Raw genomic sequence first — 71279 nt, 5'->3', positions numbered from 1 at the left:
CATACTCCAATGTATGGTCCTGTACTGGCTTTGGCCTTTTTTCGCAACTGCACGCGTTTTGACTGTCCCTATATCTTTGCCTCGGTTGTGGTCTTCTGCAACAATTACAATAGTCCAACGCCTGACATCTACAACCTTCTGACCTAGGCTCCTTGGAGTCTGAAGGCTGGTCCTGAACCTCCTTGACTGCCTCGTGAATCAACTTGGGCTGTATGGGATTCTAAGATATTTAAAAATATCATTGCTCTCAGTTGAGGGATGGACGTTACTTAAGGTCCCTCCCCCAATTGGAGGACACTGATATCTGATATCCCCTCAGCTCCTTCCTCTGCATTCTCCAATGATAGGGCTATCTCAATGGCCTTCTTTAGATTCAAATTGAGTTCTGCCAATAATTTTCCTTGGACTGTTGCATTGTTAATTCCACAGACGTGTCTATCTTGCAACATGGCCCGAATTCACAGTGCTCTGCCAATTTTCAAGCCTGGTCTGAAATTCGGTGACAGATACCCCAGGGGTTCATCCTGTTGTGTTAAAGCAGTATCACTGGAGTATTATGGAGGGTTTTGGGTCATAATAGCCTTTAACCAATTCCGCCAATTCATTAAAGCCTTTGGAGTCAGGGGCATCTCGCTGAGTCAGGCTTTTTATTACATTGAAGGTCGAAACCCCACATGCCGTCAACAGGATCACTTCCTGTTTCTCGTTCTCCTCAAAATTGTTGGCCCAAAAACAAACACATGAGCTCTGCACACTGGACCCTCTCTTCAATGTTTCCAATGTAGGCTTCAAGTTTACTAAAAAGAGACATATTTCTTAGAACATAGAACATAGAAAGCTACAGCACAAACAGGCCCTTCGGCCCACAAGTTGCGCTGATCATATCCCTACCTCTAGGCCTATCTATAGCCCTCAATCCCATTAAATCCCATGTACTCATCCAGAAGTCTCTTAAAAGACCCCAACGAGTTTGCCTCCACCACCACCGACGTCAGCCGATTCCACTCACCCACCACCCTCTGAGTGAAAAACTTACCCCTGACATCTCCTCTGTACCTACCCCCCAGCACCTTAAACCTGTGTCCTCTCGTAGCAACCATTTCAGCCCTTGGAAATAGCCTCTGAGAGTCTACCCTATCCAGACCTCTCAACATCTTGTAAACCTCTATCAGGTCACCTCTCATCCTTCGTCTCTCCAGGGAGAAGAGACCAAGCTCCCTCAACCTATCCTCATAAGGCATGCCCCCCAATCCAGGCAACATCCTTGTAAATCTCCTCTGCACCCTTTCAATGGCTTCAACATCTTTCCTGTAATGAGGTGACCAGAACTGCGCGCAGTACTCCAAGTGGGGTCTAACCAGGGTCCTATAAAGCTGCAGCATTATCTCCCGACTCCTAAACTCAATCCCTCGATTAATGAAGGCTAGTACGCCGTACGCCTTCTTGACCGCATCCTCCACCTGCGAGGCCGATTTAAGAGTCCTATGGACCCGGACCCCAAGGTCCTTCTGATCCTCTACACTGCTAAGAATGGTACCCTTCATATTATACTGCTGCTTCATCCCATTGGATCTGCCAAAATGGATCACTACACACTTATCCGGGTTGAAGTCCATCTGCCACTTCTCCGCCCAGTCTTGCATTCTATCTATGTCTCGCTGCAACTTCTGACATCCCTCCAAACTATCCACAACACCACCTACCTTGGTGTCGTCAGCAAACTTACCAACCCATCCCTCCACTTCCTCATCCAGGTCATTTATGAAAATGACAAACAGCAAGGGTCCCAGAACAGATCCCTGGGGCACTCCACTGGTCACTGACCTCCATGCAGAGAAAGACCCCTCCACAGCCACTCTCTGCCTTCTGCAGGCAAGCCAGTTCTGGATCCACAAGGCAACAGCCCCTTGGATCCCATGCCCTCTCACTTTCTCAAGAAGTCTTGCATGGGGGACCTTATCGAACGCCTTGCTGAAGTCCATATAGACCACATCCACCGCTCTTCCTTCGTCAATGTGTTTGGTCACATTTTCAAAGAACTCAACCAGGCTCGTAAGGCACAACCTGCCCTTGACAAAGCCGTGCTGACTACTTTTGATCATACTAAACTTCTCTAGATGATCATAAATCCTGTCTCTCAGGATCCTCTCCATCAACTTACCAACCACTGAGGTTAGACTCACCGGTCGGTAATTTCCCGGGCTGTCCCCTTTCTTGAATATAGGGACCACATCTGCAATCCTCCAATCCTCCGGAACCTCTCCCGTCTCCATCGACGATGCAAAGATCATCGCCAAAGGCTCCGCAATCTCCTCCCTCGCCTCCCACAGTAACCTGGGGTACATCCCATCCGGTCCCGGCGACTTACCAACCTTGATGCCATTCAATAGTTCCAACACATCCTCTTTCTTTATGTCCACATGCTCGATCCTTTCTGTCCACCGCAAACCAGCAGTACAACCACCCAGATCCCTTTCCACCGTAAATACCGAGGTAAAGTATTCATTAAGCACCTCCGCCATTTCTAACAGTTCCGCACAAACTTTTCCCCCTTCACCTTTTAAGGGTCCTATGCCTTCACATCTCATCCTTTTACTCTTGACATATTTGTAGAAAGCCTTGGGATTCTCCTTAATCTTACCCGCCAAGGCCTTCTCATGACCCCTTCTCGCTCTCCTAATTTCCTTCTTAAGCTCCTTCCTACATCCCGTATACTCCTCTAAATCCTTAACACCTCCTAGCTCTCTGAACCTTCTGTACGCCTCTCTTTTCATATTCACCAGGTTCATCACAACCTTCGTGCACCACGGTTCCCGTACCCTACCAACACCCCCCTGTCTCATCGGAACGTTGTCATGCAGAGCTCCAGACAAACATTCCTTGAAAATCCTCCACTTTCCTTCGGTACTTTTCCCCAAGAATGCCTCCTTCCAATTTACCCGTCTAATTTCCTCCCTGATGACACTGTATTTCCCTTTACTCCAGAGAAACACTTTCCTAGCCTGCCTGATCCTATCTCTTTCCAATGCTATCATGAAGGAGATAGAATTATGATCGCTATCCCCAAGATGCTCACCCACCAAGAGATCCTCCACCTGTCCAGGTTCATTAGCCAGCACCAGATCAAGTACAGCCTCTCCTCTAGTAGGCTTATCCACATACTGTGTCAGGAAACTCTCCTGGACACACCTAACAAACTCCTCTCCATCCAAACCCCTAGCCCGAGGGATATTCCAATCTATGTTTGGGAAATTAAAATCTCCCATCACGACAACTCTGTTATTCCTACATCTCTCCAGGATCTGTTTCCCCATCTGCTCCTCAACATCTCTGTTACTATTGGGCGGCCTATAGAAAACACCCAGCAAAGTTACCGACCCCTTCCTGTTCCTAACCTCCACCCACAGAGACTCCGTAGTCAATCCCTCCACGGCGTCCACCTTCTCTACAGCCGTGATACTATCCCTGATCAACAGTGCCACTCCCCCCACTCTCTTGCCTCCCTCCCTGTCCTTCCTGAAACATCTAAAACCCGGCACCTGAAGCACCCAGTCCTGTCCCTGAGACATCCAAGTCTCCGTAATGGCCACCACATCACAATTCGAAGCAACAATCCACGCTCTAAGCTCATCCACTTTATTCACTACACTCCTGGCATTAAAATAGACACATCTCAGACCTTCAGCCTGAGCACTTCCCTTCTCCATCACTCGTCTAACCTCCCTCTTACCCTGTCTACATTCCTTATCTATTTGCGAGCTAACCTCCTCGCTCTCAGTCCCCTCATTTCGATTCCCTCCCCCCAAGTAATCCTCTTGTAGGAGGATTACTTGTCTCAACAGTACAGATGGTCTGGAGCAAAGAAAAAACTCACTTTACTGCTCGTCATCAATGTAATAATCTTACCAAGGCCAGTCTTCCGTCACCATCACGATATATTTACAGTGTGTTCGAAATGCCTTTCAGTGACTCCAGAGCGCTTATCAGTCCCGAGTCTATCGACTGCCGGCCTGAGAGGAGCCAGCTGGTTTTAAACCCCACACTGCTCCTTCCCTTCACTTGCCTAATAGGGAGCTCATATTCTATGAGACCAAAGGGTTGATGATCCCCCATGGCCATCATAACAGAAGGGTCATCCAAACTCAAAATGTTAGCTGCATTTTCTCTCCACAGATGCCATCAGAATTGCTGAGATTTTCCAGCATTTTCTGTTTTTGTTTGAGGCCAAAATATTGTTTGCTTTGAAGAAGCAGTTAAATTTAGCTCCTGGGTGAAGGAGATCAAAGGACTTGGGGAGAAGGTGGGATCAGGCTATTGAGTTGAATGATCAGCCTGAATCATACTGAATGGTGGAGCAGGCTCGAAGAGCTGAATGGCCTACTCTTGCTCATATTTTCTATGTTGGAACCATTACCATTGACAGAAAAGGCTTTTAGGAGGAGTTGAAAATGTGGGATGTTGAAGATTCAACTTAGGGATTCCTCCCAGTGCCATGTCCAGGATTGATCAGGCAATGTAACGTGTGGCGACGGGGAAACTTCCAGAATCTTGGGGCTTTGACACTAGTACTGGGACAAGAGGGAAGTGTACAAGGTGGATGGGTGACACTTTAACAATTGGGAAAACCTTCTGATGAAAGCTTATGGACCTGAAACATTAACTCAGTTCCTCTCTCCACAGATGCTGCCAAACCTGCTGAGCATTTCCAGTGTTTTGATGGCTTTTTATTTGTAATATTATTCAAACAGATCACTGAGCCCTTTTATAGCTGGGATTCCCTGCTGCCAAAAACTCTGCTCACTGGAGAAAAGATTCTCTTCTTCAGTAGACTGAACAAAATTGAACGCAGAGACTCAGGAGCTTTTTAAACTGTGCAAAGTGTAATATGGTACAGTTCTCTCGGGAGTGCAGGAAAAAAGAATGCTGTCGATCTCTGTACCGAAATCTCTGAAGGTGGCGAGACAAGATGATAACACTGTTAAGCAGGATTGATTCAATATCCTTGCCCCTTTCCCCTGGGTCCTCTCCCCGTCCCATTCTCCACTCTCCCCTTTCCCCTGTGCCCTTTCCCCATACCTTCACCTCTGCGCCCTCTCTCCTGTGTCCTTTCCCATGTGCCCTCTCCCCTGTGACCTCTCCCTTCTCCCCTGTGCCCTCTCCCCATTCCCTTTCCCCACTCCCTCTGTGGATAAATACCCAACTGACTGTTTCTGACCCAGTTGCTTTTGGAATTCTGCCATAATTTTCACATGTTTTGGAACATTCCGGATGGTTTTTTTCTCAGAGATTGAAAAATATTTTTAGGAACTGTATTTCCTGGGGAAAGTAAGTTGAATTGTGTAACTTCCTATTTTCACAATTACTCCACATGTTATCTCATGTCTGTTCCATCCTTTTCAATACATTTATTTCAGGGTCTGGGATTAGATAGTGCATTCAAACTGGAAGCCCAAAGATGTGCAGGTTAGGTAGATTGGTCATGGTAAATGCATGATGTTACAGGGATAGGGCAGACGCGTGGACCTGGGTAAGATGCTCTTTCACAGAGTCGGTGAAGACTCGATGGGCCGAATGGCCTCCTTCTGCACTGTAGAGATTCTATGCTATGGATTCTAAGCTGCCACAAAGCACAGTCTGTCAAAATCCCAGTTTGATCTCACTGCCAAAATCCATTCAAGTGCCTTGTAGGAAATCTAATAAACTGACCAACAAGGGCTCTTTCAGTCCTGGCAGGTCACCTGACTTCTTCAGCTCGGCTCGGCTAACTTCAGTCAGCTTCTACCTGCTCCCAGTTCTTCTTCCTGGTGTTTCTGTTCCCCCAGCTCATGTTCCCTTCTCCATCCTATGCTTGCATTGTGTTCATATTTCACACCATTCATACTCCCCAAACGACTCACATTCCCACTCAGGTTCCCAATCCAATTCACACTCCAAATCCTACCCCCATTCCTGCACTAACTCCCACTCACATTTCCATTTCCATTGATACTCCCAAACTGCTCCCATTCCGGCACACATTCCTGCTCCAATTCACGCTCTCATTCCCATTCCATTTCCCACTCCTTTTCCAACTGCTTTTCCGACTCACATTTCCATTTGGAGGGTCAGTACTGAGGGAGTGCTGCACTGTCAGCAGGTCAGTAGTGAAGGAGTGCTGCATTGACAGAGGTTCAGTACTGAAGGAGTGCTTCACAGTTAGACAGCCAGGACTGAGGGAGTGCTACAATGTCAGAAGGTCAGTACTAAGGGAGGTCAGCACTGTTGTAGGGTCAGTACTAAGGGATTACTGCACTGTCAAAGGGCCAGTACTGAGGGAGCCAGCACTGTCAGAGTGTCAGTACTGAGGGAGCGTTGCACTGTGGAAGGTCAATATTGAGTCCTGCACTTTCAGTAGGTCAGTACTGATGAAGTTCTGCTCTGTCAGAGGGTCAGTACTGAGGGGGCACCGCACTGTCAGAGGATCAGCATTATCGGAGTGCTGCACTGTCAGAAGGTCAATATTGCAGGAGCGCCTTGCTATTTAAGGGTCAGTACTGAGGTAGTGCTGTCTCTCTAACCCAGGGATTACTGGACAGTGATCGGGAGCAGAATCCTGGCTGATTTCCACTCTCTCTCTAACCCAGGGATTACTGGACAGTGATCAGGAATAAAATCCTCAATGATTTTACAGAAAATGCTGGAAAATCTCAGCAGGTCCGACAGTAACTGTGGGGAGAGAATAGAGCCGAAGTTTCAAATCTAGATGACCCTTCGTCAGAGCTTCGTCTGTGCTCTGACGAAAGGTCATCTAGACTCGAAATGTTGGCTCTCTTCTCTCTCCACAGATGCTGTCAGAGGCTGAGATTTTCCAGCATTTTCTGTTTTTGTTTCAGATTCCAGTATTTTGCTTTTATCTGAATGATTTTATTTCTCTCTCTAACCCAGGGATCATTGGACAGTAATCAGAAATAGAATCCTGGATGAATTTTTCTCTCTCTCTCTAATACAGGAGTCACTGGACAGTCCATTCTTTCTGTGTTGAGCCCAGCAGGAAGGACATTCACCTGTTTATCCGATCTCAAAGTGCAGACCTGATACCAAGAAACTTCCACAAATGATTGGAGTCAAACCTACGTAGACTGTATATGTGTTGACGCTTACCTGCGCGATCACTGACCTTGATCCAGATCATGGTCAGCAGGAGTCCAATGTGAAGATAACACTTCATATCTCAAGGCTGTTCACAGCACAAGTGGACAGTAACAGTGAGTAAGAGAGGGGTGAGCAACTCCCTATTTATCCTGAGACAGAGAAAGGAGGCAGGAGAAGTTTCCAGGCTGTGACGAGAGCAGGAATGTGACTGTGGTTCTGCTGCATAATTACATTGGAAAAGTTTCAAGTCAGGATTCAATTGAGGTGAGATTTAACACATTCTAACATCCGAGTCCACGAACCTGATTATTTGGATTCCTGTTCTTGGTCAAGTCCCAGATGAAAGGCAGTGTCACACAAGCCTCCTGAAACTGTCAGTAGGGGCTCAGTGGTGGAATATGTAGCTTTGCAGGAGTTTGCTTTGTGCTGAGCAATCTGCCCCCAACCTGACTGTGTAGAAATGGAGCCAAGTACTAATGCATTTTGAAAGTAAAAGGGCATTTGCTTCTTTCAAAGCTATTTTCAAGTCCATTTTAGATTCGACACTCCAAGCACACAGAGTAATCACCAAGGATAATGGTAATAATGGACAGCATGGTGGCATAGTAGTTAGCACTACTGCCTCACAGTACCAGGGACCAGGTTCAATTCCAGCCTCAGGTCACTGTCAGACTGGAGTTTGCACATTCTCCCCGTGTCTGCATGGGTTTCCTCTGGGTGCTCCGGTTTCCTTCCACAGTCCAAAGATGTGTGGGTTAGGTGGATTGACCAGGCTAAATTGCCCCTTAGTGTCAGGGCAATTAACAGCGTAGGTACATGAGGTCACGGGAATAGGGCCTGGTTATTGGTGTGGGTGCAGACTCGATGATCCGAATGGCCTCCTTCTGCAATGTAGAATTCTATGATAATGCTGAAACTGGACTGTGGGACAATCATAGAATCATAGGCACAGAAAGAGGCCATTCTGCCCATTGTGTCTGCACCGTCCGATAAACGAGCCACCCAGCTTCATCCCATTTTCCAGGTTTGGTCCAGCAGGTTACAGTGCTTCAGGTGCAACCCATACACCTTTTCAATAAGTTCAGGGATTCTGCCTCTAATACCCTTTCAGGCAGTGAGTTCCAGACCCCCTCTGGGTGAAAAGGTTTTTCTTCTAATATTTTCACCAATCACTTTCAATCTGTGCGCCCCAGTCACTGACCTTGCTGCTGGGTTAAATAGACTCCTCCCATCCACTCAATCCAAGCCCCTCACTATTTTGTACATCTCAGGCAAATCTCCCCTCAACCTCCTCTGTTCCAAGGAGAACAACCCCAGCCTATCCAATCTTTCCTCCTAGCCGCAATTTTCCAGTTCTGGCAACATCCTCATCAATCTCTTCTGTACTCTCGCTAATACCATGACATCTTGTCTGTAATCAGGTGACCGGAACTGCACACAGTACTCAGGTGAATGCCTAACGAATGTTTTATATAATTCCAGCATGACCTCCTTGCTCTTATTTTAAGATGTGAAAAAATTAGAGAAACACAATAAAATACTTCCAATTTGCAGAGAGTGTAAGTGTGTATGTGTGTGTATGTTTGTGTGTGCGTATATCTGCACATATGACAGTACCTCATTGAGAAAATGAACATCAATTATATAAATAATCACCCTGTGGCCAAGAAGTTTTAAGTTTTGAATTAGAATGGTGGGACAGCTGTAATCTGTAACTTGCAATTCCTGCTCCATTTGGGCATATCAGGTCATTTTCTCAAGAGGGAGCTGCCTTGTGGGATGTGTCTCCTGTTGCTCAATTACACTGAGGGCACCTGAGATCAGGGGGCAGCTGGACTCATAACAAGAGTGCCCGTCCACGTGGCAGACTGCTTCCTCGATCATCATCTGCAGGAGAGAGTTCAGAATAATAAGGGTAGAGAGAGGCAAGCAGTGCAGCAATCCTCCAGGAGTGTGCAAGCCGGTCAAATTGGTATTCAGCATTGAATACTGGTGAGCATGACAACATCGCTAAGGATCACAGTCTTGACTCTGGCTCCGTGTTGGAAAGGATTGTACAGAGAATGTCGGAACACTGGAATAATTTGAGATTTGATAGTCAAGGGGATAAACGGGCAGTTCCACTGCTGTGAGATGTGTGTGGTATTTTCTCCAGGGTACAAAGTTAGGGGCCTAACAGAGGTGTTACAGAATGTTCTATGGTGGAAAGAGAAGAGTCATGTTTCTTGTTCCATGTGTTGGAAGTTTGGAGGGAGGAAGATGTGTTAGGATGTTTACGGCTGACAGAGTTAACGGGCAGGATTTCCCGGCTGCTTCCGCTGGCAGGAACTTCCAGTCCCACCAGTGGCGACCCCCCTGCCACGGATATTCCAGCAGCAGAGGGTGCAAACAATGGGAGACACCGTTGATAGCAGTGAGACCGGAAGATCCTGGCACTGGCCAATGATTCAGTCACTGGAAAACATGCGGCAGGGAGCGACAGAAAATCCCACCCAGTCTGGGGGACTGGAAAAACAGTACCGCCCACATGATGATGGAAGAGACAGTCACATGACAAAGAGCCTCGACGGAGAAAGCTCACAGCTTGCACTGAGTTACATTTAGTCTTGTACATCTGTCAATAGTTCTGTTCCTTCAGTAAACAGTTATGATTGAGACATATCGATGTCTCTGCAACCTTTTTCAACCAGTCAAAACCAATATACCACACGTTGCAGCAGTGAAGGACCCCGAAATCTTCCAAAATCAACTTGAAAAAGATTACAACCTGATAAAAGTCTTCAGTATGACAGTTGAAAATTGCCGGGAGAGCTCCGTAGAATACATGGAGGCTGAGAGGCAGAGAAAAAATCAACTGCTCAGCTTACTAGGAACTACATCACGGCACACGGAGATCTGTGAAAATTTCCTATTAGCAGTAGAGTCAAAGAGCTAGTGACGACCAAGGAAAGATGTGCAAAGCTTGAAAAAGGAGCTTCAAATGCACAGCCCAGTGAGAAGGCAGCAGCAGGAGAATTCTGTTTGAATGTGTATAGGTTTTGATACTCTTGGCAGGTTTGCTGCCTGCTCCAAGGTCAGTCATTACACATTGTGACGGTCGGGCTGCAATTGGGAAATAAATCGGTTGCTCGAAACAATTCCCTGAAGGGAGGAAAGCAGTAAACTGGCCTTAATAATTAGTTAGGTAAGTAGATTCAAAATTCTGCACTGGGCAGGCAACACAAACTTCGGAGTTCCCGCTCACAGCTTTCGAGAACACTACCTATACCGCTGACTGTACCCTTTCCATCACTACCATATTTCTCTTCACACTCACCTCATCCCAACTTGAATGGCGTCATTCACTATGGTCCCTGACCAATCTGCTCATCCACACAGCTAACAAGCACCTCGTACTCGTTGGACAAAGCCAGGGGCTGAGGCTCCTCCCTTACTGCATGCTGGCTTCCTTTACTGTCCTGACTCGCAGTCAAGACTGTTGACTGATGTTCTGTCTAACCTAAGGGGAGTGACTATCTCCTGGGACAAAGTGGCTGGGTAACTCTCCCCCACTCTGATGCTTCACAATGTCCGCAGCTCAGCCTCCAGCTCAGAAACTTGGAGCTGAAGTTGCCTAAGACAACTTCTGCAGATAGAAGATAGGAGCAGGAGGAAGCCATTTGGCTCTTCGAGCCTGCTCCACCATTCATCACGATCATGGCTGATCGTCCAACTCAATAGCCTAATCCTGCTTTCTCCTCATACCCTTTGATCTCATTCGCCCCAAGTGCTATATCTGACTGCCTTTTAATACATTCAATGTTTTGGCACCAACTACTTCCTGTGGTAATGAATTCCACAGGCTCACTACTTTTTGGGTGAAGAAATGTCTCCTCATCTCCATCCTAAATGATCTACCTCAAATCCTGGTTCTGGACTCCGCAACCATCGGGAATATCCTCCCTGAATCTACCCTGTCTGTCCTGTTAGAATTTTATACGTCTCTATGAGATCCCCCTCATTTGTCTGAACTCCAGCAAATACAATCCTAACCCAGTCAATCTCTCCTCATACATCAGACCTGCCATCCCCGGAGTCAGCCTGGTAAACCTTCGCTGCACTCCCTCGAGAACAAAAACATCCTTCCTCAGAAAAGGAGACCAAAACTGCACACAATATTGTAGGTATGGCCTCACCAAGGCCCTGTATAATTGCAACAACACATCCCTGCTTCTGTACTCAAAACCTCTCACAAAAGGTCAACATACCATTTGCCTTCTTTACCACTTGCTGCACCTGCATGCTTACCTTCAGTGACTGGTGCACAAGGACATCCACGTTCTGCTGCACACTCCCCTCTCCCAATTTACAGCCATTCAGGTAGTTGTCTGCCTTCTTGTTTTTGCTTCCAAAGTGAATAACCCCACATTTATTAAAAATTATACCGCATCTGCCATTAATTTGCCCACTCACCCAACCTGGCCAGATCATGCTGAAGGATCTCTGTATTTTTGTCACAGTTCATGCTCCCACCCAACTTGGTCTCATCTGCAAACTTTGAAATGTTACATTTTGTTCCCTCATCCAAATCATTAATATATATTGTGAATAACTAGGGTCCCAGCACTGATCCCTGCAGCACACCACTAGTTACTGCCTGCCAATTTGAAAAGCACCCATTAATTCCTACTCTTTGTTTCCTCTCTGCCAACCAGTTTTCTATCCATCTTAATACATTTCCCCCAGTGCCATGCGCTTTAACCTTGCATAATAATCTCTTGTGGAGGACGTTGTCAAACACTCTCTGAAAGTCCAAATCGACTGGCTCCCCTTGTCAACTCTACGAGTTACATCTTCAAAGAATTCCAGCAGATTTGTCAAGCATGATTTCCCTTTCATAAACCTGTGCTGACTCTGTCTGATCCTGCCACTGCTTTCTAAATGCTCCGCTATAACGTCCTTGATAATGGATTTGAGAATTTTCTCCACTACCAATGTGTGGCTTACTGGTCTATAATTCCCTGTTTTCTCTCTACCTCCCTTTTTGAATATTGGAGTAACATCAGTTACCCTCCAATCTGCAGGGACTCTTCCAGAGTCCATAGAATCCTGGAAGATGACCACCAAGGCATCCAATATTTCTAGAACCACTTCCTTAAGTACTCTGGGGATTTATCTACCTTCAATCCCATCAATTGTCCCAGCATTATTTCTCTACTAATATTGATCTCTCTCAGTTCATCCCTTTGGGGAATTACAGTGCTTCCCACACATTCCCACATGCTGCAGTCACTGCATGCCACCAGCCTTGTCACTTCTGCCCAAGTTTATTTATTTAATTAGTTAATAAATTACACTGATAAAGTAATGGAAAGTTACATATACCTAGTTTGTGGATAAAAGAAAACAACTCAACAACCACTGGAGGCTGAAAAGGTTTAAATAAAGGAGGAGCTCTTTCCCCTCTGAATCCCATGTGAAAATTCCCGAGAACACCCTGTTTCTGCGACTTTGGCACAGTCTCCATTCCATGCTTTGAAGGGTTGAATGGCCTTCTCCTACCCCTCTGCTCCTATGACAGCTGAATGTGCCGTGGATACTTGCGCATTCTGTTTAAAGCCTCAGGATCATTAATCAGCTCACAGTGTGAGTGAATGGAAAATGAGGATGAAAACAGGGAGGTAATTCAACACAGTTCATCTGTTGAATAAAAATGAAGAATGAAGCTGCTTCGAGACAACAAGAGAAACTTAATCAAAAATCTCCTTTATTTCATCATCACATTTTCAATTTATAAAAAGCAGGAGCTGAGAAATCAGTGAAGAAATGAGGGAAGAGAAGGGATCAAATAATAAAAACATTGAGATTAGCAATCAAAACAGAGAATCCTAATGTCTCCCTCACCCATTATCCCCAGTGTCTTCCCCATCCCACAAACAGTGTCTTCCCCAACTACTCCCCCAGTGTCTCCCTTCCCCCCTCCTTCAGTGTTTCCCCCATTCCCTGTTTCCCTTATCCCGTCCACCAGTATGTCCCCCTCCACCAGTATGTCCCCCTCCACCAGTTTCTCCCTGACCCCTAGTGCCTCCCCACCAACTTCCCCATTGTCTCCCAGTGTCTCCCCACCCCCTCCTTTCTCTGACCCCTCACTGCTGACCCAGTTGTGAGAGCTGTGGTTGTAATTCTGTTCATCTTCTCTGGCCAAAGACAGTCAGGGGTCTGAGGGACAAACCCCACTGAAATGGGGAGACTGATTGTTTATACTCACACAGCCTCACACTGTTGAATGTGCAGTCTATGGAATATTGCCCGACCTCAGGGCTTTCATTGGCTGGGACCCACATTGATACAGTGACACCATCTTGTTTCTGTCACTTTTGGTGACTGTGGTTTCACGGGAAAATGTAGTTACCATGGCAATTTTTAATGCTAATTATCACATCAACAGTCTCTGTATTTTAAATGGTTTTAAAGTGCTGTGATTTCAACGTCTTCTTCTCTCTTCACTTCTTCAGTCCCTTTTCCAGAAATCTGACTGCGGTTTGTACCCATTTCTCATTCGCTTTGGCACAAATTCTCATATTCCGTCTGTTTGTAAATCTGAAAGAATGAAATGAGATGTCATTATCAGAGAGTTACAGACACCAGCTCCATATCTTTCATTTCAACACACTGCGGTCAAAACACCTTGAAAGACTTACACAATGGCGGGAATGGAGCAGCCAATTGTTTTCTTGTAGCTTACTAGCCTTTTATGAACAATAGGAGTGGATTTAAAATTCTCACAACATTCGATTGTTACAGTGCCAGCTGCAATGAGATGGAGAAAGAGACACAGTTAAATATGGGATGGGTATCACAGCAGATTCTCGCTGATAGTAACATTATCCTTCAGCTGTTTCCATAGAAATACATCAACAGAAATGAAACAGACCATTTGGCCCAACTGATCTGTACTGGTGTTTATAAACCTCCTTCAATAGTCACCTCTCAGCTTTCACTTTTCTAGAAAAAAGACACAATCTGTTCAATCTTTCTTCTCTGTTCTGGGATCATAGTTTGGGCGGCACAGTAGCACAGTGGTTAGCACTGTGCCTTACAGTTCCAGGGGCCTCGGTTCGATTCCCAGCTTGGGTCCCTACCTGTGGAGTTTGCACATTCTCCCGTGTCTGCGTGGGTTTCTTCCGGGTGCTCCGGTTTTCTCCTATAGTCCAAAGATGTGCGGGTTAGGTACATTGGCCATGCTAAATTGCCCCTTAGTGTCCTGTGATGTGTAGGTTAGAGGAATTAACGGGGTAAATATGTGGGGTCACAGGGATAGGGCCAAATGAGATTGTTGCCGGTGCAGACTCAATGGGCCGAATGGCCTCCGACTGCACTGTAGGGATTCTATGATTCTATATTTGGAATAAACACATTGAAAACTAATAAATAACATGAGCAATTGGTGGAAGCCAGCAGACTATTTTAAACTGTCTGTCACAGTTTAGTTCATTCTGACATTCTCGGAGAATATTGCCAATAAGGAAGTCTCTCTCTCTTACCCGGTGAAGCAGCAACATCCTGGATCAAGCAGATCAGCAGTGTTCCCAAAACAGCAGCAGCCACACAGTGTGCTGTCTTCATCATGTCCTTGCCCAACTTGGAAGTGTTGAGTGTTGAAGAGTGAGTGTGCGTTGTCAGGAGCCAGTTATCACCTCATGGTTTATATTGTGTAAAACTGCAGAGTCTGCAATAGGGAGACCCCCTGGAACTTTGCCCATTTGCCAGCAATGAAAGTTCTCAGTGTGATTGTTCCTCCGTTTCGGCATTCCCTGAAATGGGAAGTACATGTTGTTCTGTGAATGGGAGTTCTTGGGTTAAGCAGCACTGAATGCCTGGAACTTCCTGGATCGGTGATTCTTCGACTGTCAGCTCATTTTCCCCAGATAATCTCACCACTTCCCCATCTGGGCAAAGAGATAACCAGTGAGAAAAATCGAGCTTTCTGATTGGACCATTCCACATTGTGGGACACAGGTCTGAGGAGGCAGTGAGTTTAAACATCAAAATATATCAGTGTGTGTGGAAAAGGCATAAAGACTGTCTTTCCGTAACTGTCTTGCACCATCTCAAGACATGTGAGAATGCTTCACAGTCACTGAAACTCTTCTGACATGTTGTCACTGTTGTAATGTAGGGAAGGCAGCAGGAAATTTGTACACTGCAAGATCCCACAAACAGCAATGTAATTATCGCCAGATAAATGGTTTTAATGATGTTGATTGAAAGATGTATAATTCCCAGGACACCAGGGAGAGCTGCCCTGCTATCCTGAATAAAGTAAGAAGTTTAACAACACCAGATTAAAGTCCAACAGGTCTATTTGGTAGCAAAAGCCACAACTCCTAAATAAAGCCATGTGATATTTTACCCCACCTTGAGAGGGCCGACACGGCCTTGTTAGAATGTAACTCGTGATAACATTGCATCTGTTGTGATGTGACCAATGGTAACAAGCTGTAAGGGTCAGTTGGCTGAGTAAACCATGTCACCAATGACAGAATGCCGTGATGACCAGCTGACTCAGTATAAATTAGAACATGTTGGGAATTGTGGGGAACTTGGAATGGCTCAGAGTGAGGCCTCAAGTTTGGAGTAATGATGTTTCTTTATAAAACCTTTTCTTTGATTTATAAGTTGGAGTAAGTTTTGTTATATTTTTATTGTCTACACTGGAAGAATTCCTTCTGGATCAACAGGCCTCAGATTAACATCACCCATGAAATGTGGGCAGCCCAGGCAGTGCATCATTCCCTCTGTGCGGCATTGAAATGTAAACCGAGGTTTTGTGCTCCAGGTTTCTGAGTGAATTTTGAGGCTCTGACCTGTGTGAGTGGTGAGAGTGAGACCCAATGAGCCACAGCTGAGAATGAGATCAGTGATGATGTTAATGAAAAGATTGTCAATAGTTCTGAGCTGCTCCTTGTATCCTGCAATCTCCGAGTGGGAATTGGTTAGCAACCAGACTGTAGATATACTCTGATATCCATTTAACTCTCCTGTGTTTGCACCACTTTGAAACAACTTACAAAGTAGGCACGATGTTCTAAAGCATGATACCAAACTCTCCAACATGTGACTGACCATGCCATACCATCATCTGCCCATAGATTAGCATATCCATAATGTTAACCCTTTATACTCCGCACAAATGTCACATTGTAGATATCAGAGAATGGAATGTAATCATTCTCTTTACACAAGGGAGTTAGTTACCCTCGAGAATGATAGAAATCATAGAAATCACAGAAACCCTACAGTGCAGAAGGAGGCCATTCGACCCATCGAGTCTGCACCGACCACAATCCCACCCAGGTCCTACCCCCACTATATCATTAATATTTATCACAAAACTGGAATGTTACAAGTGTTGGGAGAATTGCTTTGTGGATCCAGTCCTGAAACACCTTCAACATTCTGCCCCAGTAGAGGATTCACCACATTTGAGGAGAGTATTTCACTGCATCAGTCACTGCAATTGAAATGGTTTTAATGGTGTTGCGCTTTCATTGTCTTTTTCATTCAGTCTCCTTCTCAGGTCTATCACTGTGGATTTAACCCATTCTTCATTCACTCATCAGAAACCCACTTTCCAGATCTCTCCCCGCCCCCCCCCCCACCCCCCCATTTCTCCCCAACACAAATTAACTCTCTGTGAATGGATTCTCAGTATGATTGAGTGTCAGTGTGAATGGATTCTCGAGTGTGAATTGATTCGCAGTGTGTATGGATTCGCAGTATGAATTGATTCTCAGTGATAAGGAATTCCAAGGTATGAATGGATTCTTAATGTGAAATTGATTGTCAGTGAGAATGAACCCTCGGGGGAGGCGATAGCCTAGTGGTATTTTCGCTCAACTATTAATCCAGAAACTCAGCGAGTGTTCTGGGATCCAGTTTTGAATCCCACCACGGTAAATGGTGGAATTCGAATTCAATAAAAGTATCTGAATTAATCCTCAATGTGAATGGATCCTCAGAATGAATTGGCTCTCAATGTAATTGGATCATCAAAAATGAGTAGGTTAGGGGGATTAGCTGGGTAATAATGTGGGATTATGGTGAGGGAGTCTACGATTCTATGAATGCTCAGTGTGAATGGATCCTCAGTATGAATGGATCTTCAATGTAAATTGGTCTTCAATGTCAGATCATTGAATACAGAAGTTGGGATGTGTTGTTGAAGTTGTACAAGACATTGGTAAGGCCACACTTGCAATACTGTGTACAGTTCTGGTCATCCTATTGTAGAAAGGATATTATTAAACTAGAAACCGTGCAGAAAAGATTTACTAGGGTGCTACCGGGACTTGATGGTTTAAGTTATAAGGAGAAGCTGGATAGACTGGGACTTTTTTCTCTGGAGCGCGGTGGCTTAGGGGTGATCTTATAGAGGTCAATAAAATAATGAGGGGATACATCAGCTAGATAGTCAAAATCTTTTCCCAAAGTTAGGGGAGTGTAAAACTAAAGGACATATGTTTAAGGTGAGAGGGGAAAGATACAAAAGGGTCCAGAGGGGCAATTATTTCCACACAAAGGGTAGTGAGTGTCTGGAACAGGAGGTAGTAGTAGAGGCGGGTACAATTTTGTCTTTTAAAAAGCGTTTAGATAGTTACATGGGTAAGATGGGTATAGAGGGATATGGGCAAAATGCGGGCATGGACAAGTTGGGCCGAAGGGCCTGTTTCCATGCTGTCAATCTCTATGATTCTATCACCCTAAATGAAAACTCATTGTGAATGGATTCTTAGTGTATGTGAATCATCTGTATGATTGGATTCCCAGGGCCTGATTTTACCAAAACATCGCGCCCGAAAACGGGTGCGAAATCGCAGTAAAGTTGGGTGTCGGGCCTATACCGCGATCTGCACCCGATTCCGAGCAGATCGCGGCTTTACCGACACCCGATTTGGGCTCGGGTCCGGCGATTTAAATGCATTTGCATTCTTTTAAATTGACATAATTAACCGCGCGCCCAACTCTACCGCCAAATCCCACTTTACCGTCTTCTGGCCCGATCCGCATTCGCGCTGTTATCGACCTGCAAAATGAAAGTCTGAAGTCGCCGCTGCAGCCTCCGAAGAGCGGGGTCAGAGACTGCAACGGCTCCCTGACCGTTAGGATTGTATTCACTGGATTCCTGAAGAATAAGGGGGTCCTCATACAAACCTATAAAATGTGAACAGGATTAAATGCAGGAAGGATGTTCTTGATGGCAGGGCTTGCAAAACCAAGAGTCACAGTCTTGGGATACAGGGTACACCGTTTAGGACTGTGATGAGGAGAAATGTCTTCACCAAGAGCAGTGCCGGATTTAGGCACAAGCTAAACAAGCTACAGCTTTGGGCCTCACAATCCGCAGGGGCCTCACAAAATTTCAGAAGGTTTACACTGAAGAGAACATTTAAGAGCGGATACCAGAAAAGAAAAAGAAAGCACCAGCTTGAAGAGCAACTCAAAAAATTACCAAAATCTATGAGAGAGATCAAGCCAGCCAAATGATAAATATGTAATCAGTAAATGCATTCATTTGAAAATAATTTGTATTTTTCACTTTAAATACCTTGCTATTAAATAATTAAAAGGCATAATTATGTTTTCAATTTTTTTGTGGTGACCCAAGGTCCTGTTTTGGTACACACCTTTGTGAGACCTTTTGGTGTAACCTTTTAACAAGGGGCCTCCAAGCTTTATATAGCTTAGGGCCTCACCAAGTCTAAACCCGGCACTGATGCTAGAGCATGGTAAGTCTGTGGAATTTATTACCACAGAAAGCAGTTGAGGCCAAAATTGCTCTGACAAAATTGTAATAATCTTACCAAGACCAGATTCCGTCACCATCACCCTTTATTTGCAGTGTTTTTCGAATGCCATTCAGCGGCTACAGAGTATAGGTCAGCCCAAGTCTTTTGACTGCCGACCTGAGTGAAGCCAACTGGTTCGAAACCCCCGCTGCTTCTTCCTATTGGGAAGAATTTTCCTATTCTTAATTTCCTAATCTTCCTATTCTTCTTCCCTATTGGGCAAGCTTCCACTCGCCTAATAGATATTCTATGAAGCCCACAGGTGGTCCCCTGTGGCTATCATAACATCCCTCCCCCCTCAAGTCCATTTCTTCCCCAAAATGCCTGCCACAGGAGGGCCTTTTCCACTGCTTAGCGATCAGCCTGGGGTCGATTGGACGAAGGACCGGATCAAGGGATGTGAAAGGGATTGGAGACATTTGCTTCCAAAGGGAGCGCCATGAAATCACTGTTGCCGGTTCTTCCTGGGTCTTGCATCCACTGGGGTGTCGGTCTATTCTGCTTCCATCTTGGAATCCGTGACCTCATCACCTGGAGGGGCAGGTGTGTGTTGACTTCCAGTTGTGGCTCAATGCTGGCAGTGGCAAACCGCATGGCTGCTAATAAGGCCTGCACTGGCATGGGCTCCCTACTCCTGAGATGTTCCAGTTGTTTCTGAACAATTTTGCCCTGTACTTAAAAGACATGAGCTCCCTTTTCTGTTACAATCCCCAGGGACCCAACTGCGACTATCCCCAAAGTTCCTCATGTGGACTGGGTCACCAGTTTTGAATGTTCTTTCTGTTCTTGCAGGATCATTATTCTTCTTCTGCTTCTCTTGTTGGGCTCCACCCTCCCTGCCAGGTTTGGGAACAGTCAGCTTAATCTTGTCTGAAGCCTCCATCCCATTAATAAACCCACTGGGGCAATTCCTGTCATTGTGTAAGGGGTAGTCCGATAGTCAAATATGCCAGTTTGGTCTCTGTGGATGCTGCAGGTTGGTTCTTCATGCCAAGCTTAAAAGTCTGCACCGCCCATTCAGCCAACACATTCGATGATGGGTGATAGGGTGCTGTCCTAATGTGGTTGATTCCATTGGAAAGCGTGAAGGCCTGAAACTCAGTTCTAGTAAAGGCAGTGCCATTGTCAGAGGTTAGGACTTCAGGTAACTCATGCATGCAGAAACTTTGTTTTAGTTTCTCAATAGTAGCATGGGAAGTGGTGAAAATCATGAGAAATATCTCCAACAATTTGGAATGCGTGTCGACTATAATCAGGAACATGGAGCCCAAAAAAGGGCTGGCAAAGTCCACATGTACTCACACCCAGGGTCTACCAGGCCTCTCCCATGGATTTAGGCAGGCTGTGGAGGGAGGTTTTGATTTTCTTGTCATGACTCTCATTGTCTGACCAAGTCATTAATGTCCACATTAAGACTGGGCCACCATGTGTAGCTCTTGGCTAGCATCTTCATCTTTGAAATCCCAGGATAGCTATGATATAATTCCACAAGTATCGGATGTCGCCCTGGGTGATATGGGACATGGGAACCCAAGAGGATGATGCCATCCTTAGCACTAAGCTCGTCTCTCTTCATCAACTAGTGTTTTGTTTTATTTGAGGGCTACCTTCTGATATAATCATAATATTATATGTTTTAATTTAGATAGGACTGGATCCTTTTGTGTCAATGTCTTGATTAATACCGGCAAGCTGTCCAAAATATTGAGGGTCATCATAACCTCTTCCATGAGCCGGATTTATGGGCAACAGCAGATGACTCACAGCATCGGCGTTAGCTATCCTGGTCCTGGGACAGTGCTCTAGGAGGTATTCATAAGCCTCCAGGAACAAAGTCCAATGCTCTAGCTAGTTGGAGGCAATGGAGGATATTACCTTGTCTTCTTTAAAGAGTTCCAGCAATGGTTTATGATAATTAGTTTGATGAAGCATCTACCATAGGCATATTGATGGAACATTTTAACGCCAAAGACAATTGCCAACCCCTTTTTCTCAATCTGGGAATACCTCCGCTCAGTGTCCGATAGAGCCCTAGCTGCGAATGCAATAGGCTTCTCTGTTCCATCTCTCCAGCGTTGTGCCAGTACTGCCCCAACCCCATAAGGAGAAGCATCACTGGCCAAGGTAAGGATTTTTTTGAGGTCAAAGTGGGCCAATAAAGAGGACAGAATTAATTCTATTAAAAGCCTCCACCTGTGTCACCCCTCAAGACTGCCTTTGATGTTTCCGTTTTAGGGTATGCAAGGGGGCCAACAAAGAAGCTAAATTAGGACTAAACTTCCCCTAATAATTCACTAACCCCAGGACGGATTTCAGTTCCAGTTATCCTGGCGCACAGATCCTCAATCCGGGGTATGGTAAATCGGTCAAGTTTAGAAACACAATTGACAATAAGCTTAAAGTATCCACAAAGTCGGACCGGCTTATCCAGCTTGAGGACAGGAACAACAGATATAGTCCATTCTGCCAAATATACAAGTCCTATAATGCTCAGCTTTGCCAGGCATTCCAGTTCCGTCTCTACTTTTTTCATTAGGGAGTAAGGAACTGGTCTTGCTCTAGAGTACTTTGGTGTAGATGTTAGCTTTGGCCTCCCTTACTTTTACAAACCCTTCTTGGAAGACTTTGGGGCACTTATTTATGACTTTGCATAGTACCTCCCATGCCCAATCTGAAAATCTCCAGTCAGTTCAGTCTGATGCGCTGGAGCCAATCTCTCCCCATATGGCTAGGTCCTTGTCCCCATACATTGATGAGTGGAATTCGAACTGATTGCTACCTGTAAGTCACTAGGGTTGCCACGGTGCCCTTTATCTGTAATGGTTCCCCAGTGTAGGTGGCCAGACGGGCCTTTGTGCTTTCTAAGTCCAGGAGCTGAATACCAGTTTGGAAGCAATTATAAGTCTGTTCCCCGATAACAGAGACTGCAGCCCCTCTATCCACTTGCATTTTTTAATGGGTAGTCATTTACTACCAACTCCACCATTATGCAGGCAATCTTTGTCATGAGGATGCAATTTAATTGCATCGTCCCTTTTTCTGGTTGTGGGCATACTCCAATGTATGGTCCTGTACTGGCTTTGGCCTTTTTTCGCAACTGCACGCGTTTTGACTGTCCCTATATCTTTGCCTCGGTTGTGGTCTTCTGCAACAATTTCAATAGTCCAACGCCTGACATCTACAACCTTCTGACCTAGGCTCCTTGGAGTCTGAAGGCTGGTCCTGAACCTCCTTGACTGCCTCGTGAATCAACTTGGACTCTATGGGATTCTAAGATATTTAAAAATATCATTGCTCTCAGTTGAGGGATGGACGTTACTTAAGGTCCCTCCCCCAATTGGAGGACACTGATATCTGATATCCCCTCAGCTCCTTCCTCTGCATTCTCCAATGATAGGGCTATCTCAATGGCCTTCTTTAGATTCAAATTGAGTTCTGCCAATAATTTTTCTTGGACTGTTGCATTGTTAATTCCACAGACGTGTCTATCTTGCAACATGGCCCGAATTCACAGTGCTCTGCCAATTTTCAAGCCTGGTCTGAAATTCGGTGACAGATACCCCAGGGGTTCATCCTGTTGTGTTAAAGCAGTATCACTGGAGTATTATGGAGGGTTTTGGGTCATAATAGCCTTTAACCAATTCCGCCAATTCATGAAAGCCTTTGGAGTCAGGGGCATCTCGCTGAGTCAGGCTTTTTATTACATTGAAGGTCGAAACCCCACATGCCGTCAACAGGATCACTTCCTGTTTCTCGTTCTCCTCAAAATTGTTGGCCCAAAAACAAACACATGAGCTCTGCATACTGGACCCACTCTTCAATGTTTCCAATGTAGGCTTCAAGTTTACCAAAATGAGACATATTTCTTATAGGAGGATTACTTGTCTCAACAGTACAGATGGTCTGGAGCAAAGAAAAAACTCACTTTACTGCTCGTCGTCAATGTAATAATCTTACCAAGGCCAGTCTTCCGTCACCATCACGATATATTTACAGTGTGTTTGAAATGCCTTTCAGTGACTCCAGAGCGCTTATCAGTCCCGAGTCTATCGACTGCCGGCCTGAGAGGAGCCAGCTGGTTTTAAACCCCATACTGCTCCTTCCCTTCACTTGCCTAATAGGGAGCTCATATTCTATGAGACCCAAGGGTTGATGATCCCCCATTGCCATCATAACAGAAGGGTCATCCAAACTCAAAATGTTAGCTGCATTTTCTCTCCACAGATGCTATCAGACTTGCTGAGATTTTCCAGCATTTTCTGTTTTTGTTTGAGGCTAAAATATTGTTTGCTTTGAAGAAGCAGTTAAATTTAGCTCCTGGGTGAAGGAGATCAAAGGACCTGGGGAGAAGGTGGGATCAGGCTATTGAGTTGACTGATCAGCCTGAATCATACTGAATGGTGGAGCAGGCTCGAAGAGCTGAATGGCCTACTCTTGCTCATATTTTCTATGTTGGAACCATTACCATTGACAGAAAAGGCTTTTAGGAGGAGTTGAAAATGTGGGATGTTAAAGATTCAACTTAGGGATTCCTCCCAGTGCCATGTCCAGGATTGATCAGGCAATGTAACGTGTGGCGACGGGGAAACTTCCAGAATCTTGGGGCTTTGACACTAGTACTGGGACAAGAGGGAAGTGTACAAGGTGGATGGGTGACACTTTAACAATTGGGAAAACCTTCTGATGAAAGCTTATGGACCTGAAACATTAACTCAGTTCCTCTCTCCACAGATGCTGCCAAACCTGCTGAGCATTTCCAGTGTTTTGATGGCTGTTTATTTGTAATATTATTCAAATAGATCACTGAGCCCTTTTATAGCTGGGATTCCCTGCTGCCAAAAACTCTGCTCACTGGAGAAAAGATTCTCTTCTTCAGTAGACTGAACAAAATTGAACGCAGAGACTCAGGAGCATTTCAAACTGTACAAAGTGTAATATGGTACAGTTCTATAGGGAGTGCAGGAAAAAGGAATGCTGTCGATCTCTGTACCGAAATCTCTGAAGGTGGCGAGACAAGATGATAACACTGTTAAGCAGGATTGATTCAATATCCTTGCCCCTTTCCCCTGGGTCCTCTCCCCGTCCCATTCTCCACTCTCCCCTTTCCCCTGTGCCCTTTCCCCATACCTTCACCTCTGCGCCCTCTCTCCTGTGTCCTTTCCCATGTGCCCTCTCCCCTGTGACCTCTCCCTTCTCCCCTGTGCCCTCTCTCCATTCCCTTTCCCCACTCCCTCTGTGGATAAATACCCAACTGACTGTTTCTGACCCAGTTGTTTTTGGAATTCTGCCATAATTTTCACATGTTTTGGAACATTCCGGATGGTTTTTTCTCAGAGATTGAAAAATATTTTTAGGAACTGTATTTCCTGGGGAAAGTAAGTTGAATTGTGTAACTTCCTATTTTCACAATTACTCCACATGTTATCTCATGTCTGTTCCATCCTTTTCAATACATTTATTTCAGGGTCTGGGATTAGATAGTGCATTCAAACTGGAAGCCCAAAGATGTGCAGGTTAGGTAGATTGGTCATGGTAAATGCATGATGTTACAGGGATAGGGCAGACACGTGGACCTGGGTAAGATGCTCTTTCACAGAGTCGGTGAAGACTCGATGGGCCGAATGGCCTCCTTCTGCACTGTAGAGATTCTATGCTATGGATTCTAAGCTGCCACAAAGCACAGTCTGTCAAAATCCCAGTTTGATCTCACTGCCAAAATCCTTTCAACTGCCTTGTAGGAAATCTAATAAACTGACCGACAAGGGCTCTTTCAGTCCTGGCAGGTCACCTGACTTCTTCAGCTAGGCTCGGCTAACTTCAGTCAGCTTCTACCTGCTCCCAGTTCTTCTTCCTGGTGTTTCTGTTCCCCCAGCTCATGTTCCCTTCTCCATCCTATGCTTGCATTGTGTTCATATTTCACACCATTCATACTCCCCAAGCGACTCACATTCCCACTCAGGTTCCCAATTCAATTCACACTCCAAATCCTACCCCCATTCCTGCACTAACTCCCACTCACATTTCCATTTCCATTGATACTCTCAAACTGCTCCCATTCCGGCACACATTCCTGCTCCAATTCACGCTCTCATTCCCATTCCATTTCCCACTCCTTTTCCAACTGCTTTTCCGACTCACATTTCCACTTGGAGGGTCAGTACTGAGGGAGTGCTGCACTGTCGGCAAGTCAGTAGTGAAGGAGTGCTGCATTGACAGAGGTTCAGTACTGAAGGAGTGCTTCACAGTTAGACAGCCAGGACTGAGGGAGTGCTACAATGTCAGAAGGTCAGTACTAAGGGAGGTCAGCACTGTTGTAATAGGGCAATTGTTATGGGGGATTTTAACTTGACTAATATTGACTGGAATTGTTATAGCTCTAGCTCGTTAGAGGGGTCAGTTTTTGTTCAAAGCGTGCAGGAAGGTTTTTTGACTCAGTATGTAGACAGGCCAACTAGAGGTGAGGCTATATTGGATCTGGTGCTGGGAAATGAGCCAGACCAGGTGCTAGACTTGGAAGTTGGTGTGCATTTTGGTGATAGTGACCACAATTCGGTTACGTTCACCTTAGTGATGGAAAGGGATAGGCATGAACCTCGGGCCAGTGGTTTTAGCTGGGGGAAGGGTAATTATGAGGCTATTAGGAGAGAATTAGGAAACATAGGTTGGACTAGGAGATTACAGGGACTGGGAACGTCCGACATGTGGAGTTTTTTCAAGGAGCAGCTACTGCGAGTCTGTGATAGGTATGTCCCTGTCAGGCAAGGAGGAATTGGTAGGGCTAGGGAACCGTGGTGCACCAAAAAAGTTTCTTTGTTGGTTAAAAAGAAAAAGGAGGCTTATGTTCGGATGAGACGTGAGCACTCGGGTAGTGCACTAGAAAGCTTTAGATTGGCTAAGAGGGAGTTGAAGAGCGAGCTTAGAAGGGCTAAAAGGGGACATGAGAAGACTTTGGCGGATAGGGTTAAAGAGAATCCTAAGGCGTTCTATAGGTATGTCAAGAACAGAAGGTTGGTTAGGGCAAGTTTAGGGCCAGTTATAGATGGCAGAGGGAAGTTATGTGTGGAACCGGAGGAGATTGGTGAAGCATTGAACCAATATTTCTCTTCGGTGTTCACGCAAGGGGACATGAATATAGCTGAGGAGGACACTGGGTTGCAAGGGAGTAGAATAGACAGTATTACAGTTGATAAGGAGGATGTGCAGGATATTCTGGAGGGTCTGAAAATAGATAAATCCCCTGGTCCGGATGGGATTTATCCAAGGATTCTCTGGGAGGCAAGAGAAGTGATTGCAGAGCCTCTGGCTCTGATCTTCAGGTCGTCGTTGGCCTCTGGTATAGTACCAGAAGATTGGAGGTTAGCGAATGTTGTCCCATTGTTTAAGAAGGGGAACAGAGACTTCCCCGGGAATTATAGACCGGTGAGTCTCACTTCTGTTGTCGGCAAGATGTTGGAAAAAATTATAAGGGATAGGATTTATAGTTATTTGGAGAGTAATGAATTGATAGGTGATAGTCAGCATGGTTTTGTGGCAGGTAGGTCGTGCCTTACTAACCTTATTGAGTTTTTTGAGAAAGTGACCAAGGAGGTGGATGGGGGCAAGGCAGTGGACGTGGTATATATGGATTTTAGTAAGGCGTTTGATAAGGTTCACCATGGTAGGCTTCTGCAGAAAATGCAGATGTATGGGATTGGGGGTGATCTAGGAAATTGGATCAGGAATTGGCTAGCGGATAGGAAACAGAGGGTGGTGGTTGATAGTAAATATTCATCATGGAGTGCGGTTACAAGTGGTGTACCTCAGGGATCTGTTTTGGGGCCACTGCTGTTTGTAATATTTATTAATGATCTGGATGAGGGTATAGTTGGGTGGATTAGCAAATTTGCTGATGACACCAAAGTCGGTGGTGTGGTAGACAGTGAGGAAGGGTGTCGTAGTTTGCAGGAAGACTTAGACAGGTTGCAAAGTTGGGCCGAGAGGTGGCGGATGGAGTTTAATGCGGAGAAGTGTGAGGTAATTCACTTTGGTAGGAATAACAGATGTGTTGAGTATAGGGCTAACGGGAGGACTTTGAATAGTGTGGAGGAGCAGAGGGATCTAGGTGTATGTGTGCATAGATCCCTGAAAGTTGGGAATCAAGTAGATAAGGTTGTTAAGAAGGCATATGGTGTCTTGGCGTTTATTGGTAGGGGGATTGAATTTAGGAGTCGTAGCGTTATGTTGCAACTGTACACAACTCTGGTGCGGCCGCACTTGGAGTACTGTGTGCAGTTCTGGTCCCCACATTACAGGAAGGATGTGGAGGCTTTGGAGAGGGTGCAGAGGAGGTTTACCAGGATGTTGCCTGGTATGGAGGGGAGATCCTATGAGGAGAGGCTGAGGGATTTGGGATTGTTTTCGCTGGAAAGGCGGCGGCTAAGAGGGGATCTTATTGAAACATATAAGATGATTAGAGGTTTGGATAGGGTGGATAGTGATAGCCTTTTTCCTCTGATGGAGAAATCCAGCACGAGGGGGCATGGCTTTAAATTGAGGGGGGGTAGTTATAGAACCGATGTCAGGGGTAGGTTCTTTACCCAGAGGGTGGTGAGGGATTGGAATGCCCTGCCAGCATCAGTAGTAAATGCGCCTAGTTTGGGGGCGTTTAAGAGATCCGTAGATAGGTTCATGGACGAAAAGAAATTGGTTTAGGTTGGAGGGTCACAGTTTTTTTTTAACTGGTCGGTGCAACATCGTGGGCCGAAGGGCCTGTTCTGCGCTGTAATGTTCTATGTTCTATGTTCTATGTTGTAGGGTCAGTACTAAGGGATTACTGCACTGTCAAAGGGCCAGCACTGAGGGAGCCAGCACTGTCAGAGGGTCAGTACTGAGGGAGCGTTGCACTGTGGAAGGTCAATATTGAGTCCTGCACTTTCAGTAGGTCAGTACTGATGAAGTTCTGCTCTGTCAGAGGGTCAGTACTGAGGGGGCACCGCACTGTCAGAGGATCAGCATTGACAGAGTGCTGCACTGTCAGAAGGTCAATATTGCAGGAGCACCTTGCTATTTAAGGGTCAGTACTGAGGTAGTGCTGTCTCTCTAACCCAGGGATCACTGGACAGTGATCGGGAGCAGAATCCTGGCTGATTTCCACTCTCTCTCTCCAACTCAGGAGTTGCTGGACAGTGATCAGGAGCAGAATCCTGGATGATTTTATCTCTCTCTCTCTAACCCAGGGATTACTGGACAGTGATCAGGAATAAAATCCTCAATGATTTTACAGAAAATGCTGGAAAATCTCAGCAGGTCTGACAGTAACTGTGGGGAGAGAATAGAGCCGAAGTTTCAAATCCAGATGACCCTTCGTCAGAGCTTCGTCTGTGCTCTGACGAAAGGTCATCTAGACTCGAAATGTTGGCTCTCTTCTCTCTCCACAGATGGTGTCAGAGGCTGAGATTTTCCAGCATTTTCTGTTTTTGTTTCAGATTCCAGTATTTTGCTTTTATCTGAATGATTTTATTTCTCTCTCTAACCCAGGGATCACTGGACAGTAATCAGAAATAGAATCCTGGATGAATTCTTCTCTCTCTCTAATACAGGAGTCACTGGACAGTCCATTCTTTCTGTGTTGAGCCCAGCAGGAAGGACATTCACCTGTTTATCCGATCTCAAAGTGCAGACCTGATACCAAGAAACTTCCACAAATGATTGGAGTCAAACCTACGTAGACTGTATATGTGTTGACGCTTACCTGCGCGATCACTGACCTTGATCCAGATCATGGTCAGCAGGAGTCCAATGTGAAGATAACACTTCATATCTCAAGGCTGTTCACAGCACAAGTGGACAGTAACAGTGAGTAAGAGAGGGGTGAGCAACTCTCTATTTATCCGGAGACACAGAAAGGAGGCAGGAGACGTTTCCAGGCTGTGACGAGAGCAGGAATGTGACTGTGGTTCTGCTGCATAATTACATTGGAAAAGTTTCAAGTCAGGATTCAATTGAGGTGAGATTTAATACATTCTAACATCCGAGTCCACGAACCTGATTATTTGGATTCCTGTTCTTGGTCAAGTCCCAGATGAAAGGCAGTGTCACACAAGCCTCCTGAAACTGTCAGTAGGGGCTCAGTGGTGGAATATGTAGCTTTGCAGGAGTTTGCTTTGTGCTGAGCAATCTGCCCCCAACCTGACTGTGTAGAAATGGAGCCTGGATTCGACACTCCAAGCACACAGAGTAATCACCAAGGATAATGGTAAGAATGGACAGCATGGTGGCATAGTAGTTAGCACTACTGCCTCACAGTACCAGGGACCCAGGTTCAATTCCAGCCTCAGGTCATTGTCTGTATGGAGTTTGCACATTCTCCCCGTGTCTGCATGGGTTTCCTCTGGGTGCTCCGGTTTCCTTCCACAGTCCAAAGATGTGTGGGTTAGGTGGATTGACCAGGCTAAATTGCCCCTTAGTGTCAGGGCAATTAACAGCGTAGGTACATGAGGTCACGGGAATAGGGCCTGGTTATTGGTGTGGGTGCAGACTCGATGATCCGAATGGCCTCCTTCTGCAATGTAGAATTCTATGATAATGCTGAAACTGGACTGTGGGACAATCATAGAATCATAGGCACAGAAAGAGGCCATTCTGCCCATTGTGTCTGCACCGGCCGATTAACGAGCCACCCAGCTTCATCCCATTTTCCAGGTTTGGTCCAGCAGGTTACAGTGCTTCAGGTGCAGCCCATACACCTTTTCAATAAGTTCAGGGATTCTGCCTCTAATACCCTTTCAGGCAGTGAGTTCCAGACCCCCTCTGGGTGAAAAGGTTTTTCTTCTAATATTTTCACCAATCACTTTCAATCTGTGCGCCCCAGTCACTGACCTTGCTGCTGGGTTAAATAGACTCCTCCCATCCACTCAATCCAAGCCCCTCACTATTTTGTACATCTCAGGCAAATCTCCCCTCAACCTCCTCTGTTCCAAGGAGAACAACCCCAGCCTATCCAATCTTTCCTCATAGCTGCAATTTTCCAGTCCTGGCAACATCCTCATCAATCTCTTCTGTACTCTCGCTAATACCATGACATCTTGTCTGTAATCAGGTGACCGGAACTGCACACAGTACTCAGGTTAATGCCTAACGAATGTTTTATATAATTCCAGCATGACCTCCTTGCTCTTATTTTAAGATGTGAAAAAATTAGAGAAACACAATAAAATACTTCCAATTTGCAGAGAGTGTAAGTGTGTATGTGTGTGTATGTTTGTGTTTGTGTATATCTGCACATATGACAGTACCTCATTGAGAAAATGAACATCAATTATATAAATAATCACCCTGTAGCCAAGAAGTTTTAAGTTTTGAATTAGAATGGTGGGACAGCTGTAATCTGTAACTTGCAATTCCTGCTCCATTTGGGCATATCAGGTCACTTTCTCAAGAGGGAGCTGCCTTGTGGGATGTGTCTCCTGTTGCTCAATTACACTGAGGGCACCTGAGATCAGGGGGGAGCTGGACTCATAACAAGAGTGCCCGTCCACGTGGCAGACTGCTTCCTCGATCATCATCTGCAGGAGAGAGTTCAGAATAATAAGGGTAGAGAGAGGCAAGCAGTGCAGTAATCCTCCAGGAGTGTGCAAGCCGGTCAAATTGGTATTCAGCATTGAATACTGGTGAGCATGACAACATCGCAAAGGATCACAGTCTTGACTCTGGCTCCGTGTTGGAAAGGATTGTACAGAGAATGTCGCAACACTGGAATAATTTGAGATTTGATAGTCAAGGGGATAAACGGGCAGTTCCACTGCTGTGAGATGTGTGTGGTATTTTCTCCAGGGTACAAAGTTAGGGGCCTAACAGAGGTGTTACAGAATGTTCTATGGTGGAAAGAGAAGAGTCATGTTTCTTGTTCCATGTGTTGGAAGTTTGGAGGGAGGAAGATGTGTTAGGATGTTTACGGCTGACAGAGTTAACGGGCAGGATTTCCCGGCTGCTTCCGCTGGCAGGAACTTCCAGTCCCACCAGTGGCGACCCCCCTGCCACGGATATTCCAGCAGCAGAGGGTGCAAACAATGGGAGACGCCGTTGATAGCAGTGAGACCGGAAGGTCCTGGCACTGGCCAATGATTCAGTCACTGGAAAACATGCGGCAGGGAGCGACAGAAAATCCCACCCAGTCTGGGGGACTGGAAAAACAGTACCGCCCACATGATGATGGAAGAGACAGTCACATGACAAAGAGCCTCGACGGAGAAAGCTCACAGCTTGCACTGAGTTACATTTAGTCTTGTACATCTGTCAATAGTTCTGTTCCTTCAGTAAACAGTTATGATTGAGACATATCTATGTCTCTGCAACCTTTTTCAACCAGTCAAAACCAATATACCACACGTTGCAGCAGTGAAGGACCCCAAAATCTTCCAAAATCAACTTGAAAAAGATTACAACCTGATAAAAGTCTTCAGTATGACAGTGGAAAATTGCCGGAAGAGCTCCGTAGAATACATGGAGGCTGAGAGGCAGAGAAAAAATCAACTGCTCAGCTTACTAGGAACTACATCACGGCACACGGAGATCTGTGAAAATTTCCTATTAGCAGTAGAGTCAAAGAGCTAGTGACGACCAAGGAAAGATGTGCACAGCTTGAAAACGGAGCTTCAAATGCACAGCCCAGTGAGAAGGCAGCAGCAGGAGAATTCTGTATGAATGTGTATAGGTTTTGATACTCTTGGCAGGTTTGCTGCCTGCTCCAAGGTCAGTCATTACACATTGTGACGGTCGGGCTGCAATTGGGAAATAAATCGGTTGCTCGAAACAATTCCCTGAAGGGAGGAAAGCAGTAAACTGGCCTTAATAATTAGTTAGGTAAGTAGATTCAAAATTCTGCACTGGGCAGGCAACACAAACTTCGGAGTTCCCGCTCACAGCTTTAGAGAACACTACCTATACCGCTGACTGTACCCTTTCCATCACTACCATATTCCTCTTCACACTCACCTCATCCCAACTTGAATGGCATCATTCACTATGGTCCCTGATCAATCTGCTCATCCACACAGCTAACAAGCACCTCGTACTCGTTGGACAAAGCCAGGGGCTGAGGCTCCTCCCTTACTACATGCTGGCTTCCTTTACTGTCCTGACTCGCAGTCAAGACTGTTGACTGATGTTCTGTCTAACCTAAGGGGAGTGACTATCTCCTGGGACAAAGTGGCTGGGTAACTCTCCCCCACTCTGATGCTTCACAATGTCCGCAGCTCAGCCTCCAGCTCAGAAACTTGGAGCTGAAGTTGCCTAAGACAACTTCTGCAGATAGAAGATAGGAGCAGGAGGAAGCCATTTGGCTCTTCGAGCCTGCTCCACCATTCATCACGATCATGGCTGATCGTCCAACTCAATAGCCTAATCCTGCTTTCTCCTCATACCCTTTGATCTCATTTGCCCCAAGTGCTATATCTGACTGCCTTTTAATACATTCAATGTTTTGGTAATGAATTCCACAGGCTCACTACTTTTTGGGTGAAGAAATGTCTCCTCATCTCCATCCTAAATGATCTACCTCAAATCCTGGTTCTGGACTCCGCAACCATCGGGAATATCCTCCCTGAATCTACCCTGTCTAGTCCTGTTAGAATTTTATAAGTCTCTATGAGATCCCCCTCATTTGTCTGAACTCCAGCAAATACAATCCTAACCCAGTCAATCTCTCCTCATACATCAGACCTGCCATCCCCGGAGTCAGCCTGGGAAACCTTCGCTGCATTCCCTCGAGAGCAAAAACATCCTTCCTCAGAAAAGGAGACCAAAACTGCACACAATATTGTAGGTATGGCCTCACCAAGGCCCTGTATAATTGCAACAACACATCCCTGCTTCGTACTCAAAACCTCTCACAAAAGGTCAACATACCATTTGCCTTCTTTACCACCTGCTGCACCTGCATGCTTACCTTCAGTGACTGGTGCACAAGGACATCCACGTTCTGCTGCACACTCCCCTCTCCCAATTTACAGCCATTCAGATAGTTGTCTGCCTTCTTGTTTTTGCTTCCAAAGTGAATAACCCCACATTTATTAAAAATTATACCGCATCTGCCATTAATTTGCCCACTCACCCAACCTGGCCAGATCATGCTGAAGGATCTCTGTATTTTTGTCACAGTTCATGCTCCCACCCAACTTGGTATCATCTGCAAACTTTGAAATGTTACATTTTGTTCCCTCATCCAAATCATTAATATATATTGTGAATAACTAGGGTCCCAGCACTGATCCCTGCAGCACACCACTAGTTACTGCCTGCCAATTTGAAAAGCACCCATTAATTCCTACTCTTTGTTTCCTCTCTGCCAACCAGTTTTCTATCCATCTTAATACATTTCCCCCAGTGCCATGCGCTTTAACCTCGCATAATAATCTCTTGTGGAGGACTTTGTCAAACACTCTCTGAAAGTCCAAATCGACTGGCTCCCCTTGTCAACTCTACGAGTTACATCTTCAAAGAATTCCAGCAGATTTGTCAAGCATGATTTCCCTTTCACAAAACTGTGCTGACTCTGTCTGATCCTGCCACTGCTTTCTAAATGCTCCGCTATAACGTCCTTGATAATGGATTTGAGAATTTTCTCCACTACCAATGTGTGGCTTACTGGTCTATAATTCCCTGTTTTCTCTCTACCTCCCTTTTTGAAAATTGGAGTTAAATCAGTTACCCTCCAATCTGCAGGGACTCTTCCAGAGTCCATAGAATCCTGGAAGATGACCACCAAGGCATCCAATATTTCTAGAACCACTTCCTTAAGTACTCTGGGGATTTATCTACCTTCAATCCCATCAATTGTCCCAGCATTATTTCTCTACTAATATTGATCTCTCTCAGTTCATCCCTTTGGGGAATTACAGTGCTTCCCACACATTCCCACATGCTGCAGTCACTGCATGCCACCAGCCTTGTCACTTCTGCCCAAGTTTATTTATTTAATTAGTTAATAAATTACACTGATAAAGTAATGGAAAGTTACATATACCTAGTTTGTGGATAAAAGAAAACAACTCAACAACCACTAGAGGCTGAAATCCCCTCTGAATCCCATGTGAAAATTCCCGAGAACACCCTGTTTCTGCGACTTTGGCACAGTCTCCATTCCATGCTTTGATGGGCTGAATGGCCTTCTCCTACTCCTCTGCTCCTATGACAGCTGAATGTGCCGTGGATACTTGCGCATTCTGTTTAAAGCCTCAGGATCATTAATCAGCTCACAGTGTGAGTGAATGGAAAATGAGGATGAAAACAGGGAGGTAATTCAACACTGTTCATCTGTTGAATAAAAATGAAGAATGAAGCTGCTTCGAGACAACAAGAGAAACTTAATCAAAAATCTCCTTTATTTCATCATCACATTTTCAATTTATAAAAAGCAGGAGCTGAGAAATCGGTGAAGAAATGAGGGAAGAGAAGGGATCAAATAATAAAAACATTGAGATTAGCAATCAAAACAGAGAATCCTAATGTCTCCCTCACCCATTATCCCCAGTGTCTTCCCCATCCCACAAACAGTGTCTTCCCCAACTACTCCCCCAGTGTCTCCCTTCCCCCCTCCTTCAGTGTTTCCCCCATTCCCAGTTTCCCTTACCCCGTCCACCAGTATGTCCCCCTCCACCAGTTTCTCCCTGACCCCTAGTGCCTCCCCACCAACTTCCCCATTGTCTCCCAGTGTCTCCCCACCCCCTCCTTTCTCTGACCCCTCACTGCTGACCCAGTTGTGAGAGCTGTGGTTGTAATTCTGTTCATCTTCTCTGGCCAAAGACAGTCAGGGGTCTGAGGGACAAACCCCACTGAAATGGGGAGACTGATTGTTTATACTCACACAGCCTCACACTGTTGAATGTGCAGTCTATGGAATATTGCCCGACCTCAGGGCTTTCATTGGCTGGGACCCACATTGATACAGTGACACCATCTTGTTTCTGTCACCTTTGGCGACTGTGGTTTACACGGGAAAATGTAGTTACCACGGCAACTTTTAGTGCTAATTATCACATCAACTGTCAATTTACAAATGATCACAGAATCAACATTTCAATCTCATCCTGAATCTGTCTGTAAGCCAGTAGGATATCGCGTCACGTCAACAGTCTCTGTATTTTAAATGGTTTTAAAGTGCTATGCCTTCAATGTCTTCTTCTCTCTTCACTTCTTCAGTCCCTTTTCCAGAAATCTGACTGCGGTTTGTACCCATTTCTCATTCGCTTTCGCACAAATTCTCATATTCCGTCTGTTTGTAAATCTGAAAGAATGAAATGAGATGTCATTATCAGAGAGTTACAGACACCAGCTCCATATCTTTCATTTCAACACACAGTGGTCAAAACACCTTGAAAGACTTACACAATGGCGGGAATGGAGCAGCCAATTGTTTTCTTGTAGCTTACTAGCCTTTTATGAACAATAGGAGTGGGTTTAAAATTCTCACAACATTCGATTGTTACAGTGCCAGCTGCAATGAGATGGAGAAAGAGACACAGTTAAATATGGGATGGGTATCACAGCAGATTCTCGCTGATAGTAACATTATCCTTCAGCTGTTTCCATAGAAATACATCAACAGAAATGAAACAGACCATTTGGCCCAACTGATCTGTACTGGTGTTTATAAACCTCCTTCAATAGTCACCTCTCAGCTTTCACTTTTCTAGAAAAAAGACACAATCTGTTCAATCTTTCTTCTCTCATCTGGGATCATAGTTTGGGCGGCACGGTAGCACAGTGGTTAGCACTGTGCCTTACAGTTCCAGGGGCCTCGGTTCGATTTCCAGCTTGGGTCCCGACCTGTGGAGTTTGCTCATTCTCCCGTGTCTGCGTGGGTTTCCTCCGGGTGCTCCGGTTTTCTCCTATAGTCCAAAGATGTGCGGGTTAGGTACATTGGCCATGCTAAATTGCCCCTTAGTGTCCTGGGATGTGTAGGTTAGAGGAATTAGCGGGGTAAATATGTGGGGTCACAGGGATAGGGCCAAATGAGATTGTTGCCGGTGCAGACTCAATGGGCCGAATGGCCTCCGACTGCACTGTAGGGATTCTATGATTCTATATTTGGAATAAACACATTGAAAACTAATAAATAACATGAGCAATTGGTGGAAGCCAGCAGACTATTTTAAACTGTCTGTTACAGTTCATTCTGACATTCTCGGAGAATATTGCCAATAAGGAAGTCTCTCTCTCTTACCCGGTGAAGCAGCAACATCCTGGATCAAGCAGATCAGCAGTGTTCCCAAAACAGCAGCAGCCACACAGTGTGCTGTCTTCATCATGTCCTTGCCCAACTTGGAAGTGTTGAGTGTTGAAGAGTGAGTGTGGGTTGTCAGGAGCCAGTTATCACCTCATGGTTTATATTGTGTAAAACTGCAGAGTCTGCAATAGGGAGACCCCCTGGAACTTTGCCCATTCGCCAGCAATGAAAGTTCTCCAGTGTGATTGTTCCTCCGTTTCGGCATTCCCTGAAATGGGAAGTACATGTTGTTCTGTGAATGGGAGTTCTTGGGTTAAGCAGCACTGAATGCCTGGAACTTCCTGGTTCGGTGATTCTTCAACTGTCAGCTCATTTTCCCCAGATAATCTCACCACTTCCCCATCTGGGCAAAGAGATAACCAGTGAGAAAAATCGAGCTTTCTGATTGGACCATTCCACATTGTGGGACACAGGTCTGAGGAGGCAGTGAGTTTAAACATCAAAATATATCAGTGTGTGTGGAAAAGGCATAAAGACTGTCTTTCCGTAACTGTCTTGCACCATCTCGAGACATGTGAGAATGCTTCACAGTCACTGAAACTCTTCTGACATGTTGTCACTGTTGTAATATAGGGAAGGCAGCAGGAAATTTGTACACAGCAAGATCCCACAAACAGCAATGTAATTATCGCCAGATAAATGGTTTTAATGATGTTGATTGAAAGATGTATAATTCCCAGGACACCAGGGAGAGCTGCCCTGCTATCCTGAATAAAGTAAGAAGTTTAACAACACCAGATTAAAGTCCAACAGGTTTATTTGGTAGCAAAAGCCACAACTCCTAAATAAAGCCATGTGATATTTTACCCCACCTTGAGAGGGCCGACACGGCCTTGTTAGAATGTAACTCGTGATAACATTGCATCTGTTGTGATGTGACCAATGGTAACAAGCTGTAAGGGTCAGTTGGCTGAGTAAACCATGTCACCAATGACAGAATGCCGTGATGACCAGCTGACTCAGTATAAATTAGAACATGTTGGGAATTGTGGGGAACTTGGAATGGCTCAGAGTGAGGCCTCAAGTTTGGAGTAATGATGTTTCTTTATAAAACCTTTTCTTTGATTTATAAGTTGGAGTAAGTTTTGTTATATTTTTATTGTCTACACTGGAAGAATTCCTTCTGGATCAACAGGCCTCAGATTAACATCACCCATGAAATGTGGGCAGCCCAGGCAGTGCATCATTCCCTCTGTGCGGCATTGAAATGTAAACCGAGGTTTTGTGCTCCAGGTTTCTGAGTGGATTTTGAGGCTCTGACCTGTGTGAGTGGTGAGAGTGAGACCCAATGAGCCACAGCTGAGAATGAGATCAGTGATGATGTTAATGAAAAGATTGTCAATAGTTCTGAGCTGCTCCTTGTATCCTGCAATCTCCGAGTGGGAATTGGTTAGCAACCAGACTGTAGATATACTCTGATATCCATTTAACTCTCCTGTGTTTGCACCACTTTGAAACAACTTACAAAGTAGGCACGATGTTCTAAAGCATGATACCAAACTCTCCAACATGTGACTGACCATGCCATTCCATCATGTGCCCATAGATTAGCACACCCATAATGTTAACCCTTTATACTCCGCACAAATGTCACATTGTAGATATCAGAGAATGGAATGTAATCATTCTCTTTACACAAGGGAGTTAGTTACCCTCGAGAATCATAGAAATCATAGAAATCATAGAAACCCTACAGTGCAGAAGGAGGCCATTCGGCCCATCGAGTCTGCACCGACCACAATCCCACCCAGGCCCTACCCCCACCATATCATTAATATTTATCACAAAACTGGAATGTTACAAGTGTTGGGAGAATTGCTTTGTGGATCCAGTCCTGAAACACCTTCAACATTCTGCCCCAGTAGAGGATTCACCACATTTGAGGAGAGTATTTCACTGCATCAGTCACTGCAATTGAAATGGTTTTAATGGTGTTGCGCTTTCATTGTCTTTTTCATTCAGTCTCCTTCTCAGGTCTATCACTGTGGATTTAACCCATTCTTCATTCACTCATCAGAAACCCACTTTCCAGATCTCCCACCCCCCCGCCACCCCGTCCCGCCCCGCCCCCCCATTTCTCCCCAACACAAATTAACTCTCTGTGAATGGATTCTCAGTATGATTGAGTGTCAGTGTGAATGGATTCTCGAGTGTGAATGGATTCGCAGTGTGTATGGATTCGCAGTATGAATTGATTCTCAGTGATAAGGAATTCCAAGGTATGAATGGGTTCTCAATGTGAAATTGATTGTCAGTGAGAATGAACCCTCGGGGAGGCGATAGCCTAGTGGTATTTTCGCTCAACTATTAATCCAGAAACTCAGCTAGTGTTCTGGGATCCAGTTTTGAATCCCACCACGGTAAATGGTGGAATTCGAATTCAATAAAAGTATCTGAATTAATCCTCAATGTGAATGGATCCTCAGAATGAATTGGCTCTCAATGTAATTGGATCATCAAAAATGAGTAGGTTAGGGGGATTAGCTGGGTAATAATGTGGGATTATGGTGAGGGAGTCTACGATTCTATGAATGCTCAGTGTGAATGGATCCTCAGTATGAATGGATCTTCAATGTAAATTGGTCTTCAATGTCAGAACATTGAATACAGAAGTTGGGATGTGTTGTTGAAGTTGTACAAGACATTGGTAAGGCCACACTTGGAATACTGTGTACAGTTCTGGTCATCCTATTGTAGAAAGGATATTATTAAACTAGAAACCATGCAGAAAAGATTTACTAGGGTGCTACCAGGACTTGATGGTTTAAGTTATAAGGAGAAGCTGGATAGACTGGGACTTTTTTCTCTGGAGCGCGGTGGCTAAGGGGTGATCTTATAGAGGTCAATAAAATAATGAGGGGATAGATCAGCTGGATAGTCAAAATCTTTTCCCAAAGTTAGGGGAGTCTAAAACTAAAGGACATATGTTTAAGGTGAGAGGGGAAAGATACAAAAGGGTCCAGAGGGGCAATTATTTCCACACAAAGGGTGGTGAGTGTCAGGAACAGGAGGTAGTAGTAGAGGCGGTACAATTTTGTCTTTTAAAAAGCGTTTAGACAGTTACATGGGTAAGATGGGTATAGAGGGATATGGGCAAAATGCGGGCATGGACAAGTTGGGCAGAAGGGCCTGTTTCCATGCTGTCAATCTCTATGATTCTATCACCCTAAATGAAAACTCATTGTGAATGGATTCTTAGTGTATGTGAATCATCTGTATGATTGGATTCCCAGGGCCTGATTTTACCAAAACATCACGCCCGAAAACGGGTGCGAAATCGCAGTAAAGTTGGGTGTCGGGCCTATACCGCGATCTGCACCCGATTCCGAGCAGATCGCGGCTTTACCGACACCCGATTTGGGCTCGGGTCCGGCGATTTAAATGCATTTGCATTCTTTTAAATTGACATAATTAACCGCGCGCCCAACTCTACCGCCAAATCCCACTTTACCGTCTTCTGGCCCGATCCGCGTCCGCGCTGTTACCGACCTGCAAAATGAAAGTCTGAAGTCGCCGCTGCAGCCTCCGAAGAGCGGGGTCAGAGACTGCAACGGCTCCCTGACCGTTAGGATTGTATTCACTGGATTCCTGAAGAATAAGGGGGTCCTCATACAAACCTATAAAATGCGAACAGGATTAAATGCAGGAAGGATGTTCTTGATGGCAGGGCTTGCAAAACCAAGAGTCACAGTCTTGGGATACAGGGTACACCGTTTAGGACTGTGATGAGGAGAAATGTCTTCACCAAGAGCAGTGCCGGATTTAGGCATAAGCCAAACAAGCTACAGCTTAGGGCCTCACAATCCGCAGGTGCCTCACAAAATTTCAGAAGGTTTACAATGAAGAGAACATTTAAGAGCGGATACCAGAAAAGAAAAAGAAAGCACCAGCTTGAAGAGCAACTCAAAAAATTACCAAAATCTATGAGAGAGATCAAGCCAGCCGAATGATAAATATGTAATCAGTAAATGCATTCATTTGAAAATAATTTGTATTTTTCACTTTAAATACCTTGCTATTAAATAATTAAAAGGCATAATTATGTTTTCAATTTTTTGTGGCGACCCAAGGTCCTGTTTTGGTACGCACCTTTGTGAGACCTTTTGGTGTAACTTTTTAACAAGGGGCCTCCAAGCTTTATATAGCTGAGGGCCTCACCAAGTCTAAACCCGGCACTGATGCTAGAGCATGGTAAGTCTGTGGAATTTATTACCACAGAAAGCAGTTGAGGCCAAAATTGCTCTGACAAAATTGTAATAATCTTACCAAGACCAGATTCCGTCACCATCACCCTTTATTTGCAGTGTTTTTCGAATGCCATTCAGCGGCTACAGAGTATAGGTCAGCCCAAGTCTTTTGACTGCCGACCTGAGTGAAGCCAATTGGTTCGAAACCCCCGCTGCTTCTTCCCTATTGGGAAGAATTTTCCTATTCTTAATTTCCTAATCTTCCTATTCTTCATCCCTATTGGGCAAGCTTCCACTCGCCTAATAGATATTCTATGAAGCCCACAGGTGGTCCCCTGTGGCCATCATAACATCCCTTCCCGCTCAAGTCCATTTCTTCCCCAAAATGCCTGCCACAGGAGGGCCTTTTCCACTGCTTAGCGATCAGCCTGGGGTCGATTGGACGAAGGACCGGATCAAGGGATGTGAAAGGGATTGGAGACATTTGCTTCCAAAGGGAGCGCCATGAAATCACTGTTGCCGGTTCTTCCTGGGTCTTGCATCCACTGGGGTGTCGGTCTATTCTGCTTCCATCTTGGAATCCGTGACCTCATCACCTGGAGGGGCAGGTGTGTGTTGACTTCCAGTTGTGGCTCAATGCTGGCAGTGGCAAACCGCATGGCTGCTAATAAGGCCTGCACTGGCATGGGCTCCCTACTCCTGAGATGTTCCAGTTGTTTCTTAACAATTTTGCCCTGTACTTAAAAGACATGAGCTCCCTTTTCTGTTACAATCCCCAGGGACCCAACTGCGACTATCCCCAAAGTTCCTCATGTGGACTGGGTCACCAGTTTTGAATGTTCTTTCTGTTCTTGCAGGATCATTATTCTTCTTCTGCTTCTCTTGTTGGGCTCCACCCTCCCTCCCAGGTTTGGGAACAGTCAGCTTAATCTTGTCTGAAGCCTCCATCCCATTAATAAACCCACTGGGGCAATTCCTGTCATTGTGTAAGGGGTAGTCCGATAGTCAAATATGCCAGTTTGGTCTCTGTGGATGCTGCGGTGTTGGTTCTTCATGCCAAGCTTAAAAGTCTGCACCGCCCATTCAGCCAACACATTCGATGATGGGTGATAGGGTGCTGTCCTAATGTGGTTGATTCCATTAGAAAGCGTGAAGGCCTGAAACTCAGTTCTAGTAAAGGCAGTGCCATTGTCAGAGGTTAGGACTTCAGGTAACTCATGCATGCAGAAACTTTGTTTTAGTTTCTCAATAGTAGCATGGGAAGTGGTGAAAATCATGAGAAATATCTCCAACAATTTGGAATGCGTGTCGACTATAATCAGGAACATGGAGCCCAAAAAAGGGCTGGCAAAGTCCACATGTACTCACACCCAGGGTCTACCAGGCCTCTCCCATGGATTTAGGCAGGCTGTGGAGGGAGGTTTTGATTTTCTTGTCACGACTCTCATTGTCTGACCAAGTCATTAATGTCCACATTAAGACTGGGCCACCATGTGTAGCTCTTGGCTAGCATCTTCATCTTTGAAATCCCAGGATAACTATGATATAATTCCATAAGTATCGGATGTCGCCCTGGGTGACATGGGACATGGGAACCCAAGAGGATGATGCCATCCTTAGCACTAAGCTCGTCTCTCTTCATCAACTAGTGTTTTGTTTTATTTGAGGGCTACCTTCTGATATAATAATATTATATGTTTTAATTTAGATAGGACTGGATCCTTTTGTGTCAATGTCTTGATTAATACCGGCAAGCTGTCCAAAATATTGAGGGTCATCATAACCTCTTCCATGAGCCAGATTTATGGGCAACAGCAGATGACTCACAGCATCGGCGTTAGCTATCCTGGTCCTGGGACAGTGCTCTAGGAGGTATTCATAAGCCTCCAGGAACAAAGTCCAATGCTCTAGCTAGTTGGAGGCAATGGAGGATATGACCTTGTCTTCTTTAAAGAGTTCCAGCAATGGTTTATGATAATTAGTATGATGAAGCATCTACCATAGGCATATTGATGGAACATTTTAACGCCAAAGACAATTGCCAACCCCTTTTTCTCAATCTGGGAATACCTAAGCTCAGTGTCCGATAGGGCCCTAGCTGCGAATGCAATAGACTTCTCTGTTCCATCTCTCCAGCATTGTGCCAGTACTGCCCCAACCCCATAAGGGGAAGCATCACTGGCCAAGGTAAGGATTTTTTTGAGGTCAAAGTTGGCCAATAAAGAGGACAGAATTAATTCTATTAAAAGCCTCCACCTGTGTCACCCCTCAAGACTGCCTTTGATGTTTCCGTTTTAGGGTATGCAAGGGGGCCAACAAAGAAGCTAAATTAGGACTAAACTTCCCCTAATAATTCACTAACCCCAGGACGGATTTCAGTTCCAGTTAACCTGGCGCACAGATCCTCAATCCGGGGTATGGTAAATCGGTCAAGTTTAGAAACACAATTGACAATAAGCTTAAAGTATCCACAAAGCCGGACCGGCTTATCCAGCTTGAGGACAGGAACAACAGATATAGTCCATTCTGCCAAATATACAAGTCCTATAATGCTCAGCTTTGCCAGGCATTCGAGTTCCGTCTCTACTTTTTTCATTAGGGAGTAAGGAACTGGCCTTGCTCTAGAGTACTTTAGGTGTAGATGTTAGCTTTGGCCTCCCTTACTTTTACAAACCCTTCTTGGAAGACTTTGGGGCACTTATTTATGACTTTGCATAGTACCTCCCATGCCCAATCTGAAAATCTCCAGTCAGTTCATTCTGATGCGCTGGAGCCAATCTCTCCCCATATGGCTAGGTCCTTGTCCCCATACATTGATGAGTGGAATTCAAACTGATTGCTACCTGTAAGTCACTAGGGTTGCCACGGTGCCCTTTATCTGTAATGGTTCCCCAGTGTAGGTGGCCAGCCGGGCCTTTGTACTTTCTAAGTCCAGGAGCTGAATACCAGTTTGGAAGCAATTATAAGTCTGCTCCCCGATAACAGAGACTGCAGCCCCTCTATCCACTTGCATTTTTTAATGGGTAGTCATTTACTAACAACTCCACCATTATGCAGGCAACCTTTGTCATGAGGATGCAATTTAATTGCATCGTCCCTTTTTCTGGTTGTGGGCATACTCCAATGTATGGTCCTGTATGTCTTTGGCCTTTTTTCGCAACTGCACGCGTTTTGACTGTCCCTATATCTTTGCCTCGGTTGTGGTCTTCTGCAACAATTACAATAGTCCAACGCCTGACCTCTACAACCTTCTGACCTAGGCTCCTTGGAGTCTGAAGGCTGGTCCTGAACCTCCTTGACTGCCTCGTGAATCAACTTGGACTCTATGGGATTCTAAGATATTTAAAAATATCATTGCTCTCAGTTGAGGGATGGACGTTACTTAAGGTCCCTCCCCCAATTGGAGGACACTGATATCTGATATCCCCTCAGCTCCTTCCTCTGCATTCTCCAATGATAGGGCTATCTCAATGGCCTTCTTTAGATTCAAATTGAGTTCTGCCAATAATTTTTCTTGGACTGTTGCATTGTTAATTCCACAGACGTGTCTATCTTGCAACATGGCTCGAATTCACAGTGCTCTGCCAATTTTCAAGCCTGGTCTGAAATTCGGTGACAGATACCCCAGGGGTTCATCCTGTTGTGTTAAAGCAGTATCACTGGAGTATTATGGAGGGTTTTGGGTCATAATAGCCTTTAACCAATTCCACCAATTCATGAAAGCCTTTGGAGTCAGGGGCATCTCGCTGAGTCAGGCTTTTTATTACATTGAAGGTCGAAACCCCACATGCCGTCAACAGGATCACTTCCTGTTTCTCGTTCTCCTCAAAATTGTTGGCCCAAAAACAAACACATGAGCTCTGCACACTGGACCCACTCTTCAATGTTTCCAATGTAGGCTTCAAGTTTACCAAAAAGAGACATATTTCTTATAGGAGGATTACTTGTCTCAACAGTACAGATGGTCTGGAGCAAAGAAAAAACTCACTTTACTGCTCGTCATCAATGTAATAATCTTACCAAGGCCAGTCTTCCGTCACCATCACGATATATTTACAGTGTGTTCGAAATGCCTTTCAGTGACTCCAGAGCGCTTATCAGTCCCGAGTCTATCAACTGCCGGCCTGAGAGGAGCCAGCTGGTTTTAAACCCCACACTGCTCCTTCCCTTCACTTGCCTAATAGGGAGCTCATATTCTATGAGACCCAAGTGTTGATGATCCCCCATGGCCATCATCACAGAAGGGTCATCCAAACTCAAAATGTTAGCTCCATTCTCTCTCCACAGATGCTATCAGACTTGCTGAGATTTTCCAGCATTTTCTGTTTTTGTTTGAGGCTAAAATATTGTTTGCTTTGAAGAAGCAGTTAAATTTAGCTCCTGGGTGAAGGAGATCAAAGGACTTGGGGAGAAGGTGGGATCAGGCTATTGAGTTGACTGATCAGCCTGAATCATACTGAATGGTGGAGCAGACTCGAAGAGCTGAATGGCCTACTCTTGCTCATATTTTCTATGTTGGAACCATTACCATTGACAGAAAAGGCTTTTAGGAGGAGTTGAAAATGTGGGATGTTAAAGATTCAACTTAGGGATTCCTCTCAGTGCCATGTCCAGGATTGATCAGGCAATGTAACGTGTGGCGACGGGGAAACTTCCAGAATCTTGGGGCTTTGACACTAGTACTGGGACAAGAGGGAAGTGTACAAGGTGGATGGGTGACACTTTAACAATTGGGAAAACCTTCTGATGAAAGCTTATGGACCTGAAACATTAACTCAGTTCCTCTCTCCACAGATGCTGCCAAACCTGCTGAGCATTTCCAGTGTTTTGATGGCTTTTTATTTGTAATATTATTCAAATAGATCACTGAGCCCTTTTATAGCTGGGATTCCCTGCTGCCAAAAACTCTGCTCACTGGAGAAAAGATTCTTTCTTCAGTAGACTGAACAAAATTGAACGCAGAGACTCAGGAGCTTTTCAAACTGTGCAAAGTGTAATATGGTACAGTTCTATAGGGAGTGCAGGAAAAAAGAATGCTGTCGATCTCTGTACCGAAATCTCTGAAGGTGGCGAGACAAGATGATAACACTGTTAAGCAGGATTGATTCAATATCCTTGCCCCTTTCCCCTGGGTCCTCTCCCCGTCCCATTCTCCACTCTCCCCTTTCCCCTGTGCCCTTTCCCCATACCTTCACCTCTGCGCCCTCTCTCCTGTGTCCTTTCCCATGTGCCCTCCCCCCTGTGACCTCTCCCTTCTCCCCTGTGCCCTCTCTCCATTCCCTTTCCCCACTCCCTCTGTGGATAAATACCCAACTGACTGTTTCTGACCCAGTTGTTTTTGGAATTCTGCCATAATTTTCACATGTTTTGGAACATTCCGGATGGTTTTTTCTCAGAGATTGAAAAATATTTTTAGGAACTGTATTTCCTGGGGAAAGTAAGTTGAATTGTGTAACTTCCTATTTTCACAATTACTCCACATGTTATCTCATTTCTGTTCCATCCTTTTCAATACATTTATTTCAGGGTCTGGGATTAGATAGTGCATTCAAACTGGAAGCCCAAAGATGTGCAGGTTAGGTAGATTGGTCATGGTAAATGCATGATGTTACAGGGATAGGGCAGACACGTGGACCTGGGTAAGATGCTCTTTCACAGAGTCGGTGAAGACTCGATGGGCCGAATGGCCTCCTTCTGCACTGTAGAGATGCTATGCTATGGATTCTAAGCTGCCACAAAGCACAGTCTGTCAAAATCCCAGTTTGATCTCACTGCCAAAATCCTTTCAACTGCCTTGTAGGAAATCTAATAAACCGACCGACAAGGGCTCTTTCAGTCCTGGCAGGTCACCTGACTTCTTCAGCTCGGCTCGGCTAACTTCAGTCAGCTTCTACCTGCTCCCAGTTCTTCTTCCTGGTGTTTCTGTTCCATAGAACATAGAAAGCCACAGCACAAACAGGCCCTTCGGCCCACAGGTTGCGCCGATCACATCTCCACCTCTAGGCCTATCTATAGCCCTCAATCCCATTAAATCCCATGTACTCATCCAGAAGTCTCTTAAAAGACCCCAACGAGTTTGCCTCCACCACCACCGACGTCAGCCGATTCCACTCACCCACCACCCTCTGAGTGAAAAACTTACCCCTGACATCTCCTCTGTACCTACCCCCCAGCACCTTAAACCTGTGTCCTCTCGTAGCAACCATTTCAGCCCTTGGAAATAGCCTCTGAGAGTCTACCCTATCCAGACCTCTCAACATCTTGTAAACCTCTATCAGGTCACCTCTCATCCTTCGTCTCTCCAGGGAGAAGAGACCAAGCTCCCTCAACCTATCCTCATAAGGCATGCCCCCCAATCCAGGCAACATCCTTGTAAATCTCCTCTGCACCCTTTCAATGGCTTCAACATCTTTCCTGTAATGAGGTGACCAGAACTGCGCGCAGTACTCCAAGTGGGGTCTAACCAGGGTCCTATAAAGCTGCAGCATTATCTCCCGACTCCTAAACTCAATCCCTCGATTAATGAAGGCCAGTACGCCGTACGCCTTCTTGACCGCATCCTCCACCTGCGAGGCCGATTTAAGAGTCCTATGGACCCGGACCCCAAGGTCCTTCTGATCCTCTACACTGCTAAGAATGGTACCCTTCATATTATATTGCTGCTTCATCCCATTGGATCTGCCAAAATGGATCACCACACACTTATCCGGGTTGAAGTCCATCTGCCACTTCTCCGCCCAGTCTTGCATTCTATCTATGTCTCGCTGCAACTTCTGACATCCCTCCAAACTATCCACAACACCACCTACCTTGGTGTCGTCAGCAAACTTACCAACCCATCCCTCCACTTCCTCATCCAGGTCATTTATGAAAATGACAAACAGCAAGGGTCCCAGAACAGATCCCTGGGGCACTCCACTGGTCACTGACCGCCATGCAGAGAAAGACCCCTCCACAGCCACTCTCTGCCTTCTGCAGGCAAGCCAGTTCTGGATCCACAAGGCAACAGCCCCTTGGATCCCATGCCCTCTCACTTTCTCAAGAAGTCTTGCATGGGGGACCTTATCGAACGCCTTGCTGAAGTCCATATAGACCACATCCACCGCTCTTCCTTCGTCAATGTGTTTGGTCACATTTTCAAAGAACTCAACCAGGCTCGTAAGGCACGACCTGCCCTTGACAAAGCCGTGCTGACTACTTTTGATCATACTAAACTTCTCTAGATGATCATAAATCCTGTCTCTCAGGATCCTCTCCATCAACTTACCAACCACTGAGGTTAGACTCACCGGTCGGTAATTTCCCGGGCTGTCCCTGTTCCCTTTCTTGAATATAGGGACCACATCTGCAATCCTCCAATCCTCCGGAACCTCTCCCGTCTCCATCGACGATGCAAAGATCATCGCCAAAGGCTCCGCAATCTCCTCCCTCGCCTCCCACAGTAACCTGGGGTACATCCCATCCGGTCCCGGCGACTTACCAACCTTGATGCCATTCAATAGTTCCAACACATCCTCTTTCTTTATGTCCACATGCTCGATCCTTTCTGTCCACCGCAAACCAGCAGTACAACCACCCAGATCCCTTTCCACCGTGAATACCGAGGTAAAGTATTCATTAAGCAGCTCCGCCATTTCTAACGGTTCCGCACAAACTTTTCCCCCTTCACCTTTTAAGGGTCCTATGCCTTCACATCTCATCCTTTTACTCTTGACATATTTGTAGAAAGCCTTGGGGTTCTCCTTAATCTTACCCGCCAAGGCCTTCTCATGACCCCTTCTCGCTCTCCTAATTTCCTTCTTAAGCTCCTTCCTACATCCCGTATACTCCTCTAAATCCTTAACACCTCCTAGCTCTCTGAACCTTCTGTACGCCTCTCTTTTCTTATTCACCAGGTTCATCACAACCTTCGTGCACCACGGTTCCCATACCCTACCAACACCCCCCTGTCTCATCGGAACGTTGTCATGCAGAGCTCCAGACAAACATTCCTTGAAAATCCTCCACTTTCCTTCGGTACTTTTCCCCAAGAATGCCTCCTTCCAATTTACCCGTCTAATTTCCTCCCTGATGACACTGTATTTCCCTTTACTCCAGAGAAACACTTTCCTAGCCTGCCTGATCCTATCTCTTTCCAATGCTATCATGAAGGAGATAGAATTATGATCGCTATCCCCAAGATGCTCACCCACCGAGAGATCCTCCACCTGTCCAGGTTCATTAGCCAGCACCAGATCAAGTACAGCCTCTCCTCTAGTAGGCTTATCCACATACTGTGTCAGGAAACTCTCCTGGACACACCTAACAAACTCCTCTCCATCCAAACCCCTAGCCCTAGGGATATTCCAATCTATGTTTGGGAAATTAAAATCTCCCATCACGACAACTCTGTTATTCCTACATCTCTCCAGGATCTGTTTCCCCATCTGCTCCTCAACATCTCTGTTACTATTGGGCGGCCTATAGAAAACACCCAGCAACGTTACCGACCCCTTCCTGTTCCTAACCTCCACCCACAGAGACTCCGTCGTCAATCCCTCCACGGCGTCCACCTTCTCTACAGCCGTGACACTATCCCTGATCAACAGTGCCACTCCCCCCCCTCTCTTGCCTCCCTCCCTGTCCTTCCTGAAACATCTAAAACCCGGCACCTGAAGCACCCAGTCCTGTCCCTGAGACATCCAAGTCTCCGTAATGGCCACCACATCACAATTCGAAGCAGCAATCCACGCTCTAAGCTCATCCACTTTATTCACTACACTCCTGGCATTAAAATAGACACATCTCAGACCTTCAGCCTGAGCACTTCCCTTCTCCATCACTCGTCTAACCTCCCTCTTACCCTGTTTACATTCCTTATCTATTTGCGAGCTAACCTCCTCGCTCTCAGTCCCCTCATTTCGATTCCCTCCCCCCAACCTTTCTAGTTTAAAGTCTCTCCAGTAGCCTTAGCCAACCTTCCCGCCAGGATATTGGTCCCCCTGGGATTCAAGTGCCACCCGTCTTTTTTAAACAGGTCACACCTGCCCCAAAAGACGTCCCAATGATCCAAGTACCCAAATCCTTGTCCCTTGCTCCAGTCCCTCAGCCACGCATTCATTCTCCACCGATTCCTGTTGTCACTCTCCCGCGGCACAGGCAGCAATCCCGAGATTACTACCTTTGCATTCCTCTTTCTCAGCTGTCTACCTAACTCCCTATATTCTCTTTTCATGACCCCTTCCCTCTTCCTACCTATGTCAGCAGTACCTATATGCATCACGACCTTCGGCTCCTCTCCCTCCCCCTTCAGGATTTCTGGGACCCCCAGCTCCTCTCCCTCCCCCTTCAGGATTTCTGGGACCCCCAGCTCCTCTCCCTCCCCCTTCAGGATTTCTGGGACCCCCAGCTCCTCTCCCTCCCCCTTCAGGATTTCTGGGACCCCCAGCTCATGTTCCCTTCTCCATCCTGTGCTTGCATTGTGTTCATATTTCACACCATTCATACTCCCCAAGCGACTCACATTCCCACTCAGGTTCCCAATCCAATTCACACTCCAAATCCTACCCCCATTCCTGCACTAACTCCCACTCACATTTCCATTTCCATTGATACTCCCAAACTGCTCCCATTCCGGCACACATTCCTGCTCCAATTCACGCTCTCATTCCCATTCCATTTCCCACTCCTTTTCCAACTGCTTTTCCGACTCACATTTCCACTTGGAGGGTCAGTACTGAGGGAGTGCTGCACTGTCAGCAGGTCAGTAGTGAAGGAGTGCTGCATTGACAGAGGTTCAGTACTGAAGGAGTGCTTCACAGTTAGACAGCCAGGACTGAGGGAGTGCTACAATGTCAGAAGGTCAGTACTAAGGGAGGTCAGCACTGTTGTAGGGTCAGTACTAAGGGATTACTGCACTGTCAAAGGGCCAGCACTGAGGGAGCCAGCACTGTCAGAGGGTCAGTACTGAGGGAGCGTTGCACTGTAGAAGGTCAATATTGAGTCCTGCACTTTCAGTAGGTCAGTACTGATGAAGTTCTGCTCTGTCAGAGGGTCAGTACTGAGGGGGCACCGCACTGTCAGAGGATCAGCATTGTCGGAGTGCTGCACTGTCAGAAGGTCAATATTGCAGGAGCGCCTTGCTATTTAAGGGTCAGTACTGAGGTAGTGCTGTCTCTCTAACCCAGGGATCACTGGACAGTGATCGGGAGCAGAATCCTGGCTGAGTTCCACTCTCTCTCTCCAACTCAGGAGTCACTGGACAGTGATCAGGAGTAGAATCCTGGATGATTTTGCCTCTCTCTCTCTAACCCAGGGATTACTGGACAGTGATCAGGAATAAAATCTTCAATGATTTTACAGAAAATGCTGGAAAATCTCAGCAGGTCTGACAGTAACTGTGGGGAGAGAATAGAGCCGAAGTTTCAAATCTAGATGACCCTTCGTCAGAGCTTCGTCTGTGCTCTGACGAAAGGTCATCTAGACTCGAAATGTTGGCTCTCTTCTCTCTCCACAGATGCTGTCAGAGGCTGAGATTTTCCAGCATTTTCTGTTTTTGTTTCAGATTCCAGTATTTTGCTTTTATCTGAATGATTTTATTTCTCTCTCTAACCCAGGTATCACTGGACAGTAATCAGAAATAGAATCCTGGATGAATTCTTCTCTCTCTCTAATACAGGAGTCACTGGACAGTCCATTCTTTCTGTATTGAGCCCAGCAGGAAGGACATTCACCTGTTTATCCGATCTCAAAGTGCAGACCTGATACCAAGAAACTTCCACAAATGATTGGAGTCAAACCTACGTAGACTGTATATGTGTTGACGCTTACCTGCGCGATCACTGACCTTGATCCAGATCATGGTCAGCAGGAGTCCAATGTGAAGATAACACTTCATATCTCAAGGCTGTTCACAGCACAAGTGGACAGTAACAGTGAGTAAGAGAGGGGTGAGCAACTCCCTATTTATCCTGAGACAGAGAAAGGAGGCAGGAGAAGTTTCCAGGCTGTGACGAGAGCAGGAATGTGACTGTGGTTCTGCTGCATAATTACATTGGAAAAGTTTCAAGTCAGGATTCAATTGAGGTGAGATTTAATACATTCTAACATCCGAGTCCACGAACCTGATTATTTGGATTCCTGTTCTTGGTCAAGTCCCAGATGAAAGGCAGTGTCACACAAGCCTCCTGAAACTGTCAGTAGGGGCTCAGTGGTGGAATATGTAGCTTTGCAGGAGTTTGCTTTGTGCTGAGCAATCTGCCCCCAACCTGACTGTGTAGAAATGGAGCCTGGATTCGACACTCCAAGCACACAGATTAATCACCAAGGATAATGGTAAGAATGGACAGCATGGTGGCATAGCAGTTAGCACTGCTGCCTCACAGTACCAGGGACCCAGGTTCAATTCCAGCCTCAGGTCACTGTCTGTATGGAGTTTGCACATTCTCCCCGTGTCTGCATGGGTTTCCTCTGGGTGCTCCGGTTTCCTTCCACAGTCCAAAGATGTGTGGGTTAGATGGATTGACCAGGCTAAATTGCCCCTTATTGTCAGGGCAATTAACAGCGTAGGTACATGAGGTCACGGGAATAGGGCCTGGTTATTGGTGTGGGTGCAGACTCGATGATCCGAATGGCCTCCTTCTGCAATGTAGAATTCTATGATAATGCTGAAACTGGACTGTGGGACAATCATAGAATCATAGGCACAGAAAGAAGCCATTCTGCCCATTGTGTCTGCACCGGCCGATAAACGAGCCACCCAGCTTCATCCCATTTTCCAGGTTTGGTCCAGCAGGTTACAGTGCTTCAGGTGCAACCCATACACCCTTTCAATAAGTTCAGGGATTCTGCCTCTAATACCCTTTCAGGCAGTGAGTTCCAGACCCCCTCTGGGTGAAAAGGTTTTTCTTCTAATATTTTCACCAATCACTTTCAATCTGTGCGCCCCAGTCACTGACCTTGCTGCTGGGTTAAATAGACTCCTCCCATCCACTCAATCCAAGCCCCTCACTATTTTGTACATCTCAGGCAAATCTCCCCTCAACCTCCTCTGTTCCAAGGAGAACAACCCCAGCCTATCCAATCTTTCCTCATAGCCGCAATTTTCCAGTCCTGGCAACATCCTCATCAATCTCTTCTGTACTCTCGCTAATACCATGACATCTTGTCTGTAATCAGGTGACCGGAACTGCACACAGTACTCAGGTTAATGCCTAACGAATGTTTTATATAATTCCAGCATGACCTCCTTGCTCTTATTTTAAGATGAGAAAAAATTAGAGAAACACAATAAAATACTTCCAATTTGCATAGAGTGTAAGTGTGTATGTGTGTGTATGTTTGTGTGTGCGTATATCTGCACATATGACAGTACCTCATTGAGAAAATGAACATCAATTATATAAATAATCACCCTGTAGCCAAGAAGTTTTAAGTTTTGAATTAGAATGGTGGGACAGCTGTAATCTGTAACTTGCAATTCCTGCTCCATTTGGGCATATCAGGTCACTTTCTCAAGAGGGAGCTGCCTTGTGGGATGTGTCTCCTGTTGCTCAATTACACTGAGGGCACCTGAGATCAGGGGGCAGCTGGACTCATAACAAGAGTGCCCGTCCACGTGGCAGACTGCTTCCTCGATCATCATCTGCAGGAGAGAGTTCAGAATAATAAGGGTAGAGAGAGGCAAGCAGTGCAGCAATCCTCCAGGAGTGTGCAAGCCGGTCAAATTGGTATTCAGCATTGAATACTGGTGAGCATGACAACATCGCTAAGGATCACAGTCTTGACTCTGGCTCCGTGTTGGAAAGGATTGTACAGAGAATGTCGGAACACTGGAATAATTTGAGATTTGATAGTCAAGGGGATAAACGGGCAGTTCCACTGCTGTGAGATGTGTGTGGTATTTTCTCCAGGGTACAAAGTTAGGGGCGTAACAGAGGTGTTACAGAATGTTCTATGGTGGAAAGAGAAGAGCCATGTTTCTTGTTCCATGTGTTGGAAGTTTGGAGGGAGGAAGATGTGTTAGGATGTTTACGGCTGACAGAGTTAACGGGCAGGATTTCCCGGCTGCTTCCGCTGGCAGGAACTTCCAGTCCCACCAGTGGCGACCCCCCTGCCACGGATATTCCAGCAGCAGAGGGTGCAAACAATGGGAGACACCGTTGATAGCAGTGAGACCGGAAGGTCCTGGCACTGGCCAATGATTCAGTCACTGGAAAACATGCGGCAGGGAGCGACAGAAAATCCCACCCAGTATGGGGGACTGGAAAAACAGTACCGCCCACATGATGATGGAAGAGACAGTCACATGACAAAGAGCCTCGACGGAGAAAGCTCACAGCTTGCACTGAGTTACATTTAGTCTTGTACATCTGTCAATAGTTCTGTTCCTTCAGTAAACAGTTATGATTGAGACATATCGATGTCTCTGCAACCTTTTTCAACCAGTCAAAACCAATATACCACACGTTGCAGCAGTGAAGGACCCCAAAATCTTCCAAAATCAACTTGAAAAAGATTACAACCTGATAAAAGTCTTCAGTATGACAGTGGAAAATTGCCGGGAGAGCTCCGTAGAATACATGGAGGCTGAGAGGCAGAGAAAAAATCAACTGCTCAGCTTACTAGGAACTACATCACGGCACACGGAGATCTGTGAAAATTTCCTATTAGCAGTAGAGTCAAAGAGCTAATGACGACCAAGGAAAGATGTGCAAAGCTTGGAAAAGGAGCTTCAAATGCACAGCCCAGTGAGAAGGCAGCAGCAGGAGAATTCTGTATGAATGTGTGTAGGTTTTGATACTCTTGGCAGATTTGCTGCCTACTCCAAGGTCAGTCATTACACATTGTGACGGTCGGGCTGCAATTGGAAAATAAATCGGTTGCTCGAAACAATTCCCTGAAGGGAGGAAAGCAGTAAACTGGCCTTAATAATTAGTTAGGTAAGTAGATTCAAAATTCTGCACTGGGATACCGGTCCAGGCTGCGGGCGATCGAGGGGGCCGTCCATCCTGACTGTCTTCCCCTCTACCGCGGCTACATTCGCGACCAGGTGTCCCTGGAGAGGGAGCATGCGGTGTTCACGGGCGTGCTTGACGCTTTCCGCGCCCGCTGGGCACCGCAGGGGTTGGGGTGCATTATTGACCCCAATAATCACATTTTAATTTGATGTTTTTAAGTTTCCTTTGTACTTTGATTTCTGTTCGGGCTGTTCCCCCTCCTTTTTGGGGAGCTGCCCCTTTTACTTTGTCCTGATTTAATCTGAGTTTGTTTACTTGGTTTGGTTTGACCTAAAAAGAGGGCAACACAAACTTCGGAGTTCCCGCTCACAGCTTTAGAGAACACTCCCTTTACCGCTGACTGTACCCTTTCCATCACTACCATATTCCTCTTTTTTTTAAAACAAAAAGTTTTAATCACGATCAAACCACATTATCATGGTGTCATACTTTAAACAAGCATTCACACAATAGGATGCTTCACACTCACCTCATCCCAACTTGAATGGCGTCATTCACTATGGTCCCTGACCAATCTGCTCATCCACACAGCTAACAAGCACCTTGTACTCGTTGGACAAAGCCAGGGGCTGAGGCTCCTCCCTTACTGCATGCTGGCTTCCTTTACTGTCCTGACTCGCAGTCAAGACTGTTGACTGATGTTCTGTCTAACCTAAGGGGAGTGACTATCTCCTGGGACAAAGTGGCTGGGTAACTCTCCCCCACTCTGATGCTTCACTAATGTCCGCAGCTCAGCCTCCAGCTCAGAAACTTGGAGCTGAAGTTGCCTAAGACAACTTCTGCAGATAGAAGATAGGAGCAGGAGGAAGCCATTTGGCTCTTCGAGCCTGCTCCACCATTCATCACGATCATGGCTGATCGTCCAACTCAATAGCCTAATCCTGCTTTCTCCTCATACCCTTTGATCTCATTCGCCCCAAGTGCTATATCTGACTGCCTTTTAATACATTCAATGTTTTGGCACCAACTACTTCCTGTGGTAATGAATTCCACAGGCTCACTACTTTTTGGGTGAAGAAATGTCTCCTCATCTCCATCCTAAATGATCTACCTCAAATCCTGGTTCTGGACTCCGCAACCATCGGGAATATCCTCCCTGAATCTACCCTGTCTAGTCCTGTTAGAATTTTATAAGTCTCTATGAGATCCCCCTCATTTGTCTGAACTCCAGCAAATACAATCCTAACCCAGTCAATCTCTCCTCATACATCAGACCTGCCATCCCCGGAGTCAGCCTGGTAAACCTTCGCTGCACTCCCTCGAGAGCAAGAACATCCTTCCTCAGAAAAGGAGACCAAAACTGCACACAATATTGTAGATATGGCCTCACCAAGGCCCTGTATAATTGCAACAACACATCCCTGCTTCTGTACTCAAAACCTCTCACAAAAGGTCAACATACCATTTGCCTTCTTTACCACCTGCTGCACCTGCATGCTTACCTTCAGTGACTGGTGCACAAGGACATCCACGTTCTGCTGCACACTCCCCTCTCCCAATTTGCAGCCATTCAGGTAGTTGTCTGCCTTCTTGTTTTTGCTTCCAAAGTGAATAACCCCACATTTATTAAAAATTATACTGCATCTGCCATTAATTTGCCCACTCACCCAACCTGGCCAGATCATGCTGAAGGATCTCTGTATTTTTGTCACAGTTCATGCTCCCACCCAACTTGGTATCATCTGCAAACTTTGAAATGTTACATTTTGTTCCCTCATCCAAATCATTAATATATATTGTGAATAACTAGGGTCCCAGCACTGATCCCTGCAGCACACCACTAGTTACTGCCTGCCAATTTGAAAAGCACCCATTAATTCCTACTCTTTGTTTCTTCCCTGCCAACCAGTTTTCTATCCATCTTAATACATTTCCCCCAGTGCCATGCACTTTAATCTTGCATAATAATCTCTTGTGGAGGACTTTGTCAAACACTCTCTGAAAGTCCAAATCGACTGGCTCCCCTTGTCAACTCTACGAGTTACATCTTCAAAGAATTCCAGCAGATTTGTCAAGCATGATTTCCCCTTCAGAAATCTGTGCTGACTTTGTCTGATCCTGCCACTGCTTTCTAAATGCTCCGCTATAACGTCCTTGATAATGGATTCGAGAATTTTCTCCACTACCAATGTGTGGCTTACTGGTCTATAATTCCCTGTTTTCTCTCTACCTGCCTTTTTGAATATTGGAGTAACATCAGTTACCCTCCAATCTGCAGGGACTCTTCCAGAGTCCATAGAATCCTGGAAGATGACCACCAAGGCATCCAATATTTCTAGAACCACTTCCTTAAGTACTCTGGGGATTTATCTACCTTCAATCCCATCAATTGTCCCAGCATTATTTCTCTACTAATATTGATCTCTCTCAGTTCATCCCTTTGGGGAATTACAGTGCTTCCCACACATTCCCACATGCTGCAGTCACTGCATGCCACCAGCCTTGTCACTTCTGCCCAAGTTTATTTATTTAATTAGTTAATAAATTACACTGATAAAGTAATGGAAAGTTACATATACCTAGTTTGTGGATAAAAGAAAACAACTCAACAACCACTGGAGGCTGAAAAGGTTTAAATAAAGGAGGAGCTCTTTCCCCTCTGAATCCCATGTGAAAATTCCCGAGAACACCCTGTTTCTGCGACTTTGGCACAGTCTCCATTCCATGCTTTGAAGGGCTGAATGGCCTTCTCCTACTCCTCTGCTCCTATGACAGCTGAATGTGCCGTGGATACTTGCGCATTCTGTTTAAAGCCTCAGGATCATTAATCAGCTCACAGTGTGAGTGAATGGAAAATGAGGATGAAAACAGGGAGGTAATTCAACACTGTTCATCTGTTGAATAAAAATGAAGAATGAAGCTGCTTTGAGACAACAAGAGAAACTTAATCAAAAATCTCCTTTATTTCATCATCACATTTTCAATTTATAAAAAGCAGGAGCTGAGAAATCAGTGAAGAAATGAGGGAAGAGAAGGGATCAAATAATAAAAACATTGAGATTAGCAATCAAAACAGAGAATCCTAATGTCTCCCTCACCCATTATCCCCAGTGTCTTCCCCATCCCACAAACAGTGTCTTCCCCAACTACTCCCCCAGTGTCTCCCTTCCCCCCTCCTTCAGTGTTTCCCCCATCCCCAGTCTCCCCTACCCCCTGCACCAGTATGTCCCCCTCCACCAGTTTCTCCCTGACCCCTAGTGCCTCCCCACCAACTTCCCCATTGTCTCCCAGTGTCTCCCCACCCCCTCCTTTCTCTGACCCCTCACTGCTGACCCAGTTGTGAGAGCTGTGGTTGTAATTCTGTTCATCTTCTCTGGCCAAAGACAGTCAGGGGTCTGAGGGACAAACCCCACTGAAATGGGGAGACTGATTGTTTATACTCACACAGCCTCACACTGTTGAATGTGCAGTCTATGGAATATTGCCCGACCTCGGGGCTTTCATTGGCTGGGACCCACATTGATACAGTGACACCATCTTGTTTCTGTCACTTTTGGTGACTGTGGTTTACACGGGAAAATGTAGTTACCATGGCAATTTTTAATGCTAATTATCACATCAACAGTCTCTGTATTTTAAATGGTTTGAAAGTGCTGTGACTTCAACGTCTTCTTCTCTCTTCACTTCTTCAGTCCCTTTTCCAGAAATCTGACTGCGGTTTGTACCCATTTCTCATTCGCTTTAGCACAAATTCTCATATTCCGTCTGTTTGTAAATCTGAAAGAATGAAATGAGATGTCATTATCAGAGAGTTACAGACACCAGCTCCATATCTTTCATTTCAACACACTGCGGTCAAAACACTTTGAAAGACTTACACAATGGCGGGAATGGAGCAGCCAATTGTTTTCTTGTAGCTTACTAGCCTTTTATGAACAATAGGAGTGGGTTTAAAATTCTCACAACATTCGATTGTTACAGTGCCAGCTGCAATGAGATGGAGAAAGAGACACAGTTAAATATGGGATGGGTATCACAGCAGATTCTCGCTGATAGTAACATTATCCTTCAGCTGTTTCCATAGAAATACATCAACAGAAATGAAACAGACCATTTGGCCCAACTGATCTGTACTGGTGTTTATAAACCTCCTTCAACAGTCACCTCTCAGCTTTCACTTTTCTAGAAAAAAGACACAATCTGTTCAATCTTTCTTCTCTCATCTGGGATCATAGTTTGGGCGGCACGGTAGCACAGTGGTTAGCACTGTGCCTTACAGTTCCAGGGGCCTCGGTTCGATTCCCAGCTTGGGTCCCTATCTGTGGAGTTTGCACATTCTCCCGTGTCTGCGTGTGTTTCCTCCGAGTGCTCCGGTTTTCTCCTATAGTCCAAAGATGTGCGGGTTAGGTACATTGGCCATGCTAAATTGCCCCTTAGTGTCCTGGGATGTGTAGGTTAGAGGAATTAACGGGGTAAATATGTGGGGTCACAGCGATAGGGCCAAATGAGATTGTTGCCGGTGCAGACTCAATGGGCCGAATGGCCTCCGACTGCACTGTAGGGATTCTATGATTCTATATTTGGAATAAACACATTGAAAACTAATAAATAATATGTGCAATTGGTGGAAGCCAGCAGACTATTTTAAACTGTCTGTCACAGTTTAGTTCATTCTGACATTCTCGGAGAATATTGCCAATAAGGAAGTCTCTCTCTCTTACCCGGTGAAGCAGCAACATCCTGGATCAAGCAGATCAGCAGTGTTCCCAAAACAGCAGCAGCCACACAGTGTGCTGTCTTCATCATGTCCTTGCCCAACTTGGGAGTGTTGAGTGTTGAAGAGTGAGTGTGGGTTGTCAGGAGCCAGTTATCACCTCATGGTTTATATTGTGTAAAACTGCAGAGTCTGCAATAGGGAGACCCCCTGGAACTTTGCCCATTCGCCAGCAATGAAAGTTCTCAGTGTGATTGTTCCTCCGTTTCGGCATTCCCTGAAATGGGAAGTACATGTTGTTCTGTGAATGGGAGTTCTTGGGTTAAGCAGCACTGAATGCCTGGAACTTCCTGGTTCGGTGATTCTTCGACTGTCAGCTCATTTTCCCCAGATAATCTCACCACTTCCCCATCTGGGCAAAGAGATAACCAGTGAGAAAAATCGAGCTTTCTGATTGGACCATTCCACATTGTGGGACACAGGTCTGAGGAGGCAGTGAGTTTAAACATCAAAATATATCAGTGTGTGTGGAAAAGGCATAAAGACTGTCTTTCCATAACTGTCTTGCACCATCTCGAGACATGTGAGAATGCTTCACAGTCACTGAAACTCTTCTGACATGTTGTCACTGTTGTAATGTAGGGAAGGCAGCAGGAAATTTGTACACTGCAAGATCCCACAAACAGCAATGTAATTATCGCCAGATAAACTGTTCTGATGATGTTGATTGAAAGATGTATAATTCCCAGGACACCAGGGAGAGCTGCCCTGCTATCCTGAATAAAGTAAGAAGTTTAACAACACCAGATTAAAGTCCAACAGGTTTATTTGGTAGCAAAAGCCACAACTCCTAAATAAAGCCATGTGATAATTTACCCCACCTTGAGAGGGCCGACACGGCCTTGTTAGAATGTAACTCGTGATAACATTGCATCTGTTGTGATGTGACCAATGGTAACAAGCTGTAAGGGTCAGTTGGCTGAGTAAACCATGTCACCAATGAGAGAATGCCGTGATGACCAGCTGACTCAGTATAAATTAGAACATGTTGGGAATTGTGGGGAACTTGGAATGGCTCAGAGTGAGGCCTCAAGTTTGGAGTAATGATGTTTCTTTATAAAAGCTTTTCTTTGATTTATAAGTTGGAGTAAGTTTTGTTATATTTTTATTGTCTACACTGGAAGAATTCCTTCTGGATCAACAGGCCTCAGATTAACATCACCCATGAAATGTGGGCAGCCCAGGCAGTGCATCATTCCCTCTGTGCGGCATTGAAATGTAAACCGAGGTTTTGTGCTCCAGGTTTCTGAGTGGATTTTGAGGCTCTGACCTGTGTGAGTGGTGAGAGTGAGACCCAATGAGCCACAGCTGAGAATGAGATCAGTGATGATGTTAATGAAAAGATTGTCAATAGTTCTGAGCTGCTCCTTGTATCCTGCAATCTCCGAGTGGGAATTGGTTAGCAACCAGACTGTAGATATACTCTGATATCCATTTAACTCTCCTGCGTTTGCAACACTTTGAAACAACTTACAAAGTAGGCACGATGTTGTAAAGCATGATACCAAACTCTCCAACATGTGACTGACCATGCCATACCATCATCTGCCCATAGATTAACACACCCATAATGTTAACCCTTTATACTCCACACAAATGTCACATTGTAGATATCAGAGAATGGAATGTAATCATTCTCTTTACACAAGGGAGTTAGTTACCCTCGAGAATCATAGAAATCATAGAAACCCTACAATGCAGAAGGAGGCCATTCGGCCCATCGAGTCTGCACCGACCACAATCCCACCCAGGCCCTACCCCCACTATATCATTAATATTCATCACAAAACTGGAATGTTACAAGTGTTGGGAGAATTGCTTTGTGGATCCAGTCCTGAAACACCTTCAACATTCTGCCCCAGTGGAGGATTCACCACATTTGAGTAGAGTATTTCACTGCATCAGTCACTGCAATTGAAATGGTTTTAATGGTGTTGCGCTTTCATTGTCTTTTTCATTCAGTCTCCTTCTCAGGTCTATCACTGTGGATTTAACCCATTCTTCATTCACTCATCAGAAACCCACTTTCCAGATCCCTCCCCCCCCCCCACCGCCCCCCCATTTCTCCCCAACACAAATTAACTCTCTGTGAATGGATTCTCAGTATGATTGAGTGTCAGTGTGAATGGATTCTCGAGTCTGAATGGATTCGCAGTGTGTATGGATTCGCAGTATGAATTGATTCTCAGTGATAAGGAATTCCAAGGTATGAATGGGTTCTCAATGTGAAATTGATTGTCAGTGAGAATGAACCCTCGGGGAGGCGACAGCCTAGTGGTACTTTCGCTCAACTATTAATCCAGAAACTCAGCGAGTGTTCTGGGATCCAGTTTTGAATCCCACCACGGTAAATGGTGGAATTCGAATTCAATAAAAGTATCTGAATTAATCCTCAATGTGAATGGATCCTCAGAATGAATTGGCTCTCAATGTAATTGGATCATCAAAAATGAGTAGGTTAGGGGGATTAGCTGGGTAATAATGTGGGATTATGGTGAGGGAGTCTACGATTCTATGAATGCTCAGTGTGAATGGATCCTCAGTATGAATGGATCTTCAATGTAAATTGGTCTTCAATGTCAGAACATTGAATACAGAAGTTGGGATGTGTTGTTGAAGTTGTACAAGACATTGGTAAGGCCACACTTGGAATACTGTGTACAGTTCTGGTCATCCTATTGTAGAAAGGATATTATTAAACTAGAAACCGTGCAGAAAAGATTTACTAGGGTGCTACCGGGACTTGATGGTTTAAGTTATAAGGAGAAGCTGGATAGACTGGGACTTTTTTCTCTGGAGCGCGGTGGCTTAGGGGTGATCTTATAGAGGTCAATAAAATAATGAGGGGATAGATCAGCCAGATAGTCAAAATCTTTTCCCAAAGTTAGGGGAGTCTAAAACTAAAGGACATATGTTTAAGGTGAGAGGGGAAAGATACAAAAGGGTCCAGAGGGGCAATTATTTCCACACAAAGGGTGGTGAGTGTCTGGAACAGGAGGTAGTAGTAGAGGCGGGTACAATTTTGTCTTTTAAAAAGCGTTTAGACAGTTACATGGGTAAGATGGGTATAGAGGGATATGGGCAAAATGCGGGCATGGACAAGTTGGGCCGAAGGGCCTGTTTCCATGCTGTCAATCTCTGATTCTATCACCCTAAATGAAAACTCATTGTGAATGGATTCTTAGTGTATGTGAATCATCTGTATGATTGGATTCCCAGGGCCTGATTTTACCAAAACATCGCGCCCGAAAACGGGTGCGAAATCGCAGTAAAGTTGGGTGTCGGGCCTATACCGCGATCTGCACCCGATTCCGAGCAGATCGCGGCTTTACCGACACCCGATTTGGGCTCGGGTCCGGCGATTTAAATGCATTTGCATTCTTTTAAATTGACATAATAAACCGCGCGCCCAACTCTACCGCCAAATCCCACTTTACCGTCTTCTGGCCCGATCCGCATTCGCGCTGTTATCGACCTGCAAAATGAAAGTCTGAAGTCGCCGCTGCAGCCTCCGAAGAGCGGGGTCAGAGACTGCAACGGCTCCCTGACCGTTAGGATTGTATTCACTGGATTCCTGAAGAATAAGGGGGTCCTCATACAAACCTATAAAATGTGAACAGGATTAAATGCAGGAAGGATGTTCTTGATGGCAGGGCTTGCAAAACCAAGAGTCACAGTCTTGGGATACAGGGTACACCGTTTAGGACTGTGATGAGGAGAAATGTCTTCACCAAGAGCAGTGCCGGATTTAGGCACAAGCTAAACAAGCTACAGCTTTGGGCCTCACAATCCGCAGGGGCCTCACAAAATTTCAGAAGGTTTACAATGAAGAGAACATTTAAGAGCGGATACCAGAAAAGAAAAAGAAAGCACCAGCTTGAAGAGCAACTCAAAAAATTACCAAAATCTATGAGAGAGATCAAGCCAGCCGAATGATAAATATGTAATCAGTAAATGCATTCATTTGAAAATAATTTGTATTTTTCACTTTAAATACCTTGCTATTAAATAATTAAAAGGCATAATTATGTTTTCAATTTTTTTGTGGTGACCCAAGGTCCTGTTTTGGTACGCACCTTTGTGAGACCTTTTGGTGTAACTTTTTAACAAGGGGCCTCCAAGCTTTATATAGCTTAGGGCCTCACCAAGTCTAAACCCGGCACTGATGCTAGAGCATGGTAAGTCTGTGGAATTTATTACCACAGAAAGCAGTTGAGGCCAAAATTGCTCTGACAAAATTGTAATAATCTTACCAAGACCAGATTCCGTCACCATCACCCTTTATTTGCAGTGTTTTTCGAATGCCATTCAGCGGCTACAGAGTATAGGTCAGCCCAAGTCTTTTGCCTGCCGACCTGAGTGAAGCCAACTGGTTCGAAACCCCCGCTGCTTCTTCCTATTGGGCAAGCTTCCACTCGCCTAATATTCTATGAAGCCCACAGGTGGTCCCCTGTGGCCATCATAACATCCCTCCCCCCTCAAGTCCATTTCTTCCCCAAAATGCCTGCCACAGGAGGGCCTTTTCCGCTGCTTAGCGATCAGCCTGGGGTCGATTGGACGAAGGACCGGATCAAGGGATGTGAAAGGGATTGGAGACATTTGCTTCCAAAGGGAGCGCCATGAAATCACTGTCGTCGGTTCTTCCTGGGTCTTGCATCCGTTGGGGTGTCGGTCTATTCTGCTTCCATCTTGGAATCCGTGACCTCATCACCTGGAGGGGCAGGTGTGTGTTGACTTCCAGTTGTGGCTCAATGCTGGCAGTGGCAAACCGCATGGCTGCTAATAAGGCCTGCACTGGCATGGGCTCCCTACTCCTGAGATGTTCCAGTTGTTTCTTAACAATTTTGCCCTGTACTTAAAAGACATGAGCTCCCTTTTCTGTTACAATCCCCAGGGACCCAACTGCGACTATCCCCAAAGTTCCTCATGTGGACTGGGTCACCAGTTTTGAATGTTCTTTCTGTTCTTGCAGGATCATTATTCTTCTTCTGCTTCTCTTGTTGGGCTCCACCCTCCCTGCCAGGTTTGGGAACAGTCAGCTTAATTTTGTCTGAAGCCTCCATCCCATTAATAAACCCACTGGGGCAATTCCTGTCATTGTGTAAGGGGTAGTCCGATAGTCAAATATGCCAGTTTGGTCTCTGTGGATGCTGCGGGTTGGTTCTTCATGCCAAGCTTAAAAGTCTGCACCGCCCATTCAGCCAACACATTCGATGATGGGTGATAGGGTGCTGTCCTAATGTGGTTGATTCCATTGGAAAGCGTGAAGGCCTGAAACTCAGTTCTAGTAAAGGCAGTGCCATTGTCAGAGGTTAGGACTTCAGGTAACTCATGCATGCAGAAACTTTGTTTTAGTTTCTCAATAGTAGCATGGGAAGTGGTGAAAATCATGAGAAATATCTCCAACAATTTGGAATGCGTGTCGAGTATAATCAGGAACATGGAGCCCAAAAAAGGGCTGGCAAAGTCCACATGTACTCACACCCAGGGTCTACCAGGCCTCTCCCATGGATTTAGGCAGGCTGTGGAGGGAGGTTTTGATTTTCTTGTCACGACTCTCATTGTCTGACCAAGTCATTAATGTCCACATTAAGACTGGGCCACCATGTGTAGCTCTTGGCTAGCATCTTCATCTTTGAAATCCCAGGATAGCTATGATATAATTCCATAAGTATCGGATGTCGCCCTGGGTGACATGGGACATGGGAACCCAAGAGGATGATGCCATCCTCAGCACTAAGCTCGTCTCTCTTCATCAACTAGTGTTTTGTTTTATTTGAGGGCTAACTTCTGATATAATAATAATATTATATGTTTTAATTTAGATAGGACTGGATCCTTTTGTGTCAATGTCTTGATTAATACCGGCAAGCTGTCCAAAATATTGAGGGTCATCATAACCTCTTCCATGAGCCGGATTTATGGGCAACAGCAGATGACTCACAGCATCGGCGTTAGCTATCCTGGTCCTGGGACAGTGCTCTAGGAGGTATTCATAAGCCTCCAGGAACAAAGTCCAATGCTCTCGCTAGTTGGAGGCAATGGAGGATATGACCTTGTCTTCTTTAAAGAGTTCCAGCAATGGTTTATGATAATTAGTATGATGAAGCATCTACCATAGGCATATTGATGGAACATTTTAACGCCAAAGACAATTGCCAACCTATTTTTCTCAATCTGGGAATACCTCCGCTCAGTGTCCGATAGGGCCCTAGCTGCGAATGCAATAGGCTTCTCTGTTCCATCTCTCCAGCATTGTGCCAGTACTGCCCCAACCCCATAAGGAGAAGCATCACTGGCCAAGGTAAGGATTTTTTTGAGGTCAAAGTGGGCCAATAAAGAGGACAGAATTAATTCTATTAAAAGCCTCCACCTGTGTCACCCCTCAAGACTGCCTTTGATGTTTCCGTTTTAGGGTATGCAAGGGGGCCAACAAACCCTTCTTGGAAGACTTTGGGGCACTTATTTATGACTTTGCATAGTACCTCCCATGCCCAATCTGAAAATCTCCAGTCAGTTCAGTCTGATGCGCTGGAGCCAATCTCTCCCCATATGGCTAGGTCCTTGTCCCCATACATTGATGAGTAGAATTCGAACTGATTGCTACCTGTAAGTCACTAGGGTTGCCACGGTGCCCTTTATCTGTAATGGTTCCCCAGTGTAGGTGGCCAGACGGGCCTTTGTGCTTTCTAAGTCCAGGAGCTGAATACCAGTTTGGAAGCAATTATAAGTCTGCTCCCCGATAACAGAGACTGCAGCCCCTCTATCCACTTGCATTTTTTAATGGGTAGTCATTTACTAACAACTCCACCATTATGCAGGCAATCTTTGTCATAGGATGCAATTTAATTGCATCGTCCCTTTTTCTGGTTGTGGGCATACTCCAATGTATGGTCCTGTACTGGCTTTGGCCTTTTTTTGCAACTGCACGCGTTTTGACTGTCCCCATATCTTTGCCTCGGTTGTGGTCTTCTGCAACAATTTCAATAGTCCAACGCCTGACATCTACAACCTTCTGACCTAGGCTCCTTGGAGTCTGAAGGCTGGTCCTGAACCTCCTTGACTGCCTCGTGAATCAACTTGGGCTGTATGGGATTCTAAGATATTTAAAAATATCATTGCTCTCAGTTGAGGGATGGACGTTACTTAAGGTCCCTCCCCCAATTGGAGGACACTGATATCTGATATCCCCTCAGCTCCTTCCTCTGCATTCTCCAATGATAGGGCTATCTCAATGGCCTTCTTTAGATTCAAATTGAGTTCTGCCAATAATTTTCCTTGGACTGTTGCATTGTTAATTCCACAGACGTGTCTATCTTGCAACATGGCCCGAATTCACAGTGCTCTGCCAATTTTCAAGCCTGGTCTGAAATTCGGTGACAGATACCCCAGGGGTTCATCCTGTTGTGTTAAAGCAGTATCACTGGAGTATTATGGAGGGTTTTGGGTCATAATAGCCTTTAACCAATTCCGCCAATTCATTAAAGCCTTTGGAGTCAGGGGCATCTCGCTGAGTCAGGCTTTTTATTACATTGAAGGTCGAAACCCCACATGCCGTCAACAGGATCACTTCCTGTTTCTCGTTCTCCTCAAAATTGTTGGCCCAAAAACAAACACATGAGCTCTGCACACTGGACCCACTCTTCAATGTTTCCAATGTAGGCTTCAAGTTTACCAAAAAGAGACATATTTCTTATAGGAGGATTCCTTGTCTCAACAGTTCAGATGGTCTGGAGCAAAGAAAAAACTCACTTTACTGCTCGTCATCAATGTAATAATCTTACCAAGGCCAGTCTTCCGTCACCATCACGATATATTTACAGTGTGTTCGAAATGCCTTTCAGTGACTCCAGAGCGCTTATCAGTCCCGAGTCTATCGACTGCCGGCCTGAGAGGAGCCAGCTGGTTTTAAACCCCACACTGCTCCTTCCCTTCACTTGCCTAATAGGGAGCTCATATTCTATGAGACCCAAGGGTTGATGATCCCCCATTGCCATCATAACAGAAGGGTCATCCAAACTCAAAATGTTAGCTGCATTTTCTCTCCACAGATGCTATCAGACTTGCTGAGATTTTCCAGCATTTTCTGTTTTTGTTTGAGGCTAAAATATTGTTTGCTTTGAAGAAGCAGTTAAATTTAGCTCCTGGGTGAAGGAGATCAAAGGACTTGGGGAGAAGGTGGGATCAGGCTATTGAGTTGAATGATCAGCCTGAATCATACTGAATGGTGGAGCAGGCTCGAAGAGCTGAATGGCCTACTCTTGCTCATATTTTCTATGTTGGAACCATTACCATTGACAGAAAAGGCTTTTAGGAGGAGTTGAAAATGTGGGATGTTAAAGATTCAACGTAGGGATTCCTCCCAGTGCCATGTCCAGGATTGATCAGGCAATGTAACGTGTGGCGACGGGGAAACTTCCAGAATCTTGGGGCTTTGACACTAGTACTGGGACAAGAGGGAAGTGTACAAGGTGGATGGGTGACACTTTAACAATTGGGAAAACCTTCTGATGAAAGCTTATGGACCTGAAACATTAACTCAGTTCCTCTCTCCACAGATGCTGCCAAACCTGCTGAGCATTTCCAGTGTTTTGATGGCTGTTTATTTGTAATATTATTCAAACAGATCACTGAGCCCTTTTATAGCTGGGATTCCCTGCTGCCAAAAACTCTGCTCACTGGAGAAAAGATTCTCTTCTTCAGTAGACTGAACAAAATTGAACGCAGAGACTCAGGAGCATTTCAAACTGTGCAAAGTGTAATATGGTACAGTTCTATAGGGAGTGCAGGAAAAAGGAATGCTGTCGATCTCTGTACCGAAATCTCTGGAGGTGGCGAGACAAGTTGATAACACTGTTAAGCAGGATTGATTCAATATCCTTGCCCCTTTCCCCTGGGTCCTCTCCCCGTCCCATTCTCCACTCTCTCCTTTCCCCATGCCTTCACCTCTGCGCCCTCTCTCCTGTGTCCTTTCCCATGTGCCCTCTCCCCTGTGACCTCTCCCTTCTCCCCTGTGCCCTCTCTCCATTCCCTTTCCCCACTCCCTCTGTGGATAAATACCCAACTGACTGTTTCTGACCCAGTTGCTTTTGGAATTCTGCCATAATTTTCACATGTTTTGGAACATTCCGGATGGTTTTTTCTCAGAGATTGAAAAATATTTTTAGGAACTGTATTTCCTGGGGAAAGTAAGTTGAATTGTGTAACTTCCTAATTTCACAATTACTCCACATGTTATCTCATGTCTGTTCCATCCTTTTCAATACATTTATTTCGGGGTCTGGGATTAGATAGTGCATTCAAACTGGAAGCCCAAAGATGTGCAGGTTAGGTAGATTGGTCATGGTAAATGCATGATGTTACAGGGATAGGGCAGACACGTGGACCTGGGTAAGATGCTCTTTCACAGAGTCGGTGAAGACTCGATGGGCCGAATGGCCTCCTTCTGCACTGTAGAGATTCTGTGCTATGGATTCTAAGCTGCCACAAAGCACAGTCTGTCAAAATCCAAGTTTGATCTCACTGCCAAAATCCTTTCAACTGCCTTGTAGGAAATCTAATAAACTGACCGACAAGGGCTCTTTCAGTCCTGGCAGGTCACCTGACTTCTTCAGCTAGGCTCGGCTAACTTCAGTCAGCTTCTACCTGCTCCCAGTTCTTCTTCCTGGTGTTTCTGTTCCCCCAGCTCATGTTCCCTTCTCCATCCTATGCTTGCATTGTGTTCATATTTCACACCATTCATACTCCCCAAGCGACTCACATTCCCACTCAGGTTCCCAATTCAATTCACACTCCAAATCCTACCCCCATTCCTGCACTAACTCCCACTCACATTTCCATTTCCATTGATACTCTCAAACTGCTCCCATTCCGGCACACATTCCTGCTCCAATTCACGCTCTCATTCCCATTCCATTTCCCACTCCTTTTCCAACTGCTTTTCCGACTCACATTTCCACTTGGAGGGTCAGTACTGAGGGAGTGCTGCACTGTCGGCAAGTCAGTAGTGAAGGAGTGCTGCATTGACAGAGGTTCAGTACTGAAGGAGTGCTTCACAGTTAGACAGCCAGGACTGAGGGAGTGCTACAATGTCAGAAGGTCAGTACTAAGGGAGGTCAGCACTGTTGTAGGGTCAGTACTAAGGGATTACTGCACTGTCAAAGGGCAAGTACTGAGGGAGCCAGCACTGTCAGAGGGTCAGTACTGAGGGAGCCAGCACTGTGGAAGGTCAATATTGAGTCCTGCACTTTCAGTAGGTCAGTACTGATGAAGTTCTGCTCTGTCAGAGGGTCAGTACTGAGGGGGCACCGCACTGTCAGAGGATCAGCATTGTCGGAGTGCTGCACTGTCAGAAGGTCAATATTGCAGGAGCACCTTGCTATTTAAGGGTCAGTACTGAGGTAGTGCTGTCTCTCTAACCCAGGGATCACTGGACAGTGATCGGGAGCAGAATCCTGGCTGATTTCCACTCTCTCTCTCCAACTCAGGAGTTGCTGGACAGTGATCAGGAGCAGAATCCTGGATGATTTATCTCTCTCTCTCTAACCCAGGGATTACTGGACAGTGATCAGGAATAAAATCCTCAATGATTTTACAGAAAATGCTGGAAAATCTCAGCAGGTCTGACAGTAACTGTGGGGAGAGAATAGAGCCGAAGTTTCAAATCTCGATGACCCTTCGTCAGAGCTTCGTCTGTGCTCTGACGAAAGGTCATCTAGACTCGAAATGTTGGCTCTCTTCTCTCTCCACAGATGCTGTCAGAGGCTGAGATTTTCCAGCATTTTCTGTTTTTGTTTCAGATTCCAGTATTTTGCTTTTATCTGAATGATTTTATTTCTCTCTCTAACCCAGGGATCATTGGACAGTAATCAGAAATAGAATCCTGGATGAATTCTTCTCTCTCTCTAATACAGGAGTCACTGGACAGTCCATTCTTTCTGTGTTGAGCCCAGCAGGAAGGACATTCACCTGTTTATCCGATCTCAAAGTGCATACCTGATACCAAGAAACTTCCACAAATGATTGGAGTCAAACCTACGTAGACTGTATATGTGTTGACGCTTACCTGCGCGATCACTGACCTTGATCCAGATCATGGTCAGCAGGAGTCCAATGTGAAGATAACACTTCATATCTCAAGGCTGTTCACAGCACAAGTGGACAGTAACAGTGAGTAAGAGAGGGGTGAGCAACTCCCTATTTATCCTGAGACAGAGAAAGGAGGCAGGAGAAGTTTCCAGGCTGTGACTAGAGCAGGAATGTGACTGTGGTTCTGCTGCATAATTACATTGGAAAAGTTTCAAGTCAGGATTCAATTGAGGTGAGATTTAATACATTCTAACATCCGAGTCCACGAACCTGATTATTTGGATTCCTGTTCTTGGTCAAGTTCCAGATGAAAGGCAGTGTCACACAAGCCTCCTGAAACTGTCAGTAGGGGCTCAGTGGTGGAATATGTAGCTTTGCAGGAGTTTGCTTTGTGCTGAGCAATCTGCCCCCAACCTGACTGTGTAGAAATGGAGCCTGATTTGGCACTCCAAGCACACAGAGTAATCACCAAGGATAATGGTAATAATGGACAGCATGGTGGCATAGTAGTTAGCACTACTGCCTCACAGTACCAGGGACCCAGGTTCAATTCCAGCCTCAGGTCATTGTCTGTATGGAGTTTGCACATTCTCCCCGTGTCTGCATGTGAGTGCAGACTCGATGATCCGAATGGCCTCCTTCTGCAATGTAGAATTCTATGATAATGCTGAAACTGGACTGTGGGACAATCATAGAATCATAGGCACAGAAAGAAGCCATTCTGCCCAAAGTGTCTGCACCGGCCGATAAACGAGCCACCCAGCTTCATCCCATTTTCCAGGTTTGGTCCAGCAGGTTACAGTGCTTCAGGTGCAACCCATACACCTTTTCAATAAGTTCAGGGATTCTGCCTCTAATACCCTTTCAGGCAGTGAGTTCCAGACCCCCTCTGGGTGAAAAGGTTTTTCTTCTAATATTTTCACCAATCACTTTCAATCTGTGCGCCCCAGTCACTGACCTTGCTGCTGGGTTAAATAGACTCCTCCCATCCACTCAATCCAAGCCCCTCACTATTTTGTACATCTCAGGCAAATCTCCCCTCAACCTCCTCTGTTCCAAGGAGAACAACCC

At 45.5% G+C, this 71279-nt stretch overlaps 3 protein-coding genes across 6 annotated transcripts; all 3 read right to left on the bottom strand.

The window, feature by feature from the left end:
* Positions 1-12855: 12855 nt before the first annotated feature.
* On the bottom strand, positions 12856-15019 carry LOC144492322 (C-C motif chemokine 5-like). The gene is made up of 3 exons (XM_078210314.1): positions 14655-15019; positions 13812-13920; positions 12856-13710 (listed from the first exon to the last, which is right to left on the bottom strand). Exons 1-3 carry the CDS (start codon positions 14737-14739, stop codon positions 13614-13616), a joined length of 291 nt encoding a protein of 96 aa, XP_078066440.1. The 5' UTR covers positions 14740-15019; the 3' UTR covers positions 12856-13613.
* Positions 15020-34295: 19276 nt separating this feature from the next.
* Positions 34296-54939, bottom strand: LOC144492321 (C-C motif chemokine 5-like). 3 transcript variants are annotated; one of them, XR_013497582.1, is made up of 4 exons: positions 36160-36565; positions 35322-35430; positions 35067-35220; positions 34296-34978 (listed from the first exon to the last, which is right to left on the bottom strand). XR_013497582.1 is itself a non-coding variant. In XM_078210313.1 (4 exons), exons 2-4 carry the CDS (start codon positions 51283-51285, stop codon positions 35124-35126), a joined length of 273 nt encoding a protein of 90 aa, XP_078066439.1. In that variant the 5' UTR covers positions 51286-51428; positions 54876-54939; the 3' UTR covers positions 34296-35123. The 3 variants fall into 3 exon arrangements, 2 of the variants coding, with proteins under 2 accessions (XP_078066439.1, XP_078066437.1); XM_078210313.1 differs by lacking the exon at positions 36160-36565 and adding exons at positions 51219-51428; positions 54876-54939 and having other exon boundaries at positions 34296-35220; XM_078210311.1 differs by having other exon boundaries at positions 34296-35220; positions 36160-36664.
* A 2346-nt stretch (positions 54940-57285) lies between these two features.
* Positions 57286-70313, bottom strand: LOC144492320 (C-C motif chemokine 5-like). Of its 2 annotated transcripts, none has more exons than XM_078210309.1 (3): positions 59068-59491; positions 58225-58333; positions 57286-58123 (listed from the first exon to the last, which is right to left on the bottom strand). In XM_078210309.1, the coding sequence occupies exons 1-3, from the start codon at positions 59150-59152 to the stop codon at positions 58027-58029; spliced, it is 291 nt and encodes a 96-aa protein (XP_078066435.1). In that variant the 5' UTR covers positions 59153-59491; the 3' UTR covers positions 57286-58026. The 2 variants fall into 2 exon arrangements, with proteins under 2 accessions (XP_078066435.1, XP_078066436.1); XM_078210310.1 differs by lacking the exon at positions 59068-59491 and adding an exon at positions 70186-70313 and having other exon boundaries at positions 57292-58123.
* Positions 70314-71279: the final 966 nt, after the last annotated feature.

The sequence above is a fragment of the Mustelus asterias genome, chromosome 4 (assembly GCF_964213995.1).
Source record: "Mustelus asterias chromosome 4, sMusAst1.hap1.1, whole genome shotgun sequence".
Classification (NCBI taxonomy): Eukaryota; Metazoa; Chordata; class Chondrichthyes; order Carcharhiniformes; family Triakidae; genus Mustelus; species Mustelus asterias.
This window is presented reverse-complemented; position numbering and strand designations above follow the sequence as displayed.

Bases quoted from the DNA above. Each gene is read 5' to 3' on its own strand.
- LOC144492322 (XM_078210314.1), bottom strand. From the start codon at position 14,739: ATGATGAAGACAGCACACTGTGTGGCTGCTGCTGTTTTGGGAACACTG. The intron at 13,921-14,654 runs GTAAGAGAGAGA...ATCTCATTGCAG, and splicing joins GGATGTTGCTGCTTCACCGG to CTGGCACTGTAACAATCGAA. The intron at 13,711-13,811 runs GTAAGTCTTTCA...TCATTCTTTCAG, and splicing joins TGCTCCATTCCCGCCATTGT to ATTTACAAACAGACGGAATA.
- LOC144492321 (XM_078210311.1), bottom strand. From the start codon at position 36,244: ATGATGAAGACAGCACACTGTGTGGCTGCTGCTGTTTTGGGAACACTG. The intron at 35,431-36,159 runs GTAAGAGAGAGA...ATCTCATTGCAG, and splicing joins GGATGTTGCTGCTTCACCGG to CTGGCACTGTAACAATCGAA. The intron at 35,221-35,321 runs GTAAGTCTTTCA...TCATTCTTTCAG, and splicing joins TGCTCCATTCCCGCCATTGT to ATTTACAAACAGACGGAATA.
- LOC144492320 (XM_078210309.1), bottom strand. From the start codon at position 59,152: ATGATGAAGACAGCACACTGTGTGGCTGCTGCTGTTTTGGGAACACTG. The intron at 58,334-59,067 runs GTAAGAGAGAGA...ATCTCATTGCAG, and splicing joins GGATGTTGCTGCTTCACCGG to CTGGCACTGTAACAATCGAA. The intron at 58,124-58,224 runs GTAAGTCTTTCA...TCATTCTTTCAG, and splicing joins TGCTCCATTCCCGCCATTGT to ATTTACAAACAGACGGAATA.